We start from the raw sequence: 72,089 nt of genomic DNA on the forward strand, positions 1-72,089 counted from the left end.
CAATAGCAACCAGCCTTGACAGTGCTGACTTATGAGGGAATGGAGAGCAGGAAAGTCCAAAACAGAAGAAGCCTTTATATTAATAACTGTGATGCACCATCTACCTTTATATAGTCTATATCCCAAGATTGCTCCAGTGCAGAAGGAAATTCCACCGGATGTCCCTCTTTTCGGCCGGATGTCCGTCCCCTTCCTCTGTCTTTGTGTTGGCGTTCTAACCTCCGGTGGATTTGTGAGGACTATGGTTAACTGCTCCTCAGATCTCTGCAGGGTAAATCCAGACAGCTAGCTAGACTATCTGTCCAATCTGAGTTTTCTGTTGCACGACTAAAACTACTTTTGAACGTACACATGTTCCACCAAAACAAGTTCCTTCCTGACACTATTTAACAGAGGCACTGTCATTGTGTCAAGTGCTTAGCAGATATGAAATCTGAAATACATGCATAAGTAGAGATGAAAGGCGTAAAGCAAATATAGAGATACTGTGAAGGACTTTGTGAAAGCTTTCAGTTTATGTAAATTAGACACGGTTTATTAGCCAAATGTTATTAGGTGTGACAAAAGGTCCATGCTGTCATACTACATTGGGAAAGCATGAATACAGGTCCAGCTCTGTCAGCCAATAATGCTTTTCTGTAAAAGCCTCTCATATTTGGAACACTCTATCATCAGAAACTGTACGCCTGGCTTTTAAAAAGTGTTGTTATTTTGTTATTACTAGCTAACCTGCTGCTAACTTGTCCCATGTCTTGCCTGGCAGATACAGTCAGCTCTGCATGGCCTGGGTATGTATTAAATATTCACTTGTACTTTATTTTACCTTCTTATTAGTCTCACATGTCCAAACCTTACAGTGCTGTGGATAAGAGAAAAATGTTTTGGTGGAACATGTGTACGTTCAAAAGTAGTTTTAGTTGTGCAACAGAAAACTCAGATTGGACAGATAGTCTAGCTAGCTGTCTGGATTTACCCTGCAGAGATCTGAGGAGCAGTTAACCATAGTCCTCACAAATCCACCAGAGGTTAGAACGCCAACACAAAGGAAGAGGAAGGTAACACACATCCGGTGGCACCGGAGCAATCCCTGAAATGAAACGTTGTCAATATAGACTCCCAAATAATAGCTCTGAGAGTGGCCAGTTTGAACAAATAAAGGCTGGTCACTTTTAAAGGCAGGGTAGAAAAAAGAAAAGAAAAAGACAACATGTAGGAGGGAATGAATTACCTGCCGCCCCCTTAAACACCCACATTATAAATCTATATATATATAATATTCCATGAGTACAACAGTCATGATGCTCTCACGTAGTCTTTATGACTGAAATACTGTTTCAATTTACCAATAATATTCCAGTCTTTTCACTTTTCTGACATCAATTTTTAGCTTCTGTCAATGAAACCAGATTGATGAAAAATCTTCACATTAAAAGCCCAACAATAAAAGGAAGGCTGGAAGACTTTTATTGTGAAAACTCTGCAGCAAGTGTTGAGTTGAATTCGCTGTAGCTTAACAACAATTTAGAAAATGTCAAAGTGGAAGTGTCTAGAATCAATGAGTGAATTTAAACAATATTTCAGTTAAGAGGAGAAACTCAGAGCAGCAGGTGAATTTGCATTAACTGTCTGGGGAACAGAGGAAGGGAGGAATACAGCCAGTCTCTAATAGAAGCCTGTTCTCGGCCTGGTTCTCCCTGCTACAGAGGTAAATAAAGGCCACTATTTGAGAATTTACAGTATTAATGATTTATTAAATAAAAACAGTACGAACAGCAGCTTTAAATGATCTTTTTCTCTAAAGTTGCCATAATGCAAGGTTCTGTTCTTATGAGGAGAGCATGTATCTATATTGTGTTTTAGAATACATTCCTCAAACTTTTCTTTAACAAACAACAGTTTCTTGACATACCACACAATTACCCAATATAATACCAACGTGCACAAGGTCTGGTAATAATACTCTAGACAGCATCATGGACTTACAGATAGAAATTAGACTTTTAATGGCTGACAAATAAATGAAGACAGATTTGTATCCAAAATAAACCACTAAAGCGTACTTGTTGCTCAGCACCCTCCTACTTCCTTAAAGTGCTTTTTGACACATCTTTCTACTGAATAAGGCTGTTGGCTAAAAAAATATCTCTCACACAATGCACTCGCAACCACAGATCAAGAACAACTTTGGTTTGCTCCAGTACAACTGCTAAGAGGACACAGAACAGTGAAGACTGAATGCGGGACATTCACATGGAAATATCTTGCTTTTTTTTTCTTCGGTGTTCCTTTTTTGTACAACAAAATAGATCCTCTGAAGGGTTGACCTGCATGGCTGCTGTCCTGTTAATCATAATCGTCATATTCTGGATCCATGTTTTCACCCTGGTAGTACGTCCCCTGTGTGGAGTAGGACCTTGTCTTCATTGAACAGTTGGTGTCCATCAAAATAGCCTGAAAAGACAATTGTAGGAAACTGTTTTTTTCTGCCACAAAATGTGTCAAAGTTCCTTGAGTGATATACCTTTTTGTTACGGAGTAAAACCTAGAACCACATGTTGTTCTTACTTCAGTTCATGTTCCATAAGGATATATGTATATATATATATATATGTATATATATATATATATATATATATATATATATATATATATATATATATATATACGGGTGAGAAACAGAGCACCAGTACGCAGAAAGTTTTCTGACATGCAGGCAGTGGTGGAAGAAGTATCCTTGACTTCAATAAAAGTATAATACCCCACTGAAAAAATACTCTGTTACAAGTTAAAGTCCTGCAGTGAAAATGTTATTTCAGTAAATGTATGTAAGTACCATCATGAAAATGTAGTTAAAGTATTAAAAGTAAAGAATTCTCCTCCCACTGTAGAAAGTGTCCAACCAGTTGTGTGTTTAATGGTCTGATCATCTCAGCTGGACTTGTAGCCGTTATATTGTTGGCTAGTTTACTTCCGAATAAAACATCAGATTTTATAAACTACATGTGTTTTGTGTGCAGGATTCTTAATGTGTAAAGTAACTAGTAACTAAAGGTGTAACAGATGAATATAGTGGAGTAAAAAGTACAATATTTCTCTCTGAAATGTAGCGGAGTAGAAGTAGAAAGTGGCATGAAAAGAAAAGTAAAGTACAAGTACCTCAAATTTGTAAATGTACTTAGTTACATTCCAGCACTTTATGCAGTGAACCCTAGAGAGCGGATCATCACATTTACGTGCAACACATTGTTCCCTTCATACTGTCTGTCTGGATGTACCCCTCTGTCTGAAGTGCTCTGTTTTAGCGCCTGTGTCTTTAAGGAGCAGCAGTAGCTCAGATTGTAGGGACTTGACTTGGGAACCCAAGGGTTGCTGGTTTTGTAAGTTTTGGACTGGTAGCTGGAGAGGTGCCAGTTCACCTCCTGGGCACTGCTGAGGTGGCCTTGAGCAAGGCACTGAGCCCCCTCACTCTAACATCTCTACATTAGTCCTGTTTGTGCATGTGTGCCTGTCTGTTAAACAACAGAGTATAAAAATGTAATTTCCACTTGGGGATCATTAAGCCCCACCCTCCTGAAAAAGCCCAGTCTGCTCTGATTGGCTTGCGAGAAAAATATGGCGCATCTTTGCAAAGGTAGTTCTCAAGCTGTGGGTGGAGATACTCAGATGTGGGCGGTTTATTCTAATGAACCTGCCAAATCTGAATGGCTTGTTAAATAACATGTTTTCAGATCCAGACACTCCAGATATCCAAATGTATTCGCACAAGCACTGAAAAAGTATGTTTTTCATGATATGCCCCCATAAAGTATTTAATGTGGCTCGATACTCAATTCACATAATAGGGTCTGAATCGGGCCAATCCTGATGCGACTGATCGGAGCATCCCTAGTAAAAACTTGTGAAATGGCAGATTTAAAAGAGTCAGTATTTGTACTGATGGAGGTAAAATGGCAGAGAAGATGAACACATGGTGGTAAATACAGACAGAATGTAATGAGAGAGGATGATGGCAGATGCTGCATGGAGATGAACAAATGGACATGAAGGCAGGATGGAGCTATGCATGCAGCCGATTGATGTCCAATGATAGTAAGGTAATTCATGGTTTTTCTCCCGTCACTAAAGTCTGTAAAACATGAGAGAATATGTGTTTCTGTAAAACTATAAACAGAAATGTTGAAATGTTTTCATCCACATCAGACAAACTGGCAACTCCTTCATAAGAGTTATTTGCAAGTGTTGTGTGAGATACACATATAAACCACATGGAAGCTCTTTTTTCTTGCATTGTCTTTGGAATCCAATATTATTTACTCAGGAGTTCCAACAGTGCAACATTAGGGATTTACCTCAGTATTCATCGTAAAACAGTTAAATGTAGTTTATATCTAAACTTGTTAACTGTCACTTGATTGTGTCTAGCTGCAGTTATTAAAACAGAGGTATAATTTTTCATGATTTTCTCATGAAATAAATGAGGTAATTAAGCTCAATAACAAGTACTGAAATCACTGCACGAACAATGGGTTTGGCTGGTTATGGAACTGAGCAAAATGGTGCTAAATGAACACCAGTGTCAAATGGCAAATTACATTTGACTTTCCCCTAACCTATTAAAGCTGTGTACTGATGGCAACAACATAGTGATGACTTTGCTAATCTTAACCATACTGCAGTTGCGATTGTCAAATCGTGTAGAAATAAAAAACCTTTGCCTTGGACCTTAGCGAATGTTTTTATTGAACACGTTTTTGCAGAATTGTTCAGTATCAAAATTAGAGTTAAATTCTTGTCTAATGATGGGGTTAGCCAATTTAATTGTCTTCTGCCTATTAGGTATTGAACAAATAAGTATTATACGTTTTTCCATGAAAAATATAGTTGGTATAGTTTCTATTAAAAGACTGTATTTCTGTTTTTGCATTTATTTTTATTTTTAAAATGTGGGTTGGGGTGAAAAAATAATAATGCAATATCTCTACTTCAGTAGAACACCATAGCTTATATTGCTCTTGGGTGGAAATTGTTGGGTGTTTGTAAATTATATAGTGTGGTCTAGACCTACTCTATCTGTAAAGTGTCCTGAGATAACTCCTCCTAGGTTATGACAATATAAATCAAATTTAAATTGAATAAGAAACTGTTAATACCAGATGAGCCATATTGGTCCGTCCTTCAGTGTCCCATGCCCTAGGTCAGCCTGTGACGTGCACACAGTTCTTTTATTTTAATGTTTTAATTTGGCCCGTTCTAACTTCTTAAAAGCAGACATGATTAGAAATAATATGCTGGTACCTTCTGTACAGTTTTGAGGTGTGCATGAGTCTAGAATGGGTGGACAGGATACTGGTTGTTTTTCAGCACAGTCTTTCTGCAGTTTTGACATGGATATGCCATTTATTGTATAGAATATACACTTTGGGACTTTGGGATGTTTCACGCACCTGTTTTAAGGCTTGTTTATGGAGCTACATGTCATTCAGACCTAGAGATAATGCAAGTAAAACTAGAACTGCAAGCAGTAATGACGGGGTCGGAGCTGTCCAGGCCAGTCCCTCCTGATGACCCACGGAGCCCGCGAAAGTCGAACCCAAAGCACGACGCCGGCGAGTCAAACGTCAGGAAATATTGCAATGTGTGAGCTGCAAGTAAATTGAAAATGCAAACTTCCTACTTACATTTGTTTTATACATCGATTGTAACAGCATTCATGCATTTTTCTGGGGGGTAAAAGGCCATGCCCATTTTGACCAATCAGTACACCATTGTAGGCGTGGCCTCAGGAATGGCCCTAGATCATACACTCCAAATTTCATAAAAATCGCATGAGCACTTAATGAAATATAAGCTTTTCATATCTGTAGCGCCCCCTAATGGCCAGTGTTAGCCAGATTTGTTTATTGGTAATTTGCACATTTTTGAGCAAACTTTTTTTGGTAACTTTTTGTTTTTGTTGTATGTCTGAAGATGCTTTATGCAAAGTTTCAGGCAGATTGGGTGAAAACCACAGGAAGAGTTAGAAAAAGTAGGTTTTGCACATTTCACGGGGAAATGGGCGTATCCTATGTCATGCAATTCATCTTAATTCAAGAAAAGTGGAAATGTAAGGTTTTTAAATGTGCGATGTGTAATGTAGGAGTTATCGTCCAAAACCCGTCTACCTTGATTATAGAGGCACCTGTTGGTCCTCATGGGTCATTTTTGATTTGTGAGGTATAACATTTTGTTGACCTTGCCTTCCAGGGCTTCCATATTTCTTTGTGTTTATAAAGAATTTCATTGACTGTATTTATGTGTGCTTTGAATCTTACAATTTTCTCTTCTTGTCCGGGTGGACTCCTGAGGAAGATGCAAAGAGGAGCAAAAATAATATCCACTATTCCAATGATGGTCATCAGCCAGGGGAAACCAATACTCTCAGCTATGGATCCTCCGATTGATGGACCTGCATCAATCAGGGACAGATCACATACTCGTTTAGTTTGGCTTGTTCGATTAGAGCAGCACTTTGCATTGCAACTTTTTACAGACATATAGTATTTGTAACAACAGGTTCATTTAGGGTAAATACATGGTATAGAGGAAGTAATGTAGTAATGTTTTGGCAACAATAAAAAAAATAGAGATTTAATAATTTAATCATTTAAAACAGGTAGTTATGTAATGACATGTTAATAATATCATAACATGATAATAATGGCATAACAAAAGGTTTATCTGCTCAGAATAATAGGAAAAACTATAAGGTAAATGTTCTATTTTTTTCTAATTTGTTGTTATTTTGGTTTTTATTTTATCTGGTGGTATTGTTATTATATCCCTTTATCTATGTGTGCGTGTGTGTGTGTGTGTCTGTGTGTGTGTGTGTGTGTGTGTGTGTGTGTGTGTGTATGTATCCCTTGACCTTGTGTATATACAAATGGAATAATGTAATTTTAAAATCTTTGCGATTAGATAGTTGTATTTGGGGTAATATGGACCTGGAGTCAATATTCTAGGTTAAATGCTGTGATTTGTTACATGGAAACACATACGGTACTTGCTGTGCATTAACCAAAAATTAGTGCTAGAAGATGCATAACCACCCTATTCTATTTAATGTCATGGTTACATTGCTTTAACCTAGACACCAGGTACAACAACCATTAGCTGGAAACACATATGGTCATGTCCTAATAATAACTAATGAGTCAGGCCAACATCAAGATGAGCCAAAGATTTCTAGGGATTGGACACTTTCTGTTGCTTTTCAAATTCAAAGTCAGAGGTATCATAATAGTCTATAATATTGCTAAGCTTTCATGGTTCCTTCTTACCTAAAGCAAATCCCATGCAGAAAGCCACATCAGCAATGGCATACACACTTCCATAAACAGACACATGGCGCAGGTCCACCAGGTAACCCATGATAGGCATCATAGACGAGTCCACCATTCCTGTAACACAGCACAGACGATACAGCTCTTACATGCTCAGCCATGGGAACACTTGTACTTGATAAGCATAGTATTACATTTATGACTTACCAATAGCAAAACCAACACCAAAGTTTGGAACAATCAGACCATAGATGTTTTTGGCAAATGGAACCTAGAACAGAACAGATTTATGAAAATGTATATTTATGTTTAATTAATTTGAATTTATTCCTTCCTACTGGAGTGTAAACAACAAATATTTTCCATTTGGGAGTGATGCTGGCTGCTTTTTTTTTCTCGCATTTATTTATTTTTAAAACAGGGACAATGTACAATATACATTAACCTTAGACAGGAGAGATGCATTTTACCAGGTTGTAGCACTTGTGCTAATTTCCACATGTAGTCCCTGGGCAGGCTGATGTCAACAAATAAATTTAATAACACATTTATACCAAAACCAACATTAACATGATCAAACCCGTCATTCATTCATCAACATTCATTTACAGATATGCTCCCACATACACATCAGTTACTATACATTATGTGAACATGTTTGTTTTAAAAGAAGCCATTTTTTGGCCTGATTTGAAAAAATGTTAAAATTTATGTGTTATCAGCTCAGTTGGCAACTTATTCCACTGTCTGATAGCCACACTTGAGAAAGCTGAGCTGCCGAATGCTGTTTTACACTGAGGAATCCTACACTCGCCCGATCGCTCGAGATGTAATTTCTGAGCTCAGTGAGATACATTTTTTAACCAGAGGTGCTGCAATACCATTTATTATCTTAAACAAAAGACAGAGGTTAGAGTATATGATAATATTTTCAAAACTTAATATACTATGTTTTTTAAGAATATGACAGTGGTGAAATAGCCGAGATTTCTTATCATGAACCTTAAGAGAACTTTTATACAATGATTCCAGGGGTCTTAGTGCTGTTTTACATGCCTGTGACCAACTCGTCATGCAATAACGAAATTGCGGAATTATCATCGCATTTAGATATAAGTTAGATTCATCTATGGTCAAAGAGTTCCTAATATATCCAAATTGTGCTATGTTAATTTTCAATGTGTTGGTTATCTTTTTAATATGTTTTTTGAAATTTAAATTTGGGTCAAGAATGACTCCTAAATATTTAATTTGGTCAACCCTTGTTATTTCCTGACTAATTTTTGAATCAGTTTTACATGACGAGAGCTTACGGCGATTTGTAAAAAACATAGAGACCGTTTTGTCAACATTCAAAGTTAAATGAGTTTTTTAGCCAAATCGAAATCTTTTTCATTTCCTCAGTTAACTTTCGGGCAACATCCTTAACAGTTTTACCATGAATATACACCACTGCATCATCAGCATACATTAACATTTTAGCATTATTACACACAGACGGAAAACCATTAATATAAAGAGAAAACAACAAGGGCCCTAATATAGAGCCCTGCGGCACACCCATAGTGCATGCTCGTAAGGGAGATGATACATTATTTATCAATACACACTGCTGCCTTGCACTGAGAAAAGATTGAATCCACTTAATTGTACTTATACTAATAGAGAAATGTGTTAATTTATCTATCAGGAGTTCATGGTTTACTGTATCGAAAGCCTTACGCAAGTCAAGAAAGACTGCCCCTACAACTCCTCCACTATCCGACTTGATTTTATTTCCTCTATTAAATAACAACATGCTGTCTCCGTTGAGTATCGTTTTCTGAAACCAAACTGGAGAGGGTGTAATGCAGCATTGTAGTCAAGATGTTCCACTAGCTGTGCTATAACAACTTTTTCAAAGACTTTGGAGATAGTGGGAAGGATGCTTATAGGTCTATAATTTGAGACCTGGCGCTTGTCTCCTGACTTATGTATAGGCTTTACTATAGCTGTTTTCAATGCTGTAGGAAAAATACTTTCATTTATAGACTGATTTATAACTTTAGTTAGCACTGGAGTTAAAATTTCCTTGTGCTCTTTTAAAAACACAGAATCAATAGCAAAAATGTCCTTAGATTTATTATTATTTAAGTGTGATATTACTTCTAAAACTGTCCCTTCTTCTACATGAGATAATTTAAAGAGAGACTCACCACCATTAAAATTATATACACAAGTTGAATTCGGGAACGTGTCTGCCAGGTCCCACACGGAATCTAAAAAATAATCGTTAAGATGTGTTGCAACCTCTGTATGGTCATTTAGAATAACTCCATTTATTTTAAGTTGTACACGATCACAGCTTGTTTTTTCTTTTCCAAGTAATTTATCCATACTTTTCCAAAGAAGTTTACTATTTCCTTTTGCATCTTTAATCAGATTTAAATAAAAGTTTGCCTTGGCTTTTCTAAGCTGTGTGGTAACCTTGTTCCTTAGACTTTTATATACATTTTGATCAGTAGTCAATTTTGATTTAAGAAAGGTTTTTAGTGCCAGGTCTCTCTGCTTCATTAGATCCCAGAGAGAGCTACCAAACCATGGCAATTTCTTTTTATTAGTTTTGTTTCTCTTTAATTCTATATATTTGGTAACGGTCTCCTGTAAAGTTACAGTAATATTATTGCATGTATACTCACAACCTCCACTATCAACTTTACACTCCCAGTCTATTTCCTTTAAATCATTCATCAGTGCAATTTGATTTCTCTTAGGAATATGGAAAATTTTATTTTGATTATTTATTTGCTGTTTATCCCTGTACCTGGATTTATTTATTTTCCTAGCAACTAAAGTAAGGTTGTGATCTGATAGACCTGTTATTAAATTGTATGTTTTAGTCACCCTATTTGGTTTATTTGTAAATATGAGATCAATCAAAGTTTGGGATGTTTTTGTTAGTCTAGTTGGCTTGTTTATCATTTGAGTCATTTGTACCGAGTTTGTAATGTCCTTAAGTTTTTTCTTTCTTAATTTATCAAGCCAATTTATATTCAGATCACCCATTAACAGAGTTTCATTTCTTTCATATTTTTTAAGTATTTCAGCTAAACCAAACCTATTTGACGACTATCAATACTGTCTCTCACGTAGATTAGGACTCCACCTCCTTTCCCCTTTCCTCTGTCCCGTCTGTAAACATTATATCCAGGAATTTTAAACACGGATAGAGGAGTCGTGGATGTTAGCCAAGTCTCTGTGAGACACAGGTAATCAAGATTTGAGTCCAAAAGTAAATGTTCCAATTGTTCCGTTTTTGATATCACACTACGTATGTTTATATGTCCACCAAATATTCCTTTCAGTTTTGTTCTAAGATTCCATAGTACCGATGCATGATTAACTGTTTGAAAAAGTTTAGTTTTTCGTTGTTTAGAAGTGACAATAGTCTGCAGCGAGCGGAGTTCTGCAGTTTTGGACGCACAGCATGGTAAGATGTTACTTTGTAGCATGGAAGTCACTGATGTTGCCGTGGATATATTCATGAGTGAATGTTGTAAGACCGTAGGGCCAGGATTTGCATGAACATCCCCGCATAGCAGTAGCATAATGCAAAGAATCGTCGCATTTCCTCGCTGAACTTTTTGATATTAGCATTGAAATCACTGTGAATTCAGACTCCCATTGGCAGAATGAGGGATGAATGAATTAGGAGAGTCATGAGATATACAACAGGTGGATAATCTGGATCATCTTGACAATCTGGATGATTTCTACCCTAGAAAAACAGTTCCAATCCTCTCTATGCTTTTTTGTACATTAAAATCCTAACCTGGCTTTGAGAATATAAACCTTTTAGACTTAGTGTACATATAATGCTTTACATTCTGCATGTAGTGGTTCTACTGTTGTGTTTCTACTGGCTGAAAAATGTAAAATATTTCAGGACTGATGAATCTCAATATTTATATGAATTAAAGCTGCAAGCAGCGATGGACGGGCCCTCGCGCCTCTGCACGCGTCGGGGTTACTGGCGGACGCCGCTCCTTGTGACCGTGCATTTGCATGGCACTCAGACACTGCAAATTGTCACCAATGAAAAGGGAACTCCCTGCTGAGTTCAGTGATATCTCACACAAGACTCTACGTCATAGAGTTCATTAGCTGTGAAAAGGGGCGTGGCTACATTATAGGGGGCAGGTCAAACCATCACCAATTAAAAAGGAACTCTCTGCTGAGTTCAATGATACCTCACACAAGACTCTACCTTAAACGGTTCAAATGTTATGAAAGGGGGAGTGGCCTGAGTAAGTGGGCATGGTTAAAGTATAGGGGGCAGCTCAGTATCACATGTAGACCACACATAAGTTTTATGTAAATTGGATGATGTTTGTCATATAAGGTGCATTTCCTGTTGCCAGCGGGGGGCGCTATGACCAAAAGTAAATATTGGCCTGTAGATGTCCTCAGACCTGGACCCTTGTCAATCGTGAGAAATTTCGGGCAGATACGACAACGTACACTCAAGTTACAACTTCTGCCGCCACGCCACGCCCACACCGTTTGACGAAAAGTTTTTCTTTTAAAAACTTTTCATCTTTAAGGTGTTGAGATGGATGAAATCTCTAGGAGGAGTTCATTAAAGTATAGCACCTTGACTTTTAGGCCTACTTCCTGTTGCCACTAGGGGGCGCTATGACTTTAAGTAAATATCAGCCTTTATTTGTCCTCAGGGTTGGACTCTTATGAATCCTGGAAAGTTTCAAGCCAATTGGACAATGTACACTGAAGTTACACCCACTTCCTGTTTTGATGGCGAAACGCACAAAATGGCCGCCCCGCCACGGCCACGCCCTATGACGAAAAGTTTTTCTTTTAACAACTTTTCATCTTTAACGTCTTAAGATGGTACAGACCGAATTTGAAGTTGATCGGATGAAATCTCTAGGAGGAGTTCGTTAAAGTACGACATGTGGAAATGGCCAAAATCGCACTAATTTCGAACTTTGAAATCAAAATGGCGGACTTCCTGTTGGGTTTAGGGTATGGCTCCAATGACGTGTTTTGTACATCTTGACATGTTACATATGTCTACCAACTTTCGTGAGTCTACGTTAGGGGAGGGGCTCAATTTTTTTTAACTTTGTAGGGGGCGCTAGCGAGCCATTTTTGTGCGCCTATTCCCGAAACCCTTAAATACGTACAATTTCACCAGACTTGATGCGACCGCCAATTTTGGTGAGGTTTTGAATATGTTAAGCCCCTCAAAAAGCCAATTCATTTGCAGAAAATAATTCCTTCAGTTTCAATAGGGCCTTCGCTGCTGTCGGCGCTCAGGCCCTAATTACTAGATATTATACAACAAGTAGATCCAGGCAATATGATTGGTCAACTAGGCATTTAGAACGTGATCAATCAGCATGTGCTCATCAATAAAAATATTACTTCGCCATTTCCATGGCAACATTGTAACTTCCAGAGCGGAGTCAGAAACTAGAAGGCTACAATATTGATTCATTGACCATTTTGTTGTTCATTTTGATTCATATGGTTGACCTAGATGATTTTGATGAATGGTTGGAGGAGGATGAGAAGAACACAAAAGCAAAAAAACGACAGATATGTCGCATTGTCATTATCTAGTTAACTGTTATTGGAAATGTTTGGATCACATCAGCTGTGCCGGTGAGTGTTCGCGGTGTGAAGTTGGCAGACGTAGGAGCTAAATCTGTCCATGGAACAATGATTATAGTCAGCAGATATCTTAGTTAGATTGAGCTAGAAGGCAGTTTTGTGTTCATATGTACAGCATTTATTCAGTTTGAGAAATCCTGTCTCTGTTGCTAGGTTGTTTGGGTTGGCCTACTTGGTGGAGTAGTAAAAATGGTTTCATTAATATCTTTTATTCTGTTGGTAACTGTTGTATAATGGCAATATTACACAACAGGGTGAGCTTTACCGTCCTTGGCCCTTCAGTGATGCGGCCGGGTGCCAATAACAACGGTAAATCTCACCCTGTCGTGTAATATTATAGTGCGTTTCATTTGTACTCGGAAGTCGGATTTTCTGATGTCAAAGTCGGAAACACGCCCCCTGACCTCGAACATCCGAGCTCGGAACTTGGACAACCCTGAGCTAAAAATCCAACATTGCTGCTCCGTGGATCAACAGTTGTGAAAACTGTGGTAATATACAGTTATAAGCACTTCTGTCTTATTTGTGTCTCACTAAATCAGTTGTACATACAGTCCTGTCCAACTTCTATCTGTGGACTTGTTGCTACGCTGTTTGTATGCACAAAAAACAGCCTGATGTGTTGTTATAAACTGGCAGTGTTAATACTGGCTAACCTGGCTAGAGCTAATGAAAACAATGAAAATCTGACTCGTAAATGGAACACATTCAACTCGGGTCTAGTCTATATCCACAACGTTCCACTTCCGGGATTGCTCTGGTCTTTTCAGCCGGATGTCTGTCCCCTTCCTCTTTCTTTGTGTTGGCGTTCTAACCTGGATTTGTGAGGACTATGGTTAACTGCTCCTCAGATCTCTGCAGGGTAAATCCAGACAGCTAGCTAGACTATCTGTCCAATCTGAGTTTTCGGTTGCACGATTAAAACTACTTTTGAACGTACACATGTTCCACCAAAACGAGTTTAGTTTAGTTTAGTTTGTAAGTTTATTTGATTAGGACAATGCACATTAATCAACATTTCTGTAAATGCGCCAGTGTTAGGCAGAGTTCTGTCCCGAGGCTATTTTTCAGCGACACCGGGCCTGCTGCCGGCACGTAGCACCGCCCAAGACGATTGTGATTGGTTTAAAGAAATGGCAATAACCCAGAGCACGTTTTTCTCCTATCCCATAACGTTGTGTCGACTAGCCAGACCTTCCTCCGCAGCGCTGTAGAGGAAGGTCTGGCAAAGCGAGACTAACTTGAGTGTGACGTCACTCATAGCTTCTGCTTCAGAGTTCTGAGGTAAATGGAACGCGCTATTATTACACACCACAAAAATCCTCTTTAGAGTTCAGTTTATTTTAAGCAGCAACATTTCTGCTCCATTCCCTAAATTCTTTAGTGACCCTCCAGTGCTGAAATATCTGATATCTGAATTCCCACTAATGGTGTAGTTGTCAGCCTTATACTTACACATATTACACTGACTCCAACCAGCACTATTCCAATGAGAGCACAAAGCCATCTGTCAGGGAGAGAAGCCAGGGTCAGTGTTATCAAAATGAAAACACTTTTACAAAGATCAACTACAATAGTCTTTGCTTAAAGTTAGAAAAGAATGTATGTTTTTCATGCATATAACACATATGTACATATACATATGTTTAATATTATATTTTACCTCCTTACCTAGTGTACATAAACATAACTCATGAAATACTGTAAATCACTTTTTCATAACAGAGTTGTGTACACTCTCCCACCCAATATCATCAATATATCACAGATGTTGCTTAATAGCTGGGGATGAACAGTGTAGGTAACAAATCTCTATAAGCATAATGTGTATTTATTATTTTGGCCAGTACTTTTTATTGGCAGCCCATGCCAAATTAACTTATTTTTTCCATGGGGGTAATGTGGAGGTGGTGTAATATTTTCATGAAAAAGAAGGAAATAGGGGAGTTGGGATAAGGTTATAATGTAACAGGAAATCAGCATTATGACTTACCAGAAAATGATACTGAAGTTCCCCTCATTCAAAACATTCCCCTTTTTCTTTCAGGTAACACAGCCAGAATTCTACTTCAAATGACGTGATATATAAATATATATACGTGCGCGTTCATGGAAGACTTGTAACATGTGGACGCGCCGTCAGTTTTGTTGTCATTACTTAGAATTCCTCATGGGGGCGGCAGAAACTACGTCCTATAGCTTTAAAGCAATAAGGTCATTTATTCTATTTGATGGTCTTTGAACCTATTCACGTACTATGCATTCATACATTCTTGCTTCCTCTTCCCTCTCTCTCACAAGACACCTTCATAATACATACAAAACTCCCCCAATGCTGTATCATCAATGCCTCAATAAAGCCAGCCTCTCAAACACTAAAAACACTGAAAACTCATTTAGAGGAGCGGAAACAGATATCACATCCACAGAGAGCAAGAAAGAGAGACAGAACGAGAGAGAGAGAGAGAGAGAGAGAGAGAGAGAGAGAGAGAGAGAGAGAGAGAGAGAGAGAGAACGAGAGAGAGAACGAAAGCGAGAGAAAGAGAGCGAGAGAGAGAGAGAGAGAGAGAGAGAGAGAGAGAGAGAGAGCGAGAGAGCGCGCGCGATAGATAAGGATAATTTCTCTCCTTACCTCCCCATCTTGTGCGCCAACGTGCCGAAGATGTAGGTTCCAATAAGGTAGGAGATGGACGCTGGTAAGAAAGCGACGCCTGGGCCACAGACAGACACATACAGAGAGAGAGAGAGAGACAGAGAGAGACAGAGAGACAGAGAGAGAGAGAGAGAGAGAGAGAGAGATGAGAGACTGAAGGTGTGGGCTGGCTTTCCAAGATAAGAAGATCTCTATCAGCGCCTCATCATTGAGCCTCCGTACATCTTCCATTGTCTGTAATAAAGACTTGTGCTTTCCACCTGCCAGCACATGACACCCTAATATCCTGTTCCCCACTCATCCTTTTTATCTGACCTAGACTTCATACACAACCAACTGGAACAAACTAATAACACCAAAGACTGCAGGAAGTCTCTGTATAGAAAATATCTAGCAGGATAGAGGAGAGACACTTTTGCACTATGGCAAGTCTCTAAGTAAAAGATGTATGTCTATAATGTAAATGAGAAACTGTGGAGCATGACTGATGATGTTATTTTGTAAAAATGTAAAAAAAATAGTAACCAGAGAAACTGATTATCACTCTTAGCAATGGAGAGCCAATGTGTTTTTGCATTAAGGGTTTTTGAATAAATTTTTCTGAAAAGTGAAACATGATAATTTGGGGTTTCTGTCTGTATTATAAGATAAATATGTATGTAGCGGTACTTTAATAATTTCTAGTAAATTTTAAGCTTTTTGTCTTTTCAAAAATATGACTATTATTTTGTCAGGGTAGCACAAGGCTTTTCTTAGCAGCGAAGGAGATCTGTTGACCCCGACTATAGATGGGCAAGCGAAAGAACAGTTGGAGGAATTCCTGAACCTGACTGTACTGTTTGCCCTTTGTGAAGAGAGCCTTGGATGCATTTTCAATGCCACATGCTGGTAGAGTACTATGGACTGTCACATGGGTGGGGAAATGGAAGGTGTGTCAAATATGGTGATATCACACTGCTCAGCCTTCTCTTGAAGGCTTCAGCCTGGATGCCAGAAAAGAAGCCTCTGGATAACTGTTGAACCTCAGATTCAGGGCTCTGTTTCTTTGTACATGCATAACTGAGTTTGCTCTATTTGATTGTTGATAGCTTGACAAAAGTCTGGATTTTTCACTTCTGCAGAAGTGGCTTAATTTAGAACTGTTGTCAGGTCAACAAGTCTTTAAGCCTCAACCTTCACAAGTGCAGGCTTAAGTGTGGTTCACATCATATGGGATGAATCATAGAGATGGCAAAGATTCCCATGTTTACGACTTGCGAGTGTTCACATCGTGGGACTTCTCGAGATTATATGATTACAGAGATGGTTGAGTGGGGGTAAAAATATTGTGCATTGACTATATAGCATTATATCCATTACATTGAACAACGAACTTTATCCATGCTGTTTATTTTTTAGGCACTTCTGTCCCACGTCGGATATTTTGGTACTCTTAGAAAATTTGGTGTAGTTATGACTTGGGTGTTGACGTGTACACTATTTACTAGTCAAAACTCGTAATAGCCATGGGCGTAAATGTCATCTCACATCTAACTTAGTTAACTTTCAATGAAAAGGTTAACTAAGTTGACTAAAATAATCTTTTTAATATCATTCAGACATACAAAACAAATTCCACAGTGTATGACAAGTAATGTCAGATGGTGCACAGAACAGAGAAACACAAATTACACAAGAACAAAAACCCTCTCCCACCCAAACAAAACAAAACAAACAGAAATCACACCTTTCCTAGTCACTCTCCTCTAGTTCTTGTGGCGTGGAGGTTATTAGGTTTGATATTTGTGCTACTGTGCTTTCCCATAGGCTGATAGTTGATGATTTGGCTTTGTTAATCCTTGCTGTAGAGAGCTCAAGCATAACCATGTCCAGAAAATATGCTAACCACTGTTTTATACAAAGCGAGTGGGGGGGGGGGAGCCAGCGTTGAGCTATCATTTTCTTGGTTGGAGTTGAGCCGGCTAGCCAAATCTTCCTCCGTCTCTTGAGCAGGTGTAATTTAGAGTTGTCATTAAATAACAAAACAATCGGGTCAGTAGGAATTCGACATCCTATCACATCAGATATTATTGATGTTACTTTACTATTGGGAGTTCTCCTATGGATACTTGCATCAGTTTAGCATAAATCTTGGACAATAATCTTCTCACAGGAAAATCAAAAAAACATTTAATGACTGGGTGCGCCTCAAGACTGTTTCCCCATGGCACTCCATAACATTTTAGGGCTGATCTTAAGCGCAGATAAAAGTAGAAGGATGTCCTGGGGACCTCAAAACTAGCTCTTAGGTCTTCAAAACTCAACATACCTTTCTCATTGAATAGCTGGTCTAAAGTATAAATACCTCTCTCACTCCACTGGTTACAAGCAAAGGGTTTGTTACCAGACATTGCTTGCGTATTGTGCCATATTGGGGTATTCAAATGCCACTTATTGGTATAGCGTAGTTGCTCCTCCATCTGTTTAAAGTTGGCCAATGTGTTGGTGATAATAGGGCCATAGGTTAACATACACTTTTTGGACACACACCTGCAAAGGCAAGGTCTTGCAGTCTTAGACTTTCTAGTGAGGTTTTGCTCTATTTCTCTCCATGGGACTGTAGATGAGGGGTCCATCCACACTCTGAGGGCCCGTAGATGAAAGGCTCTGTGAAACATTTTAAGGTTGGGGAGGGCCAGTCCTCCCGTGTTTGTGGTATGTTGCAGGGTAGAGTATTTTAGCCTAGGTTGTTTATTGTTCCAAATATACTGTCGAATTAAAGTATCAAGTTTCTTCCAGAAGTTTATTGGTGGGGGTAAGGGGATCATTGTACTTAAGAAATTCACATGGGGAATTCTGTTCATTTTAACAACAGCAATCCTGGACCGTAGCGATGCCAGCAGCACAGACCACCAATGCCAGATCCCTTTGAACATTACTTAATATAGTTTCATAGTTGTCCTGGACAACTCGCTGTAGCGATGCGTGTATGATGATGCCCAAATATGTAATTTTGCTTTGGGTTGGTATTGTAACACTAATGGCTGATGTCACATGCCTGTTGTTCAATAAAAGAAGATTAGATTTATTCCAGTTAATTTTATAGCCAGAGATTGAGCCAAATTCATTGAAGATCTTAAGAATTTTTCTCAAGATCAGAGATGTACAACAAAATATCATCTGCAAATAATGATATTGAGCTGCTATTGGATTTAATCTGGACATTACAGATTTTATTTTGCCTTATGGCTTGGGCTAACGGTTCAACAGAGATTGCAAACAGCAAAGGGGAAAGTGGGCATCCCTGTCGAGAGCCCCGCTCGATGGGAAATGGCTGAGAATGCAAGCCCCCCAAACCAAGCCTCTCCATTACTTGCCACAAGTAGTTCCACTCTAGGTGGTCGAAAGCCTTTTCTGCGTCCACTGATAAAACTGAAGCTGTTGTTGGAAGGTTTTTGGCTTCTTCTATTACATGAAATAGTCTGCGTACATTGTCTGCAGCATGACGCTTTGGTATAAAACCTGATTGATCGGGGTGGACTAGCTTCTTGATAAAGCGCTCTTGCTATTTAACGTTTTTTTAAATCAGGCCAAAAAATGGCTTCTTTTAAAACAAACATGTTCACATAATGTATAGTAACTGATGTGTATGTGGGAGCATATCTGTAAATGAATGTTGATGAATGAATGAAGGGTATAATCATGTTAATGTTGGTTTTGGGATAAATGTGTTATTAAACTTATTTGTTGACATCAGCCTGCCCAGGGACTACAGGTGGAAATTAGCACAAGTGCTACAACCTGGTAAAATGCATCTCTCCTGTCTAAGGTTAATGTATATTGTACATTGTCCCTGTTTTAAAAATAAATAGATGCGAGAAAATGCGAGCGGAGAGCCAAGACTTTGGAATAAGGCTTAATATCAGTCCCGATGAGGCTGATGGGCCTGAAATTTGAGCAATCTGTAAGATCTTTGCCTTTTTTGCTGTTTTTGACCATAGATGGTCAAGATGTTGTAAAATATAACAAATAACAATTTCCCTGGGTCAGAATTGTATAGAAAAATGTGTCCATTTTTCTCTGTAAGTTGTTTACATCAAAGGTTATGCCACTTTATATATCATATTTAGATTTTTCGGGTTTGGTGCAAAGGGTTAAAAATAAAGCATTTTGGACATTATTTCAGCTTGGTACCCAACTTAATCTTAAAATAGACACTTGAATGATAAAGAAATAACAGGTTGTGAAAAAAAAAATTACCCTATGCACTTGAGAAAACGAAAAAATAGTTGATCCTCTACACATCTTTTTTTGCTATTTTTGTCCAGAAATAGGGTCAATATGTTGTCAAATGTCAAAAATAACCATTCCATTAAATTCCTGGGGTCAGAATTATATGGGAAAATGTTTCATTTGTCGCTATATGTTGTTTACTTCAAATGTTATGCCACTTTCTATATCATTTTTAGATTTTTCGGGTTCCGGTCGGGTGCAGCAAAGGGTTAAAAATGAAGCCTTTGGGACATTATTTCAGCTTGTACCTGGCAGATTCTGTAAATAGACACTTACTACACTGTGGACCACTGATTCAAGCACACCTTGTTGTTTCTCCAAGACCTGAGCGATAACTCCCTCCATTTTTAGGGCTGTGTTAGCATCAGTTGCTGTGTTAGCCGCCGCCATGTTAACAGATTCCTGTTTTTGAGTAGATAGCTTAGACGACAACGAGACCTGCTTTCTTGTGCCTGCAGGCATTTCACTGAGTCACTGTGGTAACAAATAAAACGATTTGGCGTCGAAGAAAAAGGAATAGACCTGGTTTTTCAATAAGATACGGAGGTGGATCGGGAGCTCTAGCCTTTAGCGACCATTGTGGTTGTTGGTCACGTGACCTCTCTTATTGCAGTGTTTTTGAAGTTAAAAATCAAGCCACCAAAATACAATGACATTTGAACTTATTAGTGTGTTAGTTATAGTGGGTTACAATTATTTAAATATAATTTAATATATTATTATAATATATCATTATATTATTTACAACACACAGCATGGTTTTTAATAATATTTTAAGGGGGACAACCCTGAGATGGGGTAGGTCCTGACCCCCCCGGCCCTCCCGCTCCACGCAGAGCTGTGTGTGTGTGTGTGTGTGTGTGTGTGTGTGTGTGTGTGTGTGTGTGGTAGAGCGAGAGAGAGAGTGATGGTGATTATCTTCAGAGTGAGTAGTGACTCTAGAGTCATAGTGAGAGAAACTAAGTGTCTCCCCTGTTCTTTCTGACCACGGTGGGAAATCTGTAGCAGGAAAAGTTAACCCTCTCCTTGATTGAGAAGGAGAACCAGGAAATGAGTCGGGGGAAATGCAACGCTAATAAGCCATGGCCGAGCAACGTGTATATTTTTTGAGAGGTGCACGTCAGGCTACGGCGTAGGGTTGGTGTCTCCACGTACCTACGTACGTACCTACGTACGTACCTACGTATGTACCTACGTATGTACCTACGGTGTTGATTTAACACAGAATCATAAATCGACCCTTACAGTTCACTCATGACCAAGATTACTTGGTCATGAGTGAACTTGAACTTGGTCATCTTGATCTACTTGTTGTATGTTAAGCACCCCCTGCTGGATGTGTCTGATGCAGCTAAAGCCACATTAGGAAACTGCTTATTCGTGGTTTTTTCATTGGTTAATGCAAACATGGGAGCCAGGTCTAGTTCATTTTGGTCATCTTTATGTTTAATACATGCTGAAAATGCTGGGTTGAGCATTATCCTTAGATTTTGCCTCCATCTGCTCATGTAAAGCCTCAGAGAAGCTTTGTCTGTAAGTTGAACTACTCATTTCTATCATCTAACGTTGTTTATGTATTTATTTAGGGATTCTATACATTTTAGATAATGCTTTGTTGATACATACTCAACTGTTTCTGCTCATGTCTGAGTGAAAGAGAGAGCTATCAACCAACAAGTACTGCCTCTTTGAAATGATGCGAATCCAAGCAAAAAGTCTTGAGCCTCACCAGAACACAATCAGCAAACAAAAACTGTGGACTGGCCTTCCAAGACAAACGTTTCTGTACTTTTCCACCAATTGACTACAAATCAGCTATGCATGACAGCATTTTAGGTAGCATGTGATCGGGATTTTGGATTTTTTAAATAAATAATGTTCACTCTGATGTTACTAAAATATCAAAAAATATAATTTTTAGGGCTGTCAAAATAACGCGTTAATTTTGATTAATTAATCTGAGAAAAAATAACGTGTTAAAAAAAATAACGCAGATTAATCCATTCCATATTGAGGTTTGACCCGGAGTCGTTCTAGCCACCATTGGACTGTAAAATGAAGGAGGGAGACGAGAATGTGCTGCCTGGATCATTAATTGTAACATTTACTTATAAAAATCTTCTTCCTGAATAGGGTTGGGTACCGAAATCCGGTGCTAATACGGCACAGGTGCCTTCACGACTGGTATCTACTGGACTGAATAGCAACGCGGATTTTGGCGCCTCATTCCAGTGCCACTGATATGTCTGCGCTTCTCTCCGATGCTCTGAAACAGACGTTACAGGCAACAGAAACATCGCTGCATGTGATGCTAATTAACACTATAAACACGGTTAAAATGCTGACAGCTAACTCTAAACGGTGTAAAGTGTGACTGTGTTTTACTGTAGAGGATTCAACACCAGGATGTAACAATCTGCAGCTGCTGTTGTCAGAAAAACACAGACGGTGCGTTCAATGAAACTGGTAAACTACAGCCTCGTGGTGCATTCAAAGTTGTTGTTAAAGGCCCTTTTCCCATTTGGTGGTTGTTTTTGTCGTTCAACAGCAATTTACTAGTGAAATAAGTTATTGTTATAGTTATTACATTATTATTAAATCATTTAATTTTGACCATATGGCCTAGCAATAAACAAGCTGTTTAATTAATTTAATGTCACCGACTGTTGTTTAGTACCCTTCTTTTTTTTCTTTTTTTTTTAACTTTATTAAAAAGTATCGGTTAAGGCACCGGGCAAAAATTATGTATGCGATTAATTTTGATTAATTAATCACAGAGTATGTCATTAATTAGATTAATTTTTTTAATCGATTGATAGCCCTAATAATTTGTTCAAGTTTTCCCAGATGGATTTTAAAATGAATGGAAATCACTTGTCTAGAAGGGATGAAAACATCTTAGAAATTCTGAAGCACTATGCTTTGGAAAATGGTTTCCTGTAATGTACAGTACACATGATTTTGTAATAGAGGCTAAACAATGCAAAACACGTATACAGCCCTTTAATGTTCAGTTTTTGTTGACACTGTCATAGAGGTGTAAATGAAATCATATGTTTTAGCATACAGGTCATAGGTGTGGTGTTGTTCTGGACTGCATCATATTCACAGGTGTTATAATAATAATCTGGCCCCCTCATCTATGTAAATGGAAAGGACCAAAAATTAGAAACACAGTATAACACTAGTGTCATGCGACACCTGTAACTATGAACTCAATAAAACACATATCATTGATTTGAATTGACACATTTCCGACAATGTCAACAAATAAATACCATTTGTGTGGGTTCTCCCATTTGTGTGTGCAAGTACTGACTGAATTTCTTTTTATCATTTAGGTGCTGTAATGACATATACTGTGTGTGCATAATGTGTATTTTCTTAGTGTAAATACCTAGCTGCCATTTACTGGAACACATGGTCTCCATCATCCAGATTGGCAGCGTTGGCTCCATCATGGCAATGGCCATATTTCCAAAACAAATGGCACCTGGGGAGGAAGATTGAGCATAAGTGGACAAAGTGTCAATTATACTCTGTTTTTATTCTTTGGTCCCTATTTGTTACCCTTTCCTTCCAACCTCCAGCCGCCTACACACACACACACACACACACACACACACACACACACACACACACACACACACACACACACACCCTGCTCTCTTTGTTGCTGTGTTGTCACAGTAACTGACGTGATGGGAAAGGCTAACTCGCACACAAATGCAATTTTCCTGCCACATACATTTGTGTTACCCTTCTTGTGAGAACCATGTAGTGACCACGTTTTTTCTCTAATTCCTAGCCATAGCCGGAAAAAGACGTCTTAAATCTTGTGATTCTGCCCCTCTGGTGATCTGAGACTTTAAAACAGTCTTTGTGGCAAGTCATGGATGTAAGCCTCTGCAGGGAGAGTGAGTACATTTGTGTTACTGTTTAAAGGTACTTGTTGTCAATAAAGAGAAGTCTGCAATCATTCGTGTGATATAACATGATGGCACATAAATGTAACCTTAAGACTGTTTTCTGCTGCATAGTCAAGTTGTTTTCCAATGCAGAAAGCAGTAGGAATGAGATCATGGCTTGATGAGTTTAGCCTTGGGTAGACTCCGTGGGTAGAGTCCGTTTGACCTGCTAGGATTGTGAAACTTGTGTTTCTCCACTTTTTGACATTTTTGCCTGTGACAGGCCAAAAGTTATTATTATTATGAAAAAACTACGAAAGTCCCTTTATGGACTACCAGAATCAAATGAATCGATAATGAAGAGTAAACAATAAAAATTAAAAAATAAATCTTTCCTTGACTGGGTTACAGGTGCATAGCATTGGCGACAGCGACGCAGGATATTAAACCTGTTTCTTTGAACCTATAAGTGTTTGCCCTCTGTCACTAACAGAAAAGTTTGCGAACTCTAAATTGATTTAAAAAAATAAAAATAGTTTTTTATTATTATAATTTGTAGGGGGGCTGAGATGAAATTTAAGGGGGCTTGAGCCCCCTAAAAAAGGGTCTAAAATTGCCACTGATCAGAACACGTAGGCAGTACAATCAGATTAACAATCAACTGTAGTTTTTTCGTCAAATCTGCGATCATATGTCTTGGACAGCAGTCTAACCTCAGACTGCTAGACAAATGTTAAACCCAAACATGCAGTGAGGGTGAATTGAGAAAATCTAGAAGAGGCCCCTGTTCGCAAGGTGCAACCCCCCATCTCCTGTGAAAAGGCTGGGAACATGGAATCTGAGTGGGGCATGTTCCACTTGGATGCTCTACATGTCCTACTTCTGTCATGTCAGCTCATTGTTGCACGTGGCTGTAGGAATCCAACAACACAACAGTTGTAAAAGAAGCCATCGTGATGAAAAAGAAGGCCTTTCAGGCTCGCCTAATCAGCGAACAGGTATCTGGATGCAAGGAGGACTGTAGCTTCTGTGGCTGCAGAAGAGGGCAGAGAGGCCATGGAGGAGAACTTTCTGTTGGCCTCAAAGAGTTTCTGGCAAACCATCAGGCAAGTCAGGAGTAGAAACAATGGCTTATGGTGCATTGAAACCAAAAACAAACGATCCGGTGATTCTCCGCAGGGTAGTGCAGCAGGGGGACTGTCAATGAAACGGCGCATTTGTGTCAAGTCCTGTTGTGTTCTTAAACCCCCCCAACAAAGCACAAGTAGACTTTATATTTCACAGTTACTGTTTTCCGTCAGATCGTTTATAGATAACAACGTTTCCGACCCCACTTGAAGCCAGCTTCATTTCACAGGAGAGAGAGAAAGAAAAGAGAGGGGCGAGACACAGCGAGTGCCTTGTTGTTGCAGGAAACATTCAGCTATTACACAAACTCCCGGGCAGTTCAGCTCTTGTGTTTGGTGTTTCAAAACTTTCTTGTGGCAGCGATAGAGCCAGTGATGTTTCCTATTAACTGTACAGGATTCTCACACCGCCTCAAAACACGTGGATTTGTGTTTTGCCAAAAGTTGAGTCGGTCTCAACTTTTCGGCGCAGGCCCCCTTTGTTTTTTCGAGTTTCCCCCCTGCTGCAACCCCCGCCACAGTCTAAACACACTACCCCCATTTGATTGTCGTGGACAGAATTTGAGCAGCTAAGTACTGGGAAGCATCCAGTTTGGTGACCTAAGGACTGCACCGTTTTGATTGATTGATGTAGTTCTGCCTTCTTAATCGACCTGTGACCTCCAGTGCACATTGGGGCAGTTTGCAGCTGTGTGTGAAATGGATGTGCTAAGAGTCAGCTCTGTGCTGTGCTAGAAAACAGTGGATTGGGCCCTTTGGCAATGCTCTCAATTTAAAAGCTGTGTTCCAAATGCTACTCCCTGGTCTTGATCTTTGGGTGGTGACTGAGTGTGCAGACAAACAGCCAAAATGAGTTCAGAGTGTCTGAGCTCATTTTACTGGGCTCTATTTAGAATTTAATTGTGCTTGGTAAATATACTGGATGGACTGTAGCTTAAGGAAGGTACATGAATTAAATATAAGGAAATTATGGAACACACTGTTATTCACAGTGTTTTTCTGATGGATAGATGACTCTCTTTAACGTGCCAAACCCACTTCACAACACAAGTCCAAGCCAAGCAAAGTGCTTTAGACAAAAAACAAGATGCAGGTCAATTTCTCTCCCTGCTCTTTTCCCAGCCCCATTATGAAAGGCAATATTTCACTGATGCTTCTCTTAAGTGGGGTGACATTAGGTTCCCTCATAATACTGTGCTGCTATTATTTTCTTACCAGCTGCGATCAGAATGTATGGATCCTTCATTAGCGTCAACAGCGGGGTCCCCTTCTGACTCTGTGAAGGACAAAGGCACAAGAACAACATTCTATATTAAATACAAAAAGCTTATACCATAGCCCTCAACCCAACCACTTGTAAAAGACTCAGGTTACAAATCTCAGTGATAAAAAGCATTTTTATACTTCCTTTGTATGTTTGCACAAACTGCCAACATCACCTTCGCTTTGCCAGACCTTCCTCCACAGAGCTGCAGAGGAAGGTCTGGCTAGTCCACACAGCATTCCAGGATGGGAGAAAAACGTGCACTGGTTAATTGGCATTTCTTTAAACCAATCACAATCATCTTGGGTGGCGCTAAGCGCCAGACGGAGCCATGGTGCCGCTGCAAAATTGTTTTGGTGGAACATGTGTACGTTCAAAAGTAGTTTTAGTCGTGCAACAGAAAACTCAGATTGGACAGATAGTCTAGCTAGCTGTCTGGATTTACCCTGCAGAGATCTGAGGAGCAGTTAACCATAGTCCTCACAAATCCACCAGAGGTTAGAATCCCAACGCAAAGACAGAGGAAGGGGACGGACATCAGGGTGAAAAGAGTGAAATCTGGCAGAATTTCCGGCGGCACCAGAGCAATCCTGGAAGAGGAAGGTTGTGGATATAGACTACCTTTAAGTTAACCTCCTCCTCCCAGTGAAATATAACCGTTGAGAACTACTCTAGGGTCTGGGTGTCATAGCACTGACTGAATTCATTTATGGATAATATTTGCAACAATATTTAATGTAATACTGTAATACCCTTGGATACACAAACTCTCCATTGACATTTTTTTCAGTGGGCAGATATGCAAGGCAAAGTAACCAAACACCTGTTAAATACATGGAAACTGGCTGACAGTACTACCTTGGTTTAAAAAAGGTATGATTAAATAATTAAAAAACAATAAATCAAATATATACAATAATATTTAATAATAGCTTTCCAGTAAGTATTACGAAGACAGAATCAACCCTTTGTAATATTTGCAAGTTTTTTCAAAAATTGAAACGTCTTAACATGAATCCAACACATTATTAGCAAATGTAAATCCCCACTGCTAAGTCTATCGTCAAATGAGGTAACACAATGGTGATTACCATTATGGCCCACTGATGAAAGCCCTTGAATTTTCAATATTAAAAACTGGGTGTCTGTGGCATCATTCCCAGAAAATATCACATGGCGCACAGTTAGTGGCATCATTTCCATCACCCAGCAGAGGTTGGTCCACCAGAGAGGGTAGGCGGAGCTAGCGCAACAGACTCACTCTTCAGCTGCCAACTGACTGATGTCACACAGGCGACACTGTTTAGATGTCTGGGAAGTGAGATCCCAAAACACACCTACAATTAGCACCATAGGTTAACGGAGATCTTCCAGATTGTAACTTTTAAGAATTGGCATGTTATTTGGAGAAAATGAAAAGTCAAACACATTATACATGTAAAACGGAGAATGAGAAATACTGTTAAATTTGAGCAGAATAACACTATCAGAGCCTAATAGGACTAACGTAGGTACCGTTCACATTTTAACCGGTACCTGAAATATGGTGTCGGTACCCAATGATAGAGCCCTGCACGGGTTTAAAATGTAGACCCTAGCCCGGCCCTGACCCAAAATGCTCAGGCCCCAGCCTTGTTAAATTAATGGTTATGTTTTTTTAAAGTGACGACCAAGTAGCCAGTGGCTGACAGAGAGTTGACCAAATGTTTGATCAATTTAGCCTCTCAAATCAACACTTGACTTGCCTTCAATGAAATCCATAGATATAAAACACTTCAAGCATATAACAATGTTAGTTTAAATGTTTATTATCACCACTACTGTGAAAAGGCATTTTTGACAAGCGGAGGCAGGCTGCTGCTGCTCGCAACGACGTGCAGAAAAACAAAACGGGCGATACAATCTGAACAAATCAACGCTACAGCAAGAAGCCCAGTCTCTTACAGAGCATTGTGGAGTAAAGAGCACAGCATCCACAGTGGAGGATTTAAGTCCAGTATTCATTTCTAACTCTTCCAGCTTTGCTGTAGACACGCTCACTGAAACGTACATTTTGTAACCCCACCCACCGTCTTTACCTAAACCTAACTGTCCCGTTATTGTCCCACATGTCAGTTAAAGGACTAGACACTAAAGGAGACTTTTGCGTCAGTAACAAACGCCAAAGGCCCCTGACCAAGCGTTGCTTTTGACACGCTGGGAGTAAGAATGTAAGAATTGAACATGCAGGTTTTTTTTCAGTCGGTACCCTAAAAAGTACCACATTTAGTACACAACCCTATTGTGCCTTGCTGCAAGCCTCTGTGGAACCTAACTGAAAGGCCCCTGGGCATATTTTAGAAATGCATTAAATGAAGAATACTGAAAAGGTGAAAGCATCTGCTAATCACCCGAAACAGATTATCTCTGGCTTTGCTTCCATCAGTAGATCTGTTTGGTTAGTATCTCCGCTCATATATCAGATCATGTGTCATCCTGAAAAGAAGCAGCAGAGCACTCTTTCTCTCGTTTCTGAAGCAGTCATTAATTAGTGTTCAAAAACTATGTCTAATGAGTTGATTGAAGCCACCGTGAAGTGCTTTTCACTCTCTTTAATCCTAATGGCTCCATACTGTTGTTTCCACCCTGCCCAGATCACCTTGCTACAATTACAAAACTCCATGCAGAGGAATAAGCATGGAGAAGCAGACAAACGTGACTGACATCCATGGGACCTTCCATTGTTAAATCAGCCTTGAGTCACGGATTGGATCAATTTTCCGATCAGCACCAAAAAATGATGACGATATATATTTTTAAATGCTTTCCATTTATTACTTAAATAACTGTCATAAAACCCAACACGTTCAAACTGGGGAGTCATTTTGTGTCTAAACTTAACTGTCGTTGCCGCATGACGCTTACTTTTTGTCGCTTAAACTCAACCGTAGTGTCCGTCGAAACGTAGACGTAGATGTACTATGTAGTCAGGTACAACTCTTAGTGCCCTGTACCCGGCTCAAAGCCCCCTATTCTCGGGTGACTCAACTACCAACTGCAACTGATACGACAGAGCTCTGTAGCCAGCGTCATGGCTTTTCGAGTTCTTCCGCTCCTCCAGTAGCCATGACCGTCTCCGTCAACTGCCTTTAACATGCTCTGTTCACGTGAACAGAAAATTGCATTGCCTGTATCTTTTCACGGCAACCCTCCATTAAGTAACAGCAACAGCAAAAATGTATTTCACACTATTATTATGGTTAAACTTTGCAATTAATCCGCAATTTACTCTGAATCGTGAGTGTTGATTCATACGGACCACGGATCAACTATGATCCATTACACCACTACTCCTTGTACTTTTTTTCCAAATAGCTTTCTAATTGGCTGTTGCCTGGTGCCTCTTGGCAACCATTGTTAAAGACACCCATTGACTCCACAGATCAAAGAAAAGAGCTAGTAATGGTCTTACGAAAGATTACTTTAAATACTTACAGTTCCCTTTGTTGCTCTCATTCAGGTTATGTGGGCTTATACAGTTTTAAGTCAGGAATTTTAACTTAGCTTAAAATGGATTGCAGAATTGGTTGGATCATTAATGTTGTTTGCTTGGGTGAATGTCAGGCACTGTAAAGTATTTTGCACTAGTGTCAGGTTAAAGGTTCTATATACAGTAAGTGCAGTCCATTTACCATTTACCAAAGGCCATGGATGTTTTGTTGCATGTCATCCACCTTCTCTGTTTCTCTCCACACTTCCTGTACGTATGATCCAATTAAGAAAAAAATGCCATAAAAAATTCTTTGAAATGTTCTGCAGCTGTAAAGGTCATACTAATGAAGTAAGATAAGCTTTAGGAAATGAATGATCATGCAAACAAACTCACCTCTGGTTCCACCTTGGTGGGCTGAAGAACAACGAGCTGCAGAGCTGTAAAGGCACACATTGAATTAACTCAATATAAGCCTTTGATATCTAAGAGAATACATAATATTCCAAAAATGTATGGAATTGTGTTCAACAATGTTGAGCTCACACATTATCTTTAACATTCCTTCTACAGTGACTATTCTTGGTTTGGCTGTACAGTAAGAGACAATGTAACTGTACCTCCATCAAACAAAGCCAGGAAAGCCAGAATAAGAAAAGGAGCCGTCTTCCCAACAAACTCATACATCACACTGCCGAATGGGGGTCCAACTGTGGAGAAAACACTGCATGGTCACTTGTGGAGAGATCAACTTTAATATCAGTTATATATCAGTTAATGCAGCTTTTTAACCTAGCTTTTTAAGACAGCTCATGTTGCAACAAGTGTGTCAGGTTAGTTTTGAAAAGTTTCATGAAATGGCCCCATTAAGCCCCAAACATGTTTACTAGCTTAGACTTTGACTGGTTGTAGAATGATGAGTTTGTATGTCTTTGGTCGCAGCTTTATGGTTTCTTGAAGTTTTGATTGATAATTCACAGAGGATGGGAATGTTTTTTTTCTGTTCAGAACAGATGTGGACGTGTTAAGCTAAGAATCTTGCCTAGTGCAGCTGTAGACAATATGTTATGGCTGTTATTAATAAGGACTCAGCATTAATGTTACACGCTCAACCTGCGCTCCATGTTTAGTCTGTTGGCACCTTTACAGAAATGTCTCTTTGTTGGAGTACGCTTGTTTACATACCTAACACTCCCAGTGCCAGCCCCCCAAGGGCGATCCCGATAGCGTGGCCTCTCTCCTCATCATCTGTGTACACACTCGCAAGCATTCCCATTCCTGAAAACACACAGATGTAAAGATCCTGTATGAATTATCACTTGTTCATACAGGTTTTATACAACAAAACCATTACTGATACAGCAAGTCCTATAATAGTTATACAAGAAATACTTTTTGTGATTGACATGAGTGCTACTGTAGCTAGTTCCATGATGATGATGACTTTCTTATAATATGCACCTTAATTTTACACAGTATATATAATAGGGGGTTCCTACTCTGTTTCTCTTTCAGCTAAAGGGCCTGTAATTGTTGCAATTACATTATAATAATGTATAATTTGTTGTCATGATTGAGAATTTATATAAGTTGCATTTGGTATTAATACATGATTTTTATTTGATAAAAGGAAAGTACTTTTGAAGTCTCCGCGCAAGGCCCGTTGGGATGAGCATGCGTGAGAGAGTCACAGCAAGCTTACAGAAAGCACGGACAATTTAATACTCTGATGAAAGTTTTACAATTGTTACAACGAATGTCAGCAATCACAGGGAAACCTCTTAAGACTAACGAACTTACTAACCAACTAGGTATCTTGTTTTGTACACTATGTCTATATTTTACTTTGGTGAATGTTATTGTACATGCTGTGCATGTCATTCTATGTTCATATTAAGCTAGTCTATATTAACAATGTTTCACTTCTGGGATTGCTCCGGTGCCGCTGGAAATTCTGCCGGATGACAGTATTCTAGGCCGGATGTCCGTTACATTCCTGTTTCTTTGTGTTGACGTTCTAAACTCCGGTGGATTTATGAGGACTATCGTTAACTGCTCCTCAGATCTCTGCAGGGTAGTTTTCTGTTGCACGACTAAAACTACTTTTGAACGTACACATGTTCCACCACAACGATTCCATCCTATTTTGCAGCGGCATGGCGGCTCTGTCCGGTGCTTAGCATCACCCAAGATGATTCTGATTGGTTTAAAGCAATGCCAATAAACCAGAGCACGTTTTTCCACAGCACTGTGGAGGAAGGTCTGGCAATGCGAGACTAATATTAAGCTAAGGTGTTTTTTATTTTTATCGTTATACTGTGTGTTTAGTTTTCATGGTGGATTTGGAGAGATACTTTGAATAAACCAGTAGCAAGAAAGCCACTTGTGCCTGTTCTTTGAGGGAATTATATGGCGCAAAAAACCGTTGGCGACCCCTGCCCTACACTCTTTCCATCGCATGACAGGACCGGGGTCTTCACGCCCTGTCTAGCATTGCAACATTTAGGCTACAAACATCCCATAATGCAACAATAATTTAAATAACTCACTCAATAACACTCAATGTCTATTTTAATTAATATGAATGCATTAAGCTGAATAGCTGAACAGATGATGGACTGGATATGAGCATCACAGGGAATTAGAGAGAGGGGGGTCTTACCAGCCACAGAGGAGCAGGACGAGCCCACACCCTGCAGGGATCTGGCCACAAACAGCAGAGCGTAGCTCGATGAGAAGGCAAACACTTCACAGCAGCAGGAACAAGAGAAATACAGACAGAAACATCAGGTATGATGCAAGCATTCAGATTTCTGATAATGACGAGACGTTGGATGGAACTTACTGATAGTCGAGAGGAACATGATACAGAAGCCAGCGAATAGGGGAAGCTGGTATCCTATTCTAAAGGGACAAAGAGAAAAAAGACTACATTTAAGCTTATAAATTCTTTGAGGTGTCTCAACACATTCTCACTCCCATCTTGTAAAATATTGACGCTTGGTCAGGTGCCTTTGTCGTTGTTATCAATAACTTGTTATCAACGCTAAAAGTCTCCTTTAGTGTCATATAACACGTTTTAACTAAACGTGCTTGGTCGGGAATATTGGCGTCCCTTTTGACGCAGTTATAAGGAAAAGCTTGTGGGTTGTCTTACGTTTCCGTGACTCGCGGGAACGGGATGGTTGAGTTTAGGAAAAGGTCGTGGGTGGGCTTACATTTCCGTGACTCGCGGAAAGAACGGGGCGGTTGGGTTTAACAAAAGGTCTTGGGTGGGCTTACGTTTCCATGACACGCAGGAATTACGGGCCGGTTAAAGAAGAAAGTGCGTTCCGTGACACGGGACCATAACGGGACGGTTAAATAAAGACACACGCAGGACATGAACCCCGGTCTCCTGGGTGAAAGTCCTGTGTTTGACCCATCCACCACCCCGACCAACCTCCCTGCACGGAATTTCCCCGTTACATACTACTCGCTAAACCCCGTGTAGCTGCTGCTCGACGCTTTTTTCGTCGCTTAAGACGCTGACAGCCACTGTCCAAACGTGCGTATTTTACGAGTTCGGAGGGAGAACGGGTTGGGTGTCTACACGCACAGATATATTAAATAAATGGCTTCATTGAAAGGGGAAATTCATTCTTTCCAGCATATTGTCCCTTTCTAAAGCAGTGAGACCTAAACAGATTCAATGTAGAAGTTATGGAGGACTGCTAATTATTTAAATGGGGAATGCTTCAACCAGTTAAGGTTATATTGCTGTACATATGCATATGAATTACAGTTAAAATCCGCTGTCAGTTTGAATACATTATTGAATACATTATTGCAGGTATGGAGGATGTAGGTCGTCTCCAACTGTGTATGAAGTGTCAAAAAGGAAGGCACAACCAGTACAGATTCATTACCTGAGAGCCAAAATGATTCAAATAAACTGCATAAATACTGTAAGTATCTTTTTAACACCACAGACACAAAGCATTTGAAGAAATTCTGTATTTGCATGACAAGTTACAACTGTTAGCCTGACATTTTAACAGGACTATGACAACATCTTCTTTCATTAAAATGCTAAAAGCTGCCGTGCACACCGAGCTGTGTCCCCCGTAGATACTGGACATGCTTGACTTGCCTTGTATTGTCCTCTGTCAGGAGGGAAGGTGACTAAGAACAGGTAATGTTCCTTGCCTCAATTACAGCATATCTGAGTGCCCATCGGAGACACTAAATATTGCTTTTGAGGTGAGTGCCAATAATGTTGGAGCATCCACGCTTCTCCCTCTCCACTGATCATTTATCTCACATTCTGCTCTGGTAGCTTTTATTCTTCAGAATTCTTTTGTTTTCTTGACCCATTGTTATAATAATATGTATAATATAAAGTTCTCTAGATTTTAAGTGCCACTCAACTTGCAGCAAAAGAATGAAAAATGTGAAGAAGTAAAAATCGAACCTAAAATCCACGATAATGGCTGCTCCTTGCAATTTTTAGTCCAAAAGAATCTGCGCAGTACTATTGAAGCTACATTGGCCGTCTATGATGGCAGCAGTCTCTAAGCTGCTGGCTGAATGGCTAACAGATGCAGACAGGTAGTTCATTAAAGCAAAGCCATGATTATTTAAAAGATGTGGCCATTAGGTGGCAACAAACCAACATATTACCTGACATATTTGTATAAAGTTGTTATGGCTGACGTGTTACAAACAATAACTAATTTACACATTAACATTCATTTGAAGTCATGTTTCTGGTAGCTTAACAAAAGACAGACCATTATTCACATTTTAGCTCTGTTTTGGTCTCAATAAGTAATTCAATTTAAAATGTCTGCATTGGTGGTGATCATGAGAATAGTGTTCTCCTTAATGGAGTTGAAGGCTTTGAGACGAGTACATTTTGGAAGGCGATTTGTTGATTGGCTGCCTGAAATTTGAGTAACTTATCCAGCTATCAATGAAAGAAAAAAAGACAATGCACATGCACACATATGCAATCACACATAATCAGGAATTCTGCCGTTTTTGATTCAGTTTGACTGGATCTGGAGCTGACATGACATTCACACTCAAAACCAACATGACATTAAACTGACAGGGTTTCAATATGCAGCATTAGATTTCCCTCTCTAAAACTTGAAAAGGGAGTCTGATGCGGCTCTTTCTCTTCAATTTCTGTTGGATGTTGAATTAGATAAGAGCATGTTATTCTGTGTTGCTCTCTGGCTGCCTTTCCAAACACAAAGGAGAATTTGGCCCTGGGCTAGCAGGAAGCCTCTGTGGCCTGAAAGGAAAGCTGTCATACTGTGATTGTCTTGCTCTGTCCTTTGTTATTCGGCTTTAAATGAAATAATTTCCTCTCCAATGTTTTTTGTGTCTTTAACAGTTCTTGCATCATGTCATAAAATGCCACATAGAGCATCATTGTAGTTATTGCAAATATGTTTTTCACATGTATTTAAATGAGCTAAACACTGAAGTTGTAGACGCATTGCATTTGTTAGAATTGGCAATTTCTAAAGTAACCAGTAGGAAAGAGTGTGATGGTGGTCACTGAAAAGTCAGTGTTTAACACATAATACGGTGACAGCAACAAACCGAGTCTAGTACGAAGCAGAAAGTTAGATCTATGCTCATGTTGATTATGACTGAATGATTAAGAAAGTAAAGGGAATTATATGCTAGGATGAATGGCAACTTGTGGCTTTCTGTTCATCACACTGATTTTGTGACAGTAATTTCCAGGCTGCTATTACAAAAGCAACAATAATGTTCCAGGTTGCCTGCGAAAACTCTTAACCTTAATTCCCCTGCTGTAAATGCTACATATTAAATATATCCACACAGAGACACAAAGAGAAAAACCTACCTGTTTGTGAGAGGGCCTATGAAGGGGTTGGTAATCAGCTGTACGGTGGCCTTGGAGGCAAACAGCAGTCCCACTTTGACATTCTCATTGAGCAGCCTGCTGGCAGACTGGGGGCAGTCAGAGATGTTGTGTGGCAGCTCTGTGGCAGCAGGGGCCATAGGGACCAGGTCCGGAGACCTGGCTGTGGCGTTGGAACCTGAAGACCTCACGGTGTTGTCGTATAAGGACACAATGCTGTGAAAGGTCCCTGGAGCTGCCAGCTGTGACGCGGTGCTGTTCTTCAACACCACGTCTGTTGACTCATCCAGAGTGTACAGGTAGCTGGGGATGATGGGAACTAGAGGGCATAAAGAGGTGAGAGGAGATCGAGGCAATGAAATATGACAGGACCACTGACTGACTTTCACTAGCATGATGATAATCCAGATGTTACGGCAACATTTGTCAGCAGAGAACAAGAGGGCTAATCACAAGCACTAACCTAAAGAAAGAAAGAGACCTCCATGACCACATCACCAAAAATTACAGTAAAGAAAAGAAAAAAGAATGAAATTCAACTTTATTTATAGTGTCAAATAATACCAGCAGTAATCCCAAGACACTTTACAGGTAGAGTAGGTCTAGACCACACTCTATAATTTACAAAGACCCAACAATTCCCTCCAAGAGTAGGGTTGGGCATCGAGAACCGATTCCTACTTGGAATCGTTTCAAAAATTACAATTCCAGTAGAATCATTTCTTTATGGAAGTTTGGAATCGTTTAGAAGATTTGGTTTCAAATCCGATCATCGCTTCCCAATTTAACATGTGCAAGTTTTGGTTTCCGTAGCGACCAGGCGCTTGTTGTGTTGCAGCCTTGGAGCACAGTAAGCAGCCCTCTAGTCTGGCTTTATTTTACGTTGAAAAAGCTGTAAAACTGCAAACCACCATTGAATCAAAATAAAACTTTCCTCTTATTTGTGAAAATAAGCATGTGATGCATTTCAACTCCACCCCTCAAAGAATCGGAATCGAGAATCGATAAGAACCGGAATCAAAAGGAAGAATAGGATTTGGAATCAGAATCGTTAAAATCCAAACGATGCCCAAGCCTACCCAAGAACAAGCATTTGTTGTGACAGTGGTGAGGAAAAATTTCCTTTAAACAGTGTCTCTGTGTCGGTTGGGACACAGAGACACTGATCCAAATATACAGAAATATGATTCATAATAATTATAGCAGTTGGTATAATGAACAGTGGCAGTTACAATAACAATAAGGATAACAGAACTTTGACTAGTATTAATAGTAGTAGCAGTGCAGGGCGTAGCAGGGCGTAGAGCAGGACCACGGCAGTAACTTCAACCACGATTTAGGTGCCACCACAATCCAAGGAAATCTGCGATTTAATTATAATTATGCCCACATTTCTCACTTAGCCCTGATGGTATCTATTCTTGCAGCTAGTCTCAGATATCAGCCCTTCTTCTGCCACCACCTAATACAATAGAAGTGAATGGAATTCTTTTGTGGTGCCCAAAGCACCAAAGGTTAAAAAGCACATATTATGTTGTTATAATGTTGTATAGTCATGTTAAACAATACCAAAGTGTAAAATAATTAGGCAAATGCATTTAGACGTGAGTCCTGCAGGCAGCTTGTCTCAGTGGACTCTTTCAATTGAGTGGGCTTGGCCGGGGGGGGGCGAGGGAGGGCAAGGTGGAGGAGGAACCTAAACCAAGCTTTCAGAGGAGCTGCAGATGACGGGAAGAGTTTCCCGACATTCTACAAAGTTTATTGTGAGGTGAATCATGACTGGCTGCTCTATAGGGGTCCTGATCCAAAAACTAAGACCAGAAAAGTTGTATAATAGTTGCTCTTTAACATTTGAATGAATGCAGAAAAACATCATGCCTTTCCAGAAACAATGTCCCGCCTCCTCTAGACAATCATCATTTATTGGTGTTTTAAGCCCCCAATGTCTACTACTAGGATTAGGCAATGGTTATGGGTAGGGTTAAGGTTCAGTGCCTTGAAGTCAACTGTTGCAGTGCTGCCTGGAAGGAGACGTTGGGGGCTTAAAACACCATCAAGCACAATCATCCTTGGTATTGACAGTAATCATAGGAACTGTTGACAGGGAGCCCAGTGGATTATGTTGCTGGTAAAAAAACCGATACGTGACATTTCACAGCTTTGACCACCACGAAAGATTCAATTCACCTCCACTGTACTGGGTGGTGGGAGAAGTTTCAGAAGTTCAGGCTGAATTTGGGGGAAACAATACAGATTACTGTACATCTAAATCATTTCCTTTTGATGGAATGGTGTGGCCATAAGTGTAGCCATAGGGCTGATCATTCAGTGCTTCAGACTAAATGTTTCATATAATTCATCTTCTACTGTGCAAAAAGCTGGCACTCTGTTTTTATGGCATTTTTGTGAATTTTATGGCTTTATTAGGGAGTTTTAAGCAGAGAGGTGACAGGAAATGAGAGTAGGAAGAAGCTCAGAGCAACATGCAACAAAGGTTCCCGGTTTGCTTTTCATGGTCAGCACCCAAAACCCCAAACCTCGGGGCGACCCCACACCCTGACATTCTATTATATTGCTGAGTGGAACTTTATGTAAGAGGGAGTAATATAGCACTGCTCATGACGTGATGCAGGCAGGCAGAAACACGCTCACGGGCAAATGTTGCTGCTTGTAACAGAAAATAAAGACATTTGTACAGCAAGCCTCTTCAGAGTGATTCGGCGAGACAAACCAGGTTGAGGGAACTGGTATTAAAAAAAACAATCTGCCTTTTTTGATTCTTCACGGAAACATGTTCTATTTTCTCACATAACAGACATTGAATAACAAACGCATCAACAAAATTGTTGGCCCATTGTGTTCTGCTGCTGCTCCTGGACACGCTTTGTCAGTTTGCCCTCTTCATGATGCAACACCCTTAAACAAATGTCAATCAACACATAGTTAACACGGTCTGTTGGTGAACCCCTCTTTAAAATATGAGTTTGTGTGATTGGTTACTAATAGAGTTAAGCCTTGAGATTATAAAGTATTAGCCAGACAGAAACTGTTGGCATTGGTAGTGTAGAACTAAAGCTACAAAAAATAAAATGATATATAACTTTACATAATTTTTACATTTTACATTTTGTAACAGAAATAAAGGAATTATAAAAAATATGAATAATATATTCATATATTGAATTTGCATGGATGGCACTGTCATCCATACAATGTCCAAATAGTATAAATTATTGTGATAGTGGAAATGAAATATGATCTACGATTTTGAATACTGCAGTGATTGAACATTAATGTGGGTTAGACTTTAAAGGCTGCATGTAACCAACAGATGTCATTTTCTCTCTTTAGGTTATTTTCAATGATTCAATTCAACCATTTTCAATAATTGTGCATCACGTGCCAAGGTCTGCTTCATACTAGTGGAGCGATCTGCTTTAACAGCCTTAATTCAAGATCTTGTCTCTATAAAGTTCTATGAATAGATGAGAATGGTTCCAGCTGTCAGAAACAGATGCAGAGTGTGTGGAAGCTGCAGGTCTGACTCAGTGATCCAACAAAGACGTATCTGATTGCCTACAGACGTAACACAACTTGTCAAAAACCTTTAAACTATTATTTTATACCCATTAGTAATGATGTAAACTATGTTTTTAAGGAAGAATCAATAGAAATATTTATTATATATTAGATGCATTTTATATCATCAAAATACCTAATATATGATATTTTAGAAAAGAATGAAAGGTATTTCAAAGGGTGCTGTGGAAATGATTGGGATGATAATGACACACACACACACACACACACACACACACACACACACACACACACACACACACACACACACACACACACACACACACACAGACAGAGCCAGTGTTCAGAGCATCAGCAGCAGTAACACACTGGGTTATATTGAACATTGGAGTGTTTGAGCTGTGATGTAGACCCGTGAATGATCAGCTGTGAACGTGCACGCGGACAGCTGCTGTTCACGGCTGCTCCAGAGAGCACCAAGAGCTTTGGAGCCGTTTAACTGGACATTGATCTTTCTTTTGGCTCTTGGAGGAATTTGATATCATAATAACAAATATTGGAGGGGACACTTTTCCGTTTCTCATATTGGGGATGACGTGAGCCCGTCCCCGGCGGCGATTACGCGCTTGTCGCCTATAGGCTACGAGAATGAGTTGGAAAATGACAGAATTACCATCAATACACTGTATTTGAATAGCCTACCTACGGTCTATTGTTACTTTACCACCTGAACTCCGCTCATGTTGAAATACACACTTCATTTAAGAGAGTATATCAGTAGCTAGGCCTATTATGGGATGGTATCTCTCTGCCACTGTCAGATGCAGGGTTAGCTGAGCTCACATCTGATTTTGTAGTTTTTCAGTAATTCGATGTCAAGGATATAAGGCTATTCGATTTGAAAGTTAAATGTAATAATGACAATAATAATGTTCACTTTGGTCACCTGCCACTTTCCCTATATTCCAGACATATAATATGGACACATGATTATGAGGGGTTTGATGGAGGGTTGAGTCCGCACACTGCGCTGATCTGCTGGCTGACTGACTGGAGCTAAAGACACTGGGCATCTCTGGACAGACCTGGGGAACTGGACTACCTGTTGCAAAGAAGAAAACGAGAGAAGTAGGAGTGTACCTACCGACTACAGTCAGCAGCATGTTATCCAAGAGCAGAGCGACGAAAACAATGAAGAGACTCAGTTTCCTCGACTGTCTCTCCTCTCGGAGCCATTTGATCAAACTAAACTGCCGAAGCGCATCCAGTCTCCCCATGGTGTTAGTCCCGAAAAGAGCAGGGCAATAGAACGGACGACAGAACCTCCTGGAGAGAGACACAAGTGCCAATGACTGGTCAGTAACTTTAACAAATAACCCTCCCAGTCTATGTGAAGTGGTGGATAAACTGCTGAGAATGTGAGGCAGAGCTGCAGAGCATCTTACCTGGGATGCGCAGGGGGCCAACAGCAGTGGCAGCAGCGCGGCGGGAGGACGGGATGCTGTTTTTCTACTGACTGGAGCCACCGCTGACGTCACTCAACCTTTATGTGTGTGGGTCCCCGTCAGACCTACCTTCACACATCCAAACCGCAACTCGATTAGATCAGCCCAAACAATGGACAGCACACACAAAGCCTAACGCTCGGCTGTAATGATGATGGATCAATACTGAGCTGATGCCACCGTGAGAGCTTTCACACTGCTCGCTTGATCACAAACAGGGCTCAACGCAACTCTTCTTATTAACAACATCATTTAAGAAACCCATAAAGAGTTAGAACAGACAATATTAATCATACTACTACTACTACTACTAATAATAATAATAATAATAATAATAATATTAATAATACTAATAATACTAATAATGTTAATAATAATAATAATAATAATAATAATAATGTTTCGTACATTTTCATTAAAGATTTCAATAACTGCCAAAAGCCCAATCACTAACTAACAGGTTTGCATATAAGATCAAATATAGATGTAGGTGATGTGTTTCACAATTTACACAGTTGAAAATTAAATTTGAATCCACACGTGTGCAACCACAAAAAGCCAAAAACCACCATCCCTATATTCCATAACAACACAATTTTTTTTTATATATTCTTTGGCCCACAATTCTTTGGACTTTAACACTGTCCCACATTATTATCATACTGCCCCCCTTTTCTAAACCACATTTCCCAAAGTGGGACACTAGGAAATATAATAATAATAATAATAATAATAATAATAATAATAATAATAATAATAATAATACATTTTATTTGTTGGCACCCTTTAAGACACCCAAGGACACCTTACAAAACAATAAAAATAGTAATATAAGCAATTTGTCTAAAATATGATAAGATAAAAAAAACAATCCTGCTATTTGTTGGCCTAATGTTCTTACACTTGTTCCACCAAAACAAGTTCCTTCCAGAGACTATTTTGCAGCGTCACCGTGGCTCCATGGCTCCAAAGCACCGTCCCTGACGACTGTGATTGGTTTAAAGAAATGCCAATAAACCAGAGCACATTTTTCTTCCATCCAGGAATGCTGTGTGGACTAGTCAGACCTTCCTTTGCAGCGCTGTGGAGGAAGGTCAGGCAATGCTAACCCTGACTAGGCAGTGTCCCAATTCACCCTATTTGAGGTGAACTGTGCATGGAATTAGTGACATTGGGTAAAACTGCTGAATTAGATCAATACCAAACCAAAAGTAAAGCCATAAATGTTTGAGTAAGGATTTTAACAAGTTAAGTTAAAGCTGCATTCATGTTTTTAGACGTGTTAGAAATTGGAACCATAACTATAAAAATAAAGGATGAAGCTTCCGGGTATGAAAAGTGAAGCCAATGTGGAAGTGCCTTAAAGCTGCATTCACCCAAGCCTATAGACATTCACAGCAGGCGTTGCAGGACCAAATGGTACAATCATAAAGCATGACAGTCATCTGACAATGGCCTGTCTGAACTGTTGTGAGGGAAGCTGTACCGCAGTCTAACCACCTAAACATGATCCGAGGTAAACCATCAAGGTAAGGCGCAGAGCAGTGTGCACGCAGAGGCAAAGCACAGCGCAGGTACACGTCGTCGTCGTCATCATCATCATCATCATCATCATCATCATCATCATCGCCTCTGGCTACCTCCTCTCATGGTTGCGCTCTGAAAGATCAACGGCATTTGACGAATAATTTAATTGCCACTGTGCATCATGCCAACTGCTATAATTATTATGATTCTTATTTCTCTATATCTGTATATCTGTATCAGTGTCTCTGTGTCCCAACCGGCAGCGGCAGATGGCCGCCCACCAAAAGCCAGGTTCTGTCTGAGGTATCTGTTTAAAGGAAGTCTTTTCTTGCCACTGTCGCACCAAATGCTTTCTCTTGGGGGGAATATTTGGGTCTTTATAAATTATAGAGTGTGTTCTAGACCTACTCTATCTGTAAAGTGCCCTGAGATAATATTCTGAAAATATTCTGTTATATGACACTATAAATAAAATTGAAATGAATTTGATCTTTGATCGCAGCGCTCGGCAGCAATTTCTGATGGTGCGCCACGCCAAGGGTAGCACTTTGTCTGAGTTGTGTCCACCACTCTTGCCAAAGAAAAACAATGGCACAGCCAGCGCAGAGCAGTTTTACTGCTCATCATGTGTAGGCGGCTTCATAGGGACAGAATGGAGAGGCTAAAGAGAAGTTACTTCCCCTAAAGCTAACCCAATCTTAAACGTGGACAGATCCTGAAAAACTACACCTCTGATGTTTCCTGTTGACAAATACCTCCAACCTTCCCTCCAATATTTGCACCATACACAACCGTCTATCTTTTGCTGTATATATTGCATTCTTGATATTTTGTTATGTTGAGCACAGTAGTGGAGGGGCCAACAAAGCTTTTTTACTGCACAATGTAGACATATGTTGAGTATGTCACGAATCAACTTGAATGTACTGTAGACGGTTCATTGTTTCAAGGTTTGATACTGTCCAACTGGTGCCATCTCTTGGGCAAGTGATGGGCTGGCACTGAATGGAAGGATTAAATCCCAACCATGATTAAACAGTGAGTCAGAATACAACATTAAACACACAGCGGTGTGTACAGGTGGGAGATCAGTGTCATAAAGGTTGGGTTCAGTTAAGTTCTGGTTCAAACTGTTACAGGGGCGGGTCCAGAGAGGGGGCCCGGGGTGGCACCCGACCCCCCTGAAATATGATTGCCCCCCCCAATCCATTGGGCTAGAGTGCTGTCAATCTGACAAATGTGATTTCCATTGGATCAGAGTACTGTCACTTTGCTGCCTGTTCAACCAATTGCAGCCTTTCCATTTGGTTAATGGAAATATACTTTAAACACACATTGTATGGCAACTCTGTACTAGTTTAGAAGTAGAAACATATTGAACTCGCTGTAGAGCACTTGTTGCTGTAAGAAATAAATTGTGTATTGCACTTTATTTCTGTTCTGTTTCCTGTTCTCTGAAAACTGTGTACAGCGAGGTTTTCTTTGTTGAAGTTTGAGGCAACTTTATTATAAGTGTATTGCACTTTATTTTTATACGGTTCTCTGACAAAAAATCTTCACAATCCTTGTCACATGACCAGTTAATGTTTCCATGATGACTATCCAAGTTATTACCTAAAGAGCCTATAGAAAATGTGTATTGTATTGTATATTCTGAAAATCCATGTTATGTTCTTCTTTACAAAGTAAATAAATGTCACACTGACTGACATGTGATGTCATTCTTCTTAGAAAACTGTCAGTTTTTAGAAATGTCTTTCTAAAAACTTCTTTCCCCTCCGCTTTCAAAGTAAAGAAAAATGTAGGCATTCAACTGAATTGATGTAAGCGACACTAAGGGGTGTGGTTTTGGATTATTGAACTTTCTAGTTCCGAGGAAAATGACAAGTGATCACAGGAAAAAAAACAACAACAAACAACAAAGCAGAGCATGATTTTTAGGCCAAAAAAAGCAGCAGATAAATTCAGTTTCATGAGTTTGGTGTCATAAATGACATTTTTATCTAGAAAAGATCCCTCCTCAGCCACTGAAGCAGATGGGAATGTGAGGTTGAGAGAGAGGAAGAGAGACATTTGGAATGCATTTTCCTTCCAAACTAAGAAGCTGCCCAGTGTTGGACCTTCTTCACTAACTGGGTCTGCCTCCCTCACTTCCTCATTGCTTTACAGCAGCGCCATCTTGTGCTCTGGTAACTCCACTGCAGGCTGACGAGGCGCACAATTACTCAACACTCTTACTCACACTGTTTAATGTAGCAACTGATGTTTCATGAGAGCTAAAAACACACACACTCATACTGTGTAGTTTGAGTGTGTGTGTATGCTGACGGTACCTGGAAGTGATCTGTGTGTGTGCACACATATGTGTGATCAGCCAATGACAGAAGGATCCCACACTGACATGCATACATACTGTACATTACATTACATTACATTACATTACATTACATGTCATTTAGCTGACGCTTTTATCCAAAGTGACATACAATTGCTATATATATCAGAGGTCGCACGCCTCTGGAGCAACTAGGGGTTAAGTGTCTGTTCAGGGACACATTAGTTGATGTATCACAGTGGGAATTGAACCCGGGTGTCCCACACCACAGGCATGTGTAGATGTGTACATGTACAGTTTGTATGTTTGTGAATGTTTCCAACAGAGACTCAGTACTGAGTAGTAGTAGTTTGGTGTCTCAGCTCTCTCTGTTTACTATGCTTTTGTATATCATTATATTATGTTACCATTTTACTAAAATCCTGTCCAGTACAGTTTTCCACATTCCATTAGCAAGTTCATGAGGAAATCCAAACCACTACATGTGACAACATTGTGAATACTTCCATTCATCCATTAATGTTTATCACGGAGAAATAATCTCATTGGTTGAGTTAAATCCCAGGGGGCGGAGCCTAATAGGCATTGACTATCTTTTTTAAAGATTTTTTGTGTGTGGCATGTTCAGCCCTTTATTATGACAGGAAGCTGAAGTCATGAAAGGGGAGAGAGAGGGGGAATGACATGCAGCAAAGGGCCGCAGGTTGGAGTCAAACCTTCGGCCGCTGCGTCAGGGACTGAGCCTCTCTATATGGGCGCGTGCTACCAGGTACTCAGGCGCCCAGGCATTGACTTTCTAACTAGCCAAAAACAGAGAGATTTAAAATGTGGCCAAAATATTACGACATATTTTTATTAATAATGATAAGAATCTTTTAAATAATAATTAATTGCTGTTGTTCCTCTCAATCCTGAGCAGCAACAAGCCTTATTGTTGCAGTTAACATACAAGAAAGTGATGCTACTGGGGCATCCTGTTAGCTGAATGGTTAATATATAATAAGAGGAAATGTATTTTACTGTATTAGATGTTACTGACAAGAAATGATGCAATGTTTAAATTTTACAACAGAGAGCCAAAGTCCGGTGGTCACGCAATCTGTCTTTTCTTTCATCAGTCTCTCTGAAAACGTGTCCCTGTCGGGCTTACTGTGAAAAATGAGTTAGCATAGGAAATAAACTACAGCTCCCAGAAATCTTCAGCCGTGCATCGGCGCCCCACTGACTCCTCTGTTATCTCTTCTAAAGGAATCTTTGCCAGGTACTGGGCTCGTGGGAAAAAACAGAAACATTAAGTTTACAATATTAGATGATTTTTTTTTTTAAATGTTCCTTATTTAGACATATGGAGTAAACCACAGGACAGTGTCCCAAAGCTGGAGGTTCAGTCATTTGCCTCATAGTTCCTGTTTCACGGTACTACTACTACTGCAGTAGTGCAGTGCTATGGTAGCACCAGTGGTGCTCAGCTCTGCAGCTGCTGCTCTTGTTGCTGATTTTGTTCAGTCTGATGTTGTGAAGATTGTTGGCTCTGTCCACTGAGATTATTTAAAGACAGATACATTTTCCATGATAAATATTAAACTACATAACAAATATTATTGTAAAAGACACGTCAAAACCATTAGCACTGTGCACCCTTTTACTGTCACGTTATTCAGGGGAGTTTCATTAACTATTGTACAAATTATAAGACCTGCACGACAATTTAAGGCATTATTATTCTGCAAATACTTCAGAAAAAGATGCTGATTAACATACTGTCTTTTTATACCCTCTCCCAGTTTCTACTTATCAGTGGTCCAAACAGAGAAAATGATTGGTGAAAAGAGTTTATGAGATATGAAACAATAAATACAGAAATAAATACCTACAATATAGCTGTTTAACATTAAGAAGAAAGAGGCTGTATGGATTAGTGCAGGATATATAGTGTGTGCTGTATATATCACTGAGAACAGGAGGTAACCAGTGGCCATCAGCTGTGTGACAGCGACCACTAAGGCCATATTGGTATTTTAGTAAACGTGTCATTCAAAAACCCTATGAGTGACCGAGGAAGAGATGGAGTGACCCTGCCCGGAGGAAGCCCGGGGCCCCCATCTGGAGCCCAGATGGAGGGCTCGTCAGCGAACGTCTGGTGGCCGGGTTTGCCACGGAGCCCGGCCGGGCACAGCCCGAAAAAGCTACGTGGCATCCATCTCTCCATCCCATGGGCCCACCACCTGTGGGAGGAACCGCTGGGGTCGGGTGCGCTGCCACATGGGTGGCAGTGAAGGTCAGGGGCCTCGACGGACCAGACCCGGGCAGCAGATGCTGGCTCTGGGGACGTGGAATGTCACCTCTCTGTGGGGGAAGGAGCCGGAACTGGTGCGGGAGGTGGAGCGCTACCGGTTAGATCTGGTGGGGCTTACCTCTACGCACAGTCTCGGTTCTGGAACCATACTCCTGGATAGGGGTTGGACTCTTTTCTTCTCCGGAGTTGCCCAGGGTGTGAGGTTCCGGGCGGGTGTGGGGATACTCACAAGCTCCCGGCTGAGCGCCGCTACATTGGAGTTTACCCCGGTGGACGAGAGGGTCGCCTCCCTACGCCTGCGGGTTGTGGGGGGGAAAACTCTGACTGTTGTTTGTGCATATGCACCAAACAAGAGTTCGGAGTATTCGGCCTTCTTGGAGACCTTGAGTGGAGTCCTATATGGGGCTCCAGTGGGGGACTCCATAGTTCTGCTGGGGGACTTCAACGCGCACGTGGGCAATGATGGAGACACATGGAGAGGCGTGATTGGGAGGAACGGCCTCCCTGATCTAAACCAGAGTGGTTGTTTGTTGTTGGACTTCTGTGCTAGTCATGGATTGTCTATAACGAACACCATGTTCGAACATAGGGATGCTCATAAGTGTACTTGGTACCAGAGCACCCTAGGCCAAAGGTCAATGATCGATTTTATAATTGTTTCATCTGATCTGAGGCCGTATGTTTTGGACACTCGGGTGAAGAGAGGGGCAGAGCTGTCAACCGATCACCATCTGGTGGTGAGTTGGGTCAGAGGGTGGGGGAAGACTCTGGACAGATCTGGTAAGCCCAAATGGGTAGTGCGGGTGAATTGGGAACATCTGGAGGAGGCCCCTGTCCGACAGACTTTCAACTCACACCTCCGGTGGAGCTTTTCGTGCATCCCTGTGGAGGCTGGGGGCATTGAACCCGAGTGGACAATGTTCAAAGTTTCCATTGCTGAAGCTGCGGCGAGGAGCTGTGGTCTTAGGGTCTTAGGTGCCTCAAGGGGTGGTAACCCACGAACACCGTGGTGGACACCGGTGGTCAGGGAAGCCGTCCGACTGAAGAAGGAGTCTTTCCGGGATATGTTATCCCAGAGGACTCCGGAGGCAGTGGCAAGGTACCGAAGGGCCCGAAGGGCTGCAGCCTCTGCCGTGAAAGAGGCAAAGCAGCGGGTGTGGGAAAAGTTCGGAGAAGACATGGAGAAGGACTTTCGGTCGGCACCAAGGTGCTTCTGGAAAACCGTTCGCCACCTCAGGAGGGGGAAGCGGGGAACCATCCAAGCTGTGTACAGTAAGGATGGGACGCTGCTGACCTCAACTGAGGAGGTAATAGGGCGGTGGAAGGAGCACTTTGAGGAACTCCTAAATCCGACTAATACACCATCTATGGTAGAGGCAGAGCTGGAGGATGATGGGGGATTGTCGTCAATTTCCCTGGTGGAAGTTGCTGAGGTAGTTAAACAACTCCACAGTGGCAAAGCCCCAGGGATTGATGAGATCTGTCCAGAAATGCTTAAAGCTCTGGGTGTGGAGGGGTTGTCTTGGTTGACACGCCTCTTCAACATTGCGTGGAAGTCTGGGACGGTGCCTAAGGAGTGGCAGACCGGGGTGGTGGTTCCCCTTTTCAAAAAGGGGGACCAGAGGGTGTGTGCCAATTATAGTGGTATCACACTTCTCAGCCTCCCTGGTAAAGTCTTCTCCAAGGTGCTGGAAAGGAGGGTTCGGTCGATAGTCGAACCTCAGGTTGAAGAGGAACAATGCGGATTCCGTCCTGGTCGTGGAACAACGGACCAGATCTTTACTCTCGCAAGGATCCTGGAGGGAGCCTGGGAGTATGCCCAACCGGTCTACATGTGCTTTGTGGATCTGGAGAAGGCCTATGACCGGGTCCCCCGGGAGATACTGTGGGAGGTGCTGCGGGAGTATGGGGTGAGGGGGTCCCTTCTCAGGGCCATCCAATCTCTGTACAACCAAAGCGAGAGCTGTGTCCGGGTTCTCGGCAGTAAGTCGGACTCGTTTCAGGTGAGAGTTGGCCTCCGCCAGGGCTGCGCTTTGTCACCAATCCTGTTTGTAGTATTTATGGACAGGATATCGAGGCGTAGTCGGGGTGGAGAGGGGTTGCAGTTCGGTGGGCTGGGGATCTCATCGCTGCTTTTTGCAGATGATGTGGTCCTGATGGCATCATCGGCCTGTGACCTTCAGCACTCACTGGATCGGTTCGCAGCCGAGTGTGAAGCGGCTGGGATGAGGATCAACACCTCTAAATCGGAGGCCATGGTTCTCAGCAGGAAACCGATGCCTTCTCCAGGTAGGGAATGAGTCCTTACCCCAAGTGAAGGAGTTCAAGTACCTTGGAGTCTTGTTCGCGAGTAAGGGAACAATGGAGCGGGAGATTGGTCGGAGAATCGGCGCAGTGGGTGCGGTATTACATTCAATTTATCGCACCGTTGTGACGAAAAGAGAGCTGAGCCAGAAGGCAAAGCTCTCGATCTACCGGTCAGTTTTCGTTCCTACCCTCACCTATGGTCATGAAGGTTGGGTCATGACCGAAAGAACGAGATCCAGGGTACAAGCGGCCGAAATGGGTTTCCTCAGGAGGGTGGCTGGTGTCTCCCTTAGAGATAGGGTGAGAAGCTCAGTCATCCGTGAGGAGCTCGGAGTAGAGCCACTGCTCCTTCGCGTCGAAAGGAGCCAGTTGAGGTGGTTCGGGCATCTGGTAAGGATGCCCCCTGGGCGCCTCCCTAGGGAGGTGTTCCAGGCACGTCCAGCTGGGAGGAGGCCTCGGGGAAGACCCAGGACTAGGTGGAGGGATTATATCTCTAACCTGGCCTGGGAACGCCTTGGGATCCCCCAGTCGGAGCTGGTTAATGTGGCTCGGGAAAGGGAAGTTTGGAGTCCCCTGCTGGAGCTGCTACCCCCGCGACCCGAGACCGGATAAGCGGACGAAGATAGATGGATGGTGTCATCCCATATGACAGACAGAGAGCATAGAATGCAATATGATTCAATTATAATGGTAGAAATGGTTATGCTTGCCTATGAAAAATCCCTTAGTATGAATGAGAGGCTTTTCCACTCCACCAAGAACACAATTGTGCTGGAAACAATTAGTTTTTATATTTTGTCAGAACATTAAATATACACACAGAATATACCCTGATGGTTACTTAAAGATGTAATATGTAATATATCCACATTAAAATGTCTAAAAATGACTATACCTATGTAATATATGTTGTTGAGTTGTGTACTAACATGACCCCAAATGTTTCCAACAATGTTCAAACCCAGAGAGATCTGTCATTTTAAACAATGACACAGAGCCGTGTCCTTTGGTCGCCTGTCAATGGCCTCATATAACCTTTTAAATGTTTTTTTTGTTAAACTAATGCTGCACCACTGTAATGTCTTTATACTGAAATGTGTTGTGCTGCTCAGGAGGTTCTTAACTGAAAAAAAATATTTCAAAATGGGTACATTATTGAAAAAAGTTTGACAACCACTGAAATACAAGTACATACATACAGGCAACGGAAAACTCTGTGGAAAAAACACACACTACATAACCCTTGTCATATTTTCAACAGAGGACACATCAGAGGAAACACAGGTGTAAGAAATAACATTAAAAAATGGGATTATATGGCCTACACTGAAAAAAGTGATTCTGAGCATTTGAGATATAACATAAATTAAATATGTGAAATTAACAATACAAATCTCAGTTTGTATCTTTACATGAAAATGTATCGTTTGAAATTCATCTGCATTTGTTCATAATACAATAAAATTGTGTTTTTTTCATTTACATGCGTTATTTAGTTATCCCAGTCGATCTTCTCAAGTACAAACACTCAACATACAATAAGCTTGTTTCATTTACGCTGTTCCGTAATACTGCGAACTGGCACGCAGTCACGCACACCTGTTCCCTCCTGATTGAACAGCAGACCGCATTTCCAGAGGCTGAGTTTATGGTTGAGTCGGCTGAACGTTAAGGTAAGAATAAAGTTTGCCTGATATCTATATCAGGTCTACTGTCATCGTCTTTTCGTTTAATTTGAAGATTAGCAAGTGGCTTTCCTCAAGGCCTGCTAACGTATTAGCAGCTAGCCAACTAGCTGCTAATACACGTCAAAATCGTTATTTTTAAAATACTAAGAAGGCTTGACGCAACATGACACGTTGCTTGTAGGGTCCCTACACATGAACTTGTGTTGTATGTGTACCCTGGATTTATTTAAAATGATGTAAAGATAACGTATCTGTTTGACGGCAAACAAACCATGTAGCTAAACAGGCTAGAAAAGTTAGCCTATCGTTATCAGCTAACTCACGTCAGCATAGCCATTTGCTGTTATTGAGAAAGCAAACAATTAAAACGAAACATTAATATCAAGTTTTATGTCTTATCTAAGACTACAGGCTGTTAATAAATTTGTTGTACTTGGAAGTAGCCTACCACAGCAATAGCTAGTTTGAGAAGCTAAGAGCAGGAAAAATATTCAGTGCAACTTTTGAGATGTTAAAATCTCACAAGCCACTGTTCAGATCATAATGGTTTGGCGGTATTATGCAGAATGTGACCCATAATATATAAATTACTCACTAATGTTTATATAAATTTCCTGAAGTTGTTTAATAAGATAAGGAAAGTCCAGAAATGTACATGTAAGTCTATGAAAGGTAACGTCTTTCTGCAACCAGTTCTGCAACCAGCAGACTAATTTATTCTAACAGAATAAATGTACAGTGTGCTTCAGAAAAGATGTGAATGTATGCAACAACAGAAATAATCTGCAAAGAAATAAAATTAACATCAGATAAATGATAAATGATAAATGTGGAAGACGTAAAATAAAGAAGTTTAGGTCAATGCAAATCTGAAAACTTGAATTACTATTTTTCATGCATTTTATTTTGGCCTTTTTATATTATAGTGTAGTTTTGGTTAATTGCAGTGGTTAGTAACTAACTATGATGTATCTTTACCAGCTGTCTCTACAACCACACTGGATGAAGGTATCCTTACCAGGTGACTCTACAAGTTTGTTTTATCTCTTACGCTCTTACAAGGCGAAACTGATGCAACGCTTGAAAAGGAGAGAGTGGAGCTTCTCTATGAGTACCAGAAGAGAGACGATAACAAACTCATTAATGAGAACATGGGAAAAACCTTCTCACTGCGTCGAAATTATGTAATCCTCCAACCACCTGTGATCGACCTTAAAGCTCGATGGCCTGCCTTGTTTGAGTGTTCCCAGGTATGTTGAACATTTTGATCACGTCTTCTCCAATACACGGTGTTTTTTGGCAAAGTTTCAAAGTGAATTTTGCTATTTTGAATTAATCATTATTTCATTGTTTGATAGACTCACTGCCATTATCCTGTAACCTATGTGACACTTTCTGAAGTGAAAGATAGATATATTTACCTGATGAGGCTGCCAGATTGAAAGCTATTCTTACCTGATTACCTGTGGAAAAAAATATTCAGTATTCTTACACTTCCGGTGCAGCATCCCTAATCACTTAAATGTCGATTTCAGTGTAGTCTTTAAATTTATTTTTCTATGTCTTATTCTGTTTCTCTTGCCCATGTGTGTCTGTCTCATTATGTTTCTACATCTCCATGTCTTGTCTACATCTCTTGGTCTCTCTCAGATTGAGGAGGAATTCCGCAGGGTCACACTGAAGCCACTGCAGTCCACATTCCTGGGCAAGTTGGACCAATACACATCCAAGCTGTTGAGCCTGTACAGGAGGAATGGTGGAGCCGTTGGGAAGAAACTTGATGAGACCCTTGACGTGTTAAATGAGGCATGTATTTACAACAGTGTAGTAGTAGTTAGTTTTATGTAGTTGCTTTCTGACGTCTGTAATCTCCTGTTTTATATTAATCTCATATTTCTCATATTAATGAGTAATCTAATTTCATATTTTTGTAGGACAGCAACATTGAGTCCCTAAGAGATGTTGTGATCAGAGGCCTCAAACTCTACCTTGGTGGAAACACTGGAGAGTTAATCAAGGACTACCAGGTAAAAAAAGTAATACTATGCTGTGGCTTTGATTCAAAGCCCTGCCAATATGAGACAAGTTTGTGCAAAAATAGCTGTTTGCTGATAATTTGACAAGATTTTTAGGAGATTTTAAATAATGTGCCTATGTAGAAATGGGATTTGATTTGATTAATTTAATTGTATTAAAATGCCTTGCACATGAAGGACACTAAGTACAATCAAGGATAAAAACTTCCAGGACTTATTTCCATTGTATTACTCATAATAGCTACAATACTACTCAAAACTATCACATAACAATCGGATCCTCTGTTTGGAGAGAGAACAAAGAGTTATGCATCCTTCACATTACTATACAATAAATATGTTTTATTCTCTCTGGTGTATTTCACAGGTTTTCAATGACGACGATGCTGCTGCCGTCCAAGAAGCTCTTACTACATTTGTCCTCGGCATCTTTGTCGTCAGCAATCCCAGGGATGGTCTCCCCAAGCAAGCTGGAATAGCCGTTGCGGGAGCAGAAGTCCTTTTTGGTATCCCAGATGTGGCACATGCTTGCACCTATCTGATGGGCCTTATCTATGCCTTGGAACTAAGGTACCCTAATAAACTGAAATACACATTTGCGGCCTTTCAGAAGATCTTCCTAGAGCTGGAGGATGCGAACAAAACAATTTCCTCCGAAGTCCTTGATCTCAAGGTCTGTTTGCATGCTTAAAAGCTATACAGATGGTGTTGAAGGTGTAGGATTTGAGTGAGCTCACTCTTATCAAGTTTTACAGAGTTTTACACAGTTCTTCTGAGGTTCTCCCAATGCACTCTCAGGTTACACTGCTCGTTTTTTTATTCTATGATGTTGGGAAATAATTAATTTGATAGAGTTTAATGGGCTGGCGCATGCTTTATTATGTTACAGTGGTGCTCGTAAGTTTATGAACCCATGCTAAAGTTGACTAAAAAGAGGAATAAAAAATAATCTTTTGGAAATTGATCTTAATGCCTTAATTTAAAAAATGAGGGAAAATTCAACCTTTAAGGACACCAATTTTCTTTGAATGAATAATGTGTCTAAATAAATTAAATAAATGTTCTTCCTTAAAATACAGGGGGCATAAGTGAGTACACCTCTATGTTAAATTCCCATAGAGGCAGGCAGATTTTTATTTTTAAAGGCCAGTTATTTCATGGATCCAGGATACTATGCATCCTGATAAACTTCCCTTGACCTTTGGAATTAAAATAGCCCCACATCATCACATACCCTTCACCATACCTAGAGATTGGCATGGGGTACTTTACATAAGATCATCTCTCAATGCAAATCAAACCAGCTATTAGGCTAACTGAAATAAAACCATGCCAATCTCTAGGTATGGTGAAGGGTATCTTCAAAGTCAACTTTAGCATGGGTTCATAAACTTATGAGCAACTGTATATGTATTGTGAATTTTATCTGTTCTTTGCACTTTAAATGGTACACATAATTCAGCTCCAGCTGGAGTAAAGCATTTAAAGTAACCTGAACTCTATTTTTCAGTGTTTCATGTATTGCCACAAGAGGCAGATAAACATGTAGAACTGTACATTTCTTCACTACAGTTTTGAAATTTGAAAGCTGTTGGATTTTGGTGTGTGTTTTTGCCTCATCAATGTATCTGAATGTAGCTGTGGATTTGAATGTAGCCGTTTAAAAGCTAGGATTTAATTTTGTTATGGTGTTCTAACCCTCTAAGAAAGACTGTCAGTGGGGTTCTGATAGCATGTCCTGTGCTGATGGCACTGATCCCTTCAGCGTTCATGACTCTGTGGAATGGAGTTTTTATTTTATTGTCAAATAAATTTGTTTATTTGAGCTAAACGACTTCCAAGTCTTGTTTTGGGTTAAGATGCATAATTATAGATTGTTTGACTCATGTGGGTGTTGTTCATACTATCCAATGTTGGGGTTGCAACCAATGATTTAATCTGTCGATTTTCTTGATAAATCGATTTGTAGTTTGGTCCATACAATGTAAGACAATGGTTAAAAATCAATCACTCTTTCCCAAAGCCCAAGACGCAACCTAAAATGTCTTGTTTTGTCCTGATCATCAAATTGTCCTAATTGCTGATGATTAATTTAGTTGTTAGCAACTAATTGATCAATCAACTAATCGTTGCAGCTCCTGTCTTTTTATCAGTATGGTCAACATTTGGCTCCATGGCAGCATATCTTGACATGTGATAAGAGGATTGTGATTTCTAACACATAGATGACACATACTAAACTTTTTAAGTAGACCAAGCATGATACAAAATTTTGTGCCTGATCTACTTTAAAAAGGTAAGGCAACTTTTTGCATCAGATTATTATGTAGATAAAGCAAGGCTAGTCTTTGCATAGGCTACTTAATTTCTTGAATATAAGAAATGAGTTTTTGAAGTATAGTCTACTTAATTTAGTAAGTAAAGTCAACTTAATTTAGTAAGTCTACTTAACTTTGCAAGTTCAGTCATTTGCAAAACTGAGTTGACTTTACTTGAAAAAGTAAGTTGACATTACTTGATAAATTAATGTTGACTTTACTTCCAAAACTCATTTCCTATACACAAGAAATTAAGTAGCCTATACAAAGACTAGCCTTGCTTTATTTACATAATAATCTGATGCAAAAAGTTGCCTTACCTTTTTTAAGTAGATCAGGCGCAAAATTTTTATCAGTGTACCTTTCAATTCTTTTTGTATTTATTTATTTTTTAACTTCCTTTTTTTCTAACTGTGTATTTAAGTACCTTCTTCTTAAGTTTACTTATGTTATGTCATCATTACGTAAAGTTGCAAATCTCATTGAAAGGAAATGACTATGCCTATATTTAGGGATGGTTCGATATTTATGGAATGGACCACCAGAGGAAAATAAGGGAGGGTCATGTCTTTATGTCATGTCACCCAACTTTTGTATTCATGAAACAGCAACATTTCAAAGTGTCTTGTTGGGTGCATATTTATCCATGTAGCTCTATAGTCTCGGCCCTCCTTCGCTACCAGACGGGCCTGACCCATACCCGGAGTTTGCTGTGGGGCAGGGGGAGCTGCCCCCTGGTGACTGAAACGGATAATTGCATTGTTTAAAAAATGACTAAAACAACTAAATGGTGGTAGGTAATACATCTGATTTCATATACGGCTTTAGTAAAAAAAATATTACCTGGCTGACGATGGGAGCAGCAGGACGCAAAAAACGAAAGTTACTGTTGCACTAGTCTGGACATCTTGCTGTGCCAAGGTTGCAATAAAGGTTTCCTAAATGCCACATTTGATGTCAGCTTACTAATTGATTGCGGATTTTGTGTAGATTTTGACTTTTATACGTTTATTCCACTCATAGCCGTTGATTTCAGTGGGGACGCGTACCTACCAGATTTCGTCATGAGTCATTTTGTACCCACCACTTTTTTTGAAAACCTTGAGCTCAATTTAGTTAAAAAAAAAAAAACTAAAAAAAGTCCATAAGACATATAATTCTTGAGCGACAGATGCCAAAAAATCCACAACAATCTCTATCCCCACAGGACACACACACACACACACACACACTTTCACATTAACATTTTCTTCTTCATTGGCGCCTATGGTGAGGAAAAAGCTTGTACCTAAACAATGATTACCAAATGTCTCTCTCATATTGCTCCTCATAACCACTGAAAACTGTCAAAAAATCGAACCAGAAATGTGGTGATGATTGATCGTTTTTTAGGTACATTAAACCACATTAAGCTTTTTCACGTTATGACTTATAAAGCCCATGAGAACCGTGGGGAGTCAACCCACAGCCGCTCCGCTGCCCTGCTGAAAATGTGAAGCAGAAACGCGTCAGATGTCAGATAACGTCCATAATAATTGGAGTTTGGGTTAGATTTTTTGTCAGTTTTCAGTGGTTATGAGGAGCAATATGAGAGAGACATTTGGTAATCATTGATCATTGTTTACGTACATGAAACCACGTTTTTATTCATTAGTAAGCTACAGGACAGTGTCTTTCAAAACATGATCTGCGCAAAAGAGAAAAAAAAATGAATGAGTCATTGTACGCAGCACTTCTGGAAATGTACTTCCGAATGCGTCTCTGTCCCCAGCACATTTCAAACCAAACTGATGCCCATTATTCCACTTTGTTTAAACGGCAAAGTGGCGGAGTGACTAGTGACGAGTCCATAGCAACCAGTTTGTGTGTTGAATGTTACCCAGAATGCCTTGCTGACTGGTCTCAATGTTTTATTTCATATGAATAGTAGTTCACTAGATGAGTAACTTAGTATTTGAAGTAATGCAGTAATGCAGGAAGTGTGCATTTAGTTTCCATGCTTATTGTGTTTCCATAACAATGTTAGTGAGTAAATCTACTGAAATGGCCACCACACCATAACAGAGGAGAGGGATGCGTCAGATGAGAATGCAGAGGTTTAGACACATAAGTCATGGCTGTAAGAAAAACAATGTGAGTCTGTATATCATTGCCAAGCACAAACCAGTACAGAAGGCATCGCTAAATTACTGGAGGAGGGTCATCTGTTTTTTCTAAATTGTTTTGGAGGGTTATAGAATTTTTTTTTAACTGGTGAGAGGAGGGTCATGTCTTTTTTGGCTTGAGGTCCCAAAACTCCTCTGGTGGCCCCTTAATTAAATAATGAACAGTCCCTTATGTATTTTTTTTTAAGTATGATGCTGAACTGTTCTATGATTGTTTGTATCACATCATACTTGTGAAAATATCCAGATGATGTAAAAAAAAACCCCCCCAGGGTGGGTGACCAGACGTCACCGGCTTCTGGTGACAGTCCCCGGTTTCGGTGACCTGTCCCCGGCTGGAGCTGTCCCCGGAAATGTCCCCGGTCTTCACTGTGACTGACAGACCTGAAATTGGAATAAAAGAAAGAAAACACTGACCAAACTACACGTGCATGTGCCCATATTTTATGATGCTAAAATTACTGTTTATTTACATGGTAGTACATAGTCTGGTGGGTTTAGCGAACGCAATTTCGCGGATTTTTTGTTTAAAAAAAGGATCTTACTCTTTAACAGAAAGGTCGACCTCCTTAGAAATCCTTTCCATAATGTTGTCAGACACTTATAATATTAATCTGAGCCTGTCAGTGGCAAAACGAGCACTTTTATGAACAACAACATACAAGCTGGACAGTTGTCCTATTAACTTACATTGTAGCTTGTTTCACCGTTGCCGACTGCAGCGATCTCGTTTAATACTGGACCAATGTCAAAGGAAAATATTTCCTCAATAGTTTTAATTGTTTAATTGTAAGCAATAAAGCAAAAGCTGTCAGATAAATGTAGTGCAGTAAACATTGCAACATTTCCCTCTGAGGTGTAGTGGAGTACAAGTATGAAGTAGCAGCAGGGGCGATTCTAGGATCAGACCTTTAGGGGGGCTCAGCCCCTAATGAGAATGTGACATGGATATAGTGCATGCAAAAGTGTTAATCTGCGCCATGAAATTACCAACTTCTTCACAAGCGTCTCCTGCTCTCCCTCTGACAGATAGAGACTCAGCCAAAGGCCTGAGTCTGGCACAACCACCTCAACCCGAATCTAAGATTTCCAATGATATCAGCGCCAGTTGCTGTGACAAATGGTTTGCGAGATAATTAGGGCCCGAGCACGAAAGTGCAAGGCCTGAAAGTGCGAAGGAACCTATTGTTTTTGGTCAGATTATTATTATTCCCAATTCCTCGTCGCATTTTTTTAGGGGGTTAGCATGCACGAAAACTCACAAAAATTTGCACACGTCACAACTGGTGAAAATTGCAAAGTTCTGTAGTAGAGTTTAGATTCTCGGCCCGAGCCCGAGCCCGACCCGAGCCCGACCAGACCTCGGGTCCCTTGATCAAGCAATTTTTTTTTTTTTTATCCATTACCTTATTATCCTATTTGGGTGGGGAGAAAGCTATGCCACAATCAGAAATATTATAAATATGTATATAGGCTATATAAAAGTAACAAATGTGTACAAAAGTTAGGCTGCAGTTACAAAAGAAAAACAGGAGAATTAACTTTGAGCAAGTGTGGAGGAAAGTCGGAGGTATGGAAGCAGTTTAAACAAGTAGTGGGCAGTGACAACAATATGTTGTTCATCATTGTTTCTTTTTTTTTTACGTTTCTTCATTCAGATCCAGGCGTGGGCGTTGCCAGGAGGCTCCATAGCGCCCCCCTAACGTGCGCCTTAAAGGAAAAAGGAATAAGTTAATATACCAACTTTTGAGGGAACATAGGTCTCATCTTCAAGTCCATGGTGCTATTTTTAGAAAAAATTACAAAATTCTATAATTTCCGAAATATTGGTTTTCGTGTAAAAATCTTCATTTTACGAACACTTGTTTGAGGACTTTAGGATGCACGAAAACTCTCAAGATTTTACAGCCATGTACACAATAGTAAACTCTTTCATCTGAATTCACATTTAGGCTTGGGAGTGGTATGGTTGCTCTATAGCGCCCCCTAATTGGTTTTAGCCCTTGGGCACATTTTTGACGGCCTCAATATACGAAAACTCACAAAAATTGGCGCCCACATAAACACCTGGGAGCTTTGCGAGACTCTACAGCAATTTGGCCCATACCTGTAAGTGGGCTCCATAGCGCCCCCTAATGTGTGGAAGGCCTTAACTTGGACATAGTTGCTCCGATCTTCACCAGATTGAATACCCATATTGCTCTAATCATTGCGGACATATTTCCCATTTACCTTCATTTACCTTCCCATCTGGCAGATGTTATGGAGCCAGTAGGTGCAAAACTTTCATTTGTCCCCACCTCTATAGCACTGAACAAGCAACCAGTCCAGTCCTCATCACTATAACACTGGGCTAGCTTTAACCTATGAAACTCATCCTGTTCAATCTCTTATATCAGCAATTTGCATTCTTTTATTTTTGCAATTCCCTTTCTATGCATCATTTATTTGATAATAGGGCACGTGCATTGTTGTCTTGTTATATATTGTAGTGTACTGTCTGTGACAAACTGTGTGACTGATAACTAATGCATGTGTTTGCATGCAGCTGTTGTCAGCGCTTCTTGGCCAAGACAAATTCCCTATGGGACAATAAAGTTGATCTTATCTTATCTTATCTTGTCATGTGTGTGGCCAGATGAGCTCAACCAGGCACGTGCACACATCAACATCAAAAGGGGCTTGAGCACCTGCACTTTTTCTTCCTGGAGAGAAAGTGCCCTTTCTTCTTGATGCAAGTTTTTTATTTTTTATTTTTTTTGACTGAATATAGCCTGTAGCCTATATATTACTGTTTGCACACAGCTTCCCTGTCAAACAAATGTATTTATTGAATACAAAAATCTAAATAGTCTTTGTCGATCTCTCTCTCTCTCTCTCTCTCTCTCTCTCTCTCTCTCTCTCTCCCTCTCTCTCTCTCTCTCTCTCTCTCTCTCTCTCTCTCTCTCTCTCTCTCCCTCCCTCTCTCTCTCTCTCTCTCTCTCTCTCTCTCTCTCTCTCTCTCATGCTCCTCAGCAGCAGTGCGCGCTGCACACACACACACACACACACACACACACACACACACACAGAGACAGGCAGAAAGGCAGCAGTACCTTCCAGCTCCTACCTCAGAAAGTTGGTGGAGGTGAGTGGTGATGAACTAAAGACTAAGCAGCCAGCTAATTAGCCAAATGACTAAACAAATATAGTTAACATCTGTCTTCTGTCTAATTAGCCAAATGACAAAACAAATAGTTAACTTCTGTCTTGCTAACATGCATGAGCTATAGCTTATGTATTATGTTAGCTAAGGTTTAGCAGAGGCATCATGGCCCTACAGGCTAATGTTCTGTACTTAATGGAGACACTCCAGATGAACAGCTACAGTAGAATCTGTGTCTAATAACGTCATCATAATCGCCACATTGATATGCCAAACTCTGTGTGCTCTGGTTTATTGCCATATCTTTGGGCTTTGATGTTCAAACAACACATTGTTCCCTTCATACTGTCTGTCTGGATGTACCCCTCTGTCTGAAGTGCTCTGTTTTAGCGCCTGTCTCTTTCCTGAGCACTGCTGAGGTGGCCTTGAACAAGGCACTGAGCCCCGTCACTCTGACATCTTTTCATTAGTGCATAAATCCTGTTAGTGCATGTGTGCCTGTGTGTTAAACAAAAACCCAATCTGCTCTGAAAAATATGGTGCACCTTTGCAAAGGTAGTTCTCAAGCTGTGGGTGGAGAGACTCAGATGTGGGCGGTTTATTCTAATGAACCTGCCAAATCTGAATGGCTTGTTAAATAACATGTTTTCAGATCCAGACACTCCAGATATCCAAATGTATGCACACAAGCACTGAAAAAGTATGTTTTTCATGATATGCACCCATAAAGTATTTAATGTGGATCGATACTCAATTCACATAACAGGGTCTGAATCGGGCCAATCCTGATGCGACTGATCGGAGCATCCCTAGTAAAAACTTGTGAAATGGCAGATTTAAAAGAGGCAAATACTGATGGAGGTAAAATGGCAGAGAAGATGAACACATGGTGGTAAATACAGACAGAATGTAATGAGAGAGGATGATGGCAGATGCTGCATGGAGATGAACAAATGGACATGAAGGCAGGATGGAGATATGCATGCAGCCGATTGATGTCCAATGATAGTAAGGTAATTCATGGTTTTTCTCCCGTCACTAAAGTCTGTAAAACATGAGAGAATATGTGTTTCTGTAAAACTATAAATAGAAATGTTGAAATGTTTTCATCCACATCAGACAAACTGGCAACTCCTTTATAAGGGAAAGGAGTGTGCATCAGTGCACAAACAATGGGTTTGGCTGGTTATGGAACTGAGCAAAATGGTGCTAAATGAACACCAGTGTCAAATGGCAAAATTAAATTTGACCCCTAACCAATTAAAGGGGTGATAGAATGCAAAACCGATGTTACCTTGTCATAGTTGAATAACGACGTTGGTGGGTAAATAGGACATACATAGAACCTCAAAATCCCATTGACACCTCTTTCCTCTGCAAATCTCACAATTTGAAACTGCCTCTGAAAACGGGCAAATCTCAACGAACCACCGAGTTGACGCGATGCCCTTGCTCCTCCTTATTTGGCTCTAGTCTGTATCTTTGTCACGCCCCAACATTTACCGTCACGGCCGGAAGCCCGCGGTGCTCCATACCCGCGCAAAGTCACCGTTTCTGGGTTAGTGGACTACCAAACGCCGCTGCCCTGACAGAGCTCCAGGGCCTGCAGCTCCCCTCTTCCTGCTAAATGGCCGGTGTGTGTGAGTGAGAGCGCGGTCAGTGAGCTTGTTACGCCAGTAATCTCTTACCACAGGTTCCAGTTAATCTTACAATGGATATGTGTGTTGAGTTATTTAAACAAACGATCGAGGAAATAAACGCCTCTTGTCCGTGAGTGAGCTGGGGAGCTCTAAATATGAGAGCTAGCTAGCCTCATCCTAACGAGAACTCTGAAATTCACAAAAATGCATTAAATTGAAATGGACAAAAGTGTTAGCTAAGCTTTGTAAGACCTCAGGGTAGCTGTGATATACATGCCGTGACGAAATTCAAAGTGTAAATATACTATAGTTATGCCGAAGGTGTAGCGGCGATCTTTTCCCATAGGATTGAATGGGACACATAGCCTAGCTAGCAGCTCCTCCTAACGAGACCCCTCAAATTCACAAAAATGCCTTAAATTGAAATCGGACAAAAGTGTTAGCTTTGTAAGACCTTAGGGTAGCTGTGATATACATGCCGTGACGAAATTCAAACTGTAAATATACTATAGTTATGCCGAAAGTGTACCTGGGGTCTGTGAAAGGACAGGCCAGGTGGCGAGGCAGCAACCCAGGCAGCACCGGCCACTGTCACGGAGCTCATGAACTCCGACACACAGTCAGACAAAATTTGCAATTAGCCATACATTTTTCGTAAAACGGCACATATTTGACCTTTACATAGTTGATTTCTCGCATAAAAAAGTCTCAGAAGTGAATTTTGTATTGAAATAGCAGCAAATAATGTATAACATTGCAATGTCTGAAATATGAGACCTGCTGTCTCGTCTCCACTGTATGTGTATGTGGTTCGCTCAACCAATCAGCGCGCAGCTCTTCTCATCTAAATGAGCATTCCATATTTGGAAGAAAAGCTCTCGTTCCAAATAGGGCCAAAACACAGGGATGCATTAGGACCCATAGAATAGCATTTCATTCAGTCCAAACAATGTTACATACCCTATTAGGAGACCTTAAAATGCCCATATTATGAAAAAATCACTTTTTTGGGGATTTGGGGTGTTATTTTGTGTTTCTGGTACTTCCACACGCATATAAACTTTGAAAAAAAAACATCCATGCTGTTTTGAGTGAGATAGGGTTTCTGAATGTGTCCTCCCTTCAGTCACTAGCCGAAACGAGGGGCCTAGGGGGCTAACCGTTAGCATGCTAGCGCTAGCATGCTAGCTCGTTCTCAATGGCAAAACATTGCTACAACACACACAAATTCACCCTAATCTACAAAATAAATTGTATAGAACTACTTACATGTCCCTGTTCTGCAGGTATTCCACACAAAGTTGGAAGTGCGCCCTAGTTTATAAGAAGTCTCCCGGCTAATCCTGCCTTGTACAGGCTGAAGTTGGAGCTAGCTCATGTAATCCTTACCTAGCTACTGCGCATGTGCGACTGACAACTGAGATGTTACAGAAGTTAAGAGGTCTCACTCTGTAGCTAAAACAGAGACCTGACAGCGTGTGAAAGGAGGAGCTGCAGCAATGTGCAGTAGAACAAAAATATGGTGTTTTTTGAAAATTAAACCATGTAAACCTATTCTGGTACAACCTCAAAATACAATTACGAACCTGAAAATGAGCATAATATGGCCACTTTAAGGAACCGTGTGAAATACCCTATATAATCATTCTATCACCCCTTTAAAGCTGTGTACTGATGGCAACAACATAGTGATGACTTTGCTAATCTTAACCATACTGCAGTTGCGATTGGCAAATTGTGTAGAAATAAAAAACCTTTGCCTTGGACCTTAGCGAATGGTTTTATTGAACAAGTTTTTGCAGAATCGTTCAGTATCAAAATTAGAGTTAAATTCTTATCTAATGATGGGGTTAGCCAATTTAATTGTCTTCTGCCTATTAGGTATTGAACAAATAAGTATTATAAGTTTTTCCATGATTAATATAGTTGGTATAGTTTCTATTAAAAGACTGTTTTTTATGTTTTTGCATTTATAAAATTTTTAAAATGTGGGTTGGGGTGGAAAGGGCTTGGAACGGTGACTCTTTATTTGTTTAGTGAATTCTGTTAAAATTTGAAAACCTGAAAATAAAACGTTTTTTTACAGGACAGTATTTCCCCCAAATCTAAATCTAATGCTTAACTTTGATTGTTTCATTGTCATGGTATAAGCAGGCTACTGTAACTCACTTCTAGCCTTGTATGCAGTTATGAAAAAATAACAATGCAATATCTACTTCAGTAGAACACCATAGCTTATATTGCTCTTAGGGGGAAATTGTTGGGTCTTTGTAAATTATATAGTGTGGTCTAGACCTACTCTATCTGTAAAGTGTCCTGAGATAACTCCTCCTAGGTTATGACAGTATGAATCATATTTAAATTGAATAAGAAACTTTTGGTAACAGATTAGCCATATTGGTCTGTCCTTCAGTGTCCCATGCCCTAGGTCAGCCTGTGACGTGCACACAGTTCTTTTATTTTAATGTTTTAATTTGGCCTGTTCTAACTTCTTAAAAGCAGATGTGATTATAAATAATATGCTGGTACCTTCTGTACAGTTTGGCAGTTTTTTGATAACTTTTTGTTTTTGTTGTATGTCTGAAGATGCTTTATGCAAAGATTCAGGCAGATTGATTCAGAAGAGCACATTTCGCGGGGAAATGGTCATGTGATTCATCTTAATTCAAGAAGAGTGGAAATGTAAGGTTTTTAAATGTGCGATGTGTAATGTAGGAGTTATCGTCCAAAACCCGTCTACCTTGATTATAGAGGCACCTGTTGGTCCACAAGGGTCATTTTTGATTTGTGAGGTATAACATTTTGTTGACCTTGCCTTCCAGGGCTTCCATATTTCTTTGTGTTTATAAAGGATTTCATTGACTGTATTTATGTGTGCTTTGAATCTTACAATTTTCTCTTCTTGTCCGGGTGGACTCCTGAGGAAGATGCAAAGAGGAGCAAAAATAATATCCACTATTCCAATGATGGTCATCAGCCAGGGGAAACCAATACTCCCAGCTATGGATCCTCCGATTGATGGACCTGCATCAGTCAGGGACAGATCACATACTCGTTTAGTTTGGCTTGTTCGATTACAGCAGCACTTTGCATTGCAACTCTGTACAGACATATTTGTAACAACAGGTTCATTTAGGGTAAATACACGGTATAGCAACACGTTCTCACACTCATCTTGTAAAATATGGACGCTTGGTCAGGTGCTTTTGTCGTTCTTATTGATGCTAAAAGTCTCCTTTAGCGCTTTAAGTAAACGCGCTTGATCGGGACTATTGCCGTCCCTTCAGCGCTATAAGTAAACACGCTTGGTCGGGACTATTGCCGTCCCTTTTGACGCAGTTATGTTAAGGAAAAGGTCGTGGGTGGGCGTATGGTTCTGTGACACGCGGGAGGAAAGAAACTATAGCAAGCGTGACAAGCGGGACCCTGCTCTCCTGGGTGAAAGTCCTGTGTTTGACCCATCCACCCCCCCAACCAACCTCCTTACATACTACTCTCTAAATCCTATCTAACTGCTGCTCTCCCCGGTGCGTTACACAAACATGCTGAAAGACGCCTTTTTCGTCGCATCAGACGCTGACAGCCACTGTCCAAATGTCCTTATTTTATGAGTTCAGAATGAGAACGGGTTGGGTATAGAGCAGTGTTTTTTTCCTTGGCGCCCCCCCTACTTATGTCTAAGAAAAGCTGAGCCCCCCCCCCCAATGCCGGAACACGCACACGCACACACACACACACACACACACACACACACACACACACACACACAAATTAAGTAATTACTTTCTTTTTTTTAATTCGTTGTTTAATAAAAAACATTCTTAGGCCCTTAACCTTTGGTAAATGTCTCTTTTCTAATTTATATCTTTTAACAACTAAACACAGGATGCCTTTTCACATACATCCTTACCAAAATAATAATAATAATAATAATTAGTCATTATCAAAATAGTGGCTAAGTGATTAATCTGCACATCTGTCCAAGATCTCCCTCAGAACATATAACTGAAACAGGGGCAGTTTTGAAAAGCACATGCACTTCATGTCGTTTTGACAAAGCTATTAAGAATGAATTTGGCTCAGTAACAATAACAATCAAAGTCTTCCTTACAGTTTTTATGCAAATGTACATCATGATAAACCTGTTTTAACACAGCTACAGCACATTATGTGTTAATTTGGCTCTAATGTAACACTAATAATCAATAACTTATTAAACTCTTATGAACATGTTTTACTCTGTGTCATCCTGTCCATTCATGAACTAATGGCCACCTTGAGCTTGCATACCTCTGACTAGGGATGGAATGTCCAGTGTGAGGTTAGTGACAGCCAGCCTAAAGTCCTGGTGTACATCGTGCCTGTTACGGGCCTTTGTTTTTATTGTTACAAGGGCGCTGAAGGCCGTCTTAGACAGATACGTGGTGCTGAATGGGGAATAATCCTTGTAATTGCGTGTTTGGCCAGTCTTGGTGCAACAGCGTGTCCTTTGACGAATCAAAATTTTTTCTATCCTTTCTCCTGGAAATATTTCTTTGATGAAGAATCAGCTTGAAGTTCAGCAAGCTCATCTTCACAGCCGATGTATTCCACTTCCTCCATGCTGGAAATGTAGGGGTCCATCACCCATGACTCTTTTGATAAGTACGCAAAACGGGACTTAATTTCCTCCTGGAGCAACTTCATGTGTTGGGTAAACTCAGTGCGTAAAGATGCTCGCACAGTGCTACCAGACTGTTTCCTCAGCAGTGGAAATTGTTGCAGCTCTCCTTTTGACATTTTCCCAACTCTGTATACCATTTTGTGCACAAAAGCGCTGAGAGCATCTCTGCACTGCATGACGTTTGATTCGGGGCCTTGCATCCGCTTGTTTGTCTCATTGTAGAGAGCAAATATGTCTGCTAGGTATGCCATTTTGATCCAGAATGCGTCAGTCGGCTGTTCGCACAGTTGTTGATTGTGATCTTGCAAGAATTCCTTTATTTTTTCCTGCAGTTCCATAAAACGCCCACACTGTAAACCCGAATGTTCAAAGTAATTAAATAGATTAAGTGGGGTATACTCAAAATTTTAGAAAAAGTTATACTAACTTAATTTTGTCAAGTTGGTGTAACATGTTCTTCATTTTTGAGTATTGTTAACTAATAATTTTTGATTAAATGGAACTATTTTGTGTATAAGTAAGCATAACTTAAAAACATAACTTAAGTGCAACTTAATAGAATTAAGTAATTACATACTAAGAATGATAAAGTCCTGTTATTTCTATTGTTTCAAATAGGGGTGATTTAAAAAAAAAACTTAATTTATATAGCACATGTTAAAATACAATACAATCTCAAAGTGCTTCACCAAATAAGTAAAATTGATCATAATAAATAAATTGCAATCAGCAAATGGTCTGAAATGCATTAGACATTAGTGGAAGACAACATGTATTTATTTTATTTATTTTTTGTATTTTTAAAACAGTAACAATTTGATTGAGGCAAATGGTCTGAAATGCATTAGACATTAGTGGAGGACAAAATGTATTTATTTTTTTGCATTTTTATTGTCATCAATTTAATGTTGCTTATATATTTTTTATTTTTATTTAAGTGTTGAGCAGCTGCAGGGATCATTTTTTATGCCGAGTTAATCTCTGATTCAACCTGCGAAGCAGAAGGTGGTGCTAATATGCATACTACCTTCCTTACCGCTCTTTGGAAAAAAACAGAAGAAGAAAAGTTTGAACAACGCAGCAAGGCGGGAAGCAACAGACAGTAGGCTTGCAGAAGTTACTACCTAAGCAGCAGCAATCAGCCTCACTGGACTTACTGTAAGTTTTGAATGTTAATATTCATTCACTTTTACTTCTTTTATACATTATACATTTTTACATGCGTTTGTCTCAGAGAGTGTATTACTTCTCCAAGCCCCCGCCCTTCACTGGCTTATCACGGAAGTCTTGTAGGGATTGGCAACTTGTCAGATATAGGTTAGCTGCTAAAGAGCTAGCTAGCTAGCTAATTAGCGCGACCACTAACGTTACACACTCCAGCAGCACAGCTAGCGACCTACCACTACCAGACTCACTGAAGAATTTTACGACGGATGAATCTAGTAATCACACGCTCATTCCCCGCTTAAAGGTGGTGTTAGAAAATGAGTTGTTAGTAGAAGCACTAACAGACACCTCATATGCGATAGTTAGTTTTTTGTTGATGGAAACTTTCAATAGTGCACCGCTAAGGTCCAATATCATATTAAAAGAGCATAAACGAGCATAATGAGTCAAACTGAGTTCCTACACTGCAAGTCCGCGCTCCCTGTAGCTTCTAGGGACGCTCGTTTTAAATTCTGTGTGAGCAGACTGTCTGAGACACGGAGATTGCTGTTAACAGAACACGAGTCAACTGCCCGTGCTCGCCCACTTGTGTTGCGTTGGTTTTAAAACAAACGACCCTGCTGGAGGCAAGCTGCTTTTCATGACAAAGATGAATAAAGTAAAAACCCTTAACAGTAAAGCTTTGGTTTGTAGAAATGGCATTATTGTTGATTAAGCATGCAGTAAGGTTCAAGTGCTGCTGCTTTTCTTTACAGTAATGTTAATTTTGCTTGATGGCTTTAGTAACTTCACACTTTAGGGATCAAATGAAAAGATCATTAACAGGGAACATTTATAAGTATTTATAATTCGACACTCTTTGAATGCTTTTACTTGTTCAGTTTCAGATCAGTTTATGCCTTTGCATCTCTCTGTTCCAGTTTCAAAAAGTTAAGGAAGATAACTGGAGATGTGATAAAGATACCAGGTAATCCAATGAATCTCTCTCACCACACACACACACACACACACCACACCACACACCTCTAAATACCAGTAACTTAAATTGTTTTTTTTTTCAGACAATGTTTTAGTGTGGTAACCCTAAATCATACACACTCCCACATACACATATCATTTGTTTATTCTACTTGCCTGTTTGATCAAAATAATGCTTTTTGCCGTATTTAAGTCAACAGTTCATGAATGTCTTCTGTTCACGAATATCATCTTCCTAATTGATATTTAACCTTTGGCACTGAACAGATCATATTTTACTTTGTATTTGCTTGCAAATATTGTTGAAGAAAGATGGTGGAGACCACATTTCCCCTATGCCGACAGACCATAGTGATATCCTGCCCACCAGTGAACGAGCTCATGGACCTCTGGCCTGGTCTCAAAATAGAGTCTGAGGTAATATGGATCAGCTCTCTCTTTTAAAGTGAAAATTGTGATTCTTACTCATTTGGCCAATATTTTTGCTTTATAAATGTGTGCTAGATTCTTCAAATTGGACTGTATTTTTTTAAGTGTTCTCCTCCTGCTGTTATTTCTATACAGTTGTATGCAGAGTTCCAGCGGATTACAAATCAGAACCTGCCCAACACATACTATCCTGAGCTTGACCGCCATCTTCCTCAACCGATGACCTTATTCAGACAGAAGGCATCAAAAACTGGGAAGACAGCAGATGCTCTGGCTAAAATTAAAAAAAAATCAATGATGAACAGGTAAATAGATTTTTACACATTTCATAGGTTGACCCAGTGGAACATTGAACAGGTTCAATGATTCAAATGAGCTTTGTGAATTTTGCAATTAGTCCACTTTATGTTTGCCATTTGTCTGATTGCATTAAAGATGTGAACAGGTTAGAAAGTGGTAAACTACCACCAAGGTTGCAGACCCTCAAGAATGGCTTAATGATGTAGAAACTCATCTGAAAAAAGGCTGCAGGGTAAAGCATTATAAAAGGCTAGTTCAAAGTTATCTCCTTTTGTCTAAATAATGCCTCAAAAAGTTACTGCACTACATTGCAGGTGTTCAGCCAATAGGCCCAAACTACACAATATGCCTTTGTTCTCATTAATATAATGCAAAAGTAACGCTAATGTTTTGTATGTTTTAATGTTTTTCTTAACCATTGTGGGCTGCACAAGATGACCCACATTTCACTGTGCATTTGATACTGGTTATGTAAAACATTTACATTTTAGAGTTTTAAGTGAAAATGTTCTTAAACAGTCTATAGAATTTTTGAAATTTCACCCAAATTGCTGCCCTGTTGCCTTACTCAGGAATTAACCAGGAAGCCAAAAGCAGTGTTTTTTTTTTTCTTTTATAGCTGTAGCAAACAATAATTTCATTTTGGTATTATTTATTATTGTTTTTGATTACTCCGATTATTTTCCTGACTATCTGATTAGTTGTCTGGTCAATATCAGAAATTTGTGATACATATTTATTTCCTAGGGCCTTAAAGCAACACGCCTACTTATTGGGGCTTATTCCCCGTATCCCCCAGAGTTCGATAAGTCCATACATACCCTTCTCATCTCCGTGCGTGTCGTAACTCTGTCTGATGCACCCACGCCTAGCTTAGCACAGATCCTGGAGGTAACCGGCTCCATCTATGCTCCTAATAAGTGACAAAATAACGCCAACATTTTCCTATTTACATGTTGTGATTTGTATAGTCACAGCGTGTACGAATAACAAGGTCACATGAGACACAGCCATCTTCTAACCGTATACAAACTGGGAACTATATTCTCAGAAGGCAAAGCACTGCTACTTGGGTGGAGTGATTTGCTTGCAGAACTCCAGGCGAACTCTCTGCTCCTCACCACGGGGCTTCTCAGGTGCAAATCACTCTGCCCAAGTAGCAGAAGTATCAGTGCTTCACCCTTTCTGAGAATAGTTGTCAGTATGTATACGGTTAGAAGATGGCTGTTTCTCAGCAGCTAGCAGTGGGTGCGTCAGACACGCACGGAGATGAGAAGGGTATGTATGGACTTATCTAACTCTGGGGGATATGGGGAATAAGCTAAAATCCCAATAAGTCGGTGTGTTCCTTAAGTGACCAGGAACACATTTGGAAGGCTAGAAGTTTTTCTTCTTAAAAATCTCTCAAATGTATTTATTTATTTATATACAATTTATTTAAGTATATTTTAAAATTATTTTTTTATTCTATTTATTTTAATTTATAAATGTTTATTTATTTTTGTATTTAATTTTAAATGTAACTGTTCAAAAGCGGACTTTCATGACTTTTAGATATATTAAGTTAGGTAAACTTAATGTAAGTGAGGCAATCAGTTGCCACAAAATTTTTAAGTTTTGAGTCATGTTTTTAAGTAAACAAACTCAACATATTTGACTAATGTGTACTTAAAACAATGACAACACAAACTAATAAACATTGAGTTTGGTTAACATAAACTGGTGTGGTTGTGTACTTATTTTTTTAAAGTTCTGTGAACTTATTCCTGTGGTTTGTAAACTCAAAACTTTAAGTCATAATAACTGAAAATAATTGAGCTGCCTTAACAGAAAACTGTAAGTCATATTAACTGCAAATATTTGAGTTGAGTTAAATGAGCACTTTTAATTTAACTGTTATCAAAAGGTACATGTAGCAATTCATCCAACCTTTTAAGTTCTGGAAAATTTTGACTTTTAAGTTAATCAACTTAAAAAAATTGTGGCAACTGATTGCCTCACATTTTTTGAGTTCTGGTAACTTATTCGGGTTTACAGTGCAGGCACTTGTCCACGTGACAACCAACGTACCTCTGTGTGTAACAGCAGTGTTTGAATCGCTTCATCCTCAAACAGCTGGGCAAACAGTCTCTTGTTCGTAGGGTGAGCTTTGATGAAGTTTACAACTTTAACAACAGTTGCCAGGGTGTCACTGAGGTCTTCTGAAAGTTTTTTACTGGCTAAGGATTGGCGATGTAACATACAGTGAAAAATTGAGCATCCCCGGGCTTTTTCCTTCAATCGGCTGTTAAATCCCTTGTTTTTGCCCATCATCGCTGCAGCGCCATCATCTCAGCATGCAACAAGATTCTCATAGGGCAGGTTTCTGGATGAGAGGTAAGAGTCCGCAGCCATAAAAATATCTTGTCCTGTTGTTGTTGTGATTAGATTGGTAGACATAAGAATGTCTCGTTTCAAGTCCTCACTGTGAATATATTGCAC

General features: G+C 40.0%; 2 protein-coding genes and 1 long non-coding RNA gene across 3 annotated transcripts in view; 1 reads left to right on the plus strand and 2 right to left on the minus strand.

Moving 5' to 3' along the window:
- Positions 1-1,730: 1,730 nt before the first annotated feature.
- Positions 1,731-40,725, minus strand: LOC116049923 (synaptic vesicular amine transporter-like). The gene is made up of 16 exons (XM_031299968.2): positions 40,555-40,725; positions 40,254-40,435; positions 35,552-35,888; positions 32,531-32,589; positions 32,348-32,431; positions 30,871-30,963; positions 30,306-30,395; positions 30,082-30,125; positions 26,168-26,228; positions 23,315-23,410; positions 15,625-15,703; positions 14,448-14,499; positions 7,527-7,590; positions 7,317-7,436; positions 6,312-6,445; positions 1,731-2,451 (listed from the first exon to the last, which is right to left on the minus strand). Exons 2-16 carry the CDS (start codon positions 40,384-40,386, stop codon positions 2,344-2,346), a joined length of 1,554 nt encoding a protein of 517 aa, XP_031155828.1. The 5' UTR covers positions 40,387-40,435; positions 40,555-40,725; the 3' UTR covers positions 1,731-2,343.
- Positions 40,726-44,773: 4,048 nt separating this feature from the next.
- On the plus strand, positions 44,774-45,480 carry LOC118493245. The gene is made up of 2 exons (XR_004895233.1): positions 44,774-44,878; positions 45,031-45,480. It is a non-coding gene; the product is annotated as an uncharacterized LOC118493245 (long non-coding RNA).
- A 15,559-nt stretch (positions 45,481-61,039) lies between these two features.
- LOC118493249 (synaptic vesicular amine transporter-like) overlaps positions 61,040-72,089 on the minus strand; it is a 21,353-nt gene continuing 10,303 nt past the window's right edge. The window contains exons 3-4 of the mRNA XM_035992587.1: positions 64,962-65,095; positions 61,040-61,476 (exon numbers count right to left, since the gene is read on the minus strand). Of these exons, the coding sequence (XP_035848480.1) occupies positions 61,450-61,476; positions 64,962-65,095 (161 nt within the window). The 3' untranslated portion in view covers positions 61,040-61,449. The remainder of the gene's footprint in view (positions 61,477-64,961; positions 65,096-72,089) is intronic.

The sequence above is a fragment of the Sander lucioperca genome, chromosome 15 (assembly GCF_008315115.2).
Source record: "Sander lucioperca isolate FBNREF2018 chromosome 15, SLUC_FBN_1.2, whole genome shotgun sequence".
Taxonomy (NCBI): domain Eukaryota; kingdom Metazoa; phylum Chordata; class Actinopteri; order Perciformes; family Percidae; genus Sander; species Sander lucioperca.

Excerpts from the sequence above, each read along its gene's own strand:
- LOC116049923 (XM_031299968.2), bottom strand. The coding sequence starts at position 40,386 with ATGGGGAGACTGGATGCGCTTCGGCAGTTTAGTTTGATCAAATGGCTC. Across the intron at positions 15,704-23,314 it reads TTCCAGTAAATGGCAGCTAG|GCGTCGCTTTCTTACCAGCG; the intron begins GTATTTACACTA and ends TCTGTGGCCCAG. Across the intron at positions 2,452-6,311 it reads CCGGACAAGAAGAGAAAATT|GCTATTTTGATGGACACCAA; the intron begins GTAAGATTCAAA and ends TTGTCTTTTCAG.